This window comes from Vigna radiata, chromosome 1 (genome assembly GCF_000741045.1).
Source record: "Vigna radiata var. radiata cultivar VC1973A chromosome 1, Vradiata_ver6, whole genome shotgun sequence".
Classification (NCBI taxonomy): Eukaryota; Viridiplantae; Streptophyta; class Magnoliopsida; order Fabales; family Fabaceae; genus Vigna; species Vigna radiata.
Window position 1 is genome coordinate 13,400,234 of NC_028351.1, and position 55,867 is coordinate 13,456,100.

Consider the following 55,867-nt stretch of genomic DNA (forward strand, 5'->3'; position numbering starts at 1 on the left):
AAAATTAAGACCTTATCCAACAAGAAAAAAAATCACATTAAACAAACTATATGAAATAAAAACCAAAACATTATTTAAACCTATAATATATAAAAATTAATCTTTTAAATTCATTTTATTTTATTTTATATTTTGAAAAATAAACCATAGGATAAAACTCACTTTATCAGCCTAATAATAATAATAATAATAATAATAAGATGGTAGATGTAGGGAAAATTATTTATGTAGATATTGTTGTTTCCTTATTTATGAAATAATGTTGTTCCCAACAACCCTAACTACTTGGGTGGCACCATGACCAAAATTTCTCTTGTATTAATGAAAAGTAGAAAGAAAAGCATGTACAAAAAGAGTCTTTGCCTCCTAAATTTTTCATCAATTTCACACTGTCATCTCTTATCTGGTTAGGTTTCCTTTTCCATCCATGGCTTTTCTTCTACTTATTTTCTCTTTTCTATTACGAACCAAAGCTTCTATTGTAACTCCTACCTCGTTTGACACTTTCGAACATGATTCGAGTTCGATTGCAAGATCTGAACAACTAAGAAAGTATGACAGAATGTTGGAGATGATGGGTGAGGGGATTTTGGAGGAGCCAAAAGTTTCTATCTTTTTAGTTTAGCAAGAGAGATTAATGCATTTATCTTTGTTGGTGATAAATGGAACAATTTCAGGTCCAGTTTTCAATTAATGTCATCTTTTTACCTTTTTATTCTATGCCTCTTCTCTCCCCTGTTTTCATTTGCAAAATTATCTACTTTTTAATACAACTATTCTGATAGGATTATTGTGATATATAATGGCTTCGTATATAGTATATTAGAAATATAACATAAATTCATATAAGTTTAAAATATGTCAATTCATATAAAAGATTTTTTGGTCTTTGTTGTATATCATCTTTTAAAATATAAGTTCAAATATAGTCTTTTTAAAAATATAGTCTTTTATATGATGCGGGAAAGGAGTGCATATTATTCAATTTGTCCTATGTAGTAAGGATGTTTTCTCCCTTAGGACAGTACTCTTGATGCCTCAACTTAGGCTCTTTCTAATATTTTTTTCATTTACAGTTTTATCCTGTTTTGTTATTATTTGTTATAAGTTTTCTTTTTGTTGATAAATATTGTTTTATCCATATATGTATCTTGTTATTATTATTATTTATTTATTTATTCTCTAACATTCTTAAAAAAATGTACTTTATTCTTCATTATTCTTTTAATTTTTTTTTTGCAAAAATAAGAGATATATTATACCATGTCTGTCATGGACATATTTAAGTTAAGCCTACAAAATATGTGGGGTGAAAAGTTTATATTTTGGTTGTCATATTCTGAATTGAAATTCTTATAAAGATGGTGAAAAAACTCCGTTTGAGTTATGGAAGAAAATATAACCATATTTATAATATTTATTATAGCTCTTATTATTAAGAAAAGAAAAATAGGTATTAAAATAGTTAATTATGTTTTTTTAATTAGTTATTCTTTGCATAACATTACTTATAGATTTTTTGTTATTAATTCTAAAGTATGTGAAATTTCTAACAAAATTTTTAAGAATTTATTGAAGATCATGCTTTTTCTTTGTTCAAGGATATGAGAAGAGTTTTGGTGGTTAAGTTTCTAATTGTCTCTTTAAATCTTTTGTGTTTTTCTTCAATTAAAGATTTTGTTAGGTTTCTATGAAGCTCACGAAAATCTAATGCTGGATCCCTATACATGATATTTCTTTGGAATATTAAGAAGATTTTCTCAATTGTACATGTGCTGACATACCTTTATCGTTAGATGATTACACTAAGAATAAATCTCGATGTTTCTTTGTATGTGTTTTGGTTGATATTGATTTGTTATTTGATTTGCTTAATCAAATTTTGGTGGAAAAGCTAGGATTTGCGTTATTGGCGATGTGGAGTATAAGAAATTTTCTCCTTTTTATTCAAGTTATAAAATGATTGGTTATGATCTATCTAATTATAGATGGTTATAGCAAATACCAATATAATTTCTAGTGTGAAGAAAATACTTAACGCAAAAATACAACTACTCTATCGTCTTAAGGTAGTTGGTGCCTAGATAGAAATAAAAGCTTTTTAGGTTAGGTATTAAAGCCTATGGAGGTTGCTGTACAACTTTTTGTGGAGTTTATTTTAGATCCTATTGTGGAACCGTGGTTGGGAGCATGTGCTGAAGCCTATGGTTGAGCCTGTGGTCTTGTGATGGATCTTGTGGTGGACTTGTTAGACTCAGGAAAAATAATGATTTGGAAAGACGATGGATGTGGGTATCATGAAATAAAATAATGAAGGATAAGTATTGTCCTAATGAAATATAATATTGATGGTCAGAACTCCTTCTTATGAATTAGTGGTCATGTCTTTGATTCTTGTTGTATATTATTAGAAAACATTAAAATAAAATATATTATGTATGGATTTATTAGAATAAAAAAATATTAAGATAGAATATATTATCTATGGACTATTCAAAATCAATTAAAATAAAAATAATTTTATTTTAATATATTCTAAAAACGAAAAATAAATCCAAAAGGATCAGGTATATCTCCTATTTATATTATGTTAAAATAGAAACCCCAACATTAGGAAAAGAGATAGAAAACCCTATGTAACTGTGAGAGAGGTTTAAGCCCTTGTTCGTTTGAAGGGATTGTACTGTTTACTTAGATTTGCGAGCGAGGAATTAACTTGTCTATCGTGTTCGTTTGAGAGGAAAAGCGACGATGGGCGAGGACGGATTTGCGGGATGTATAGATTTTGGATCACCCGTGATGGAGAAGAGATTTGCAGTGATTTATGTCAAAAAGTCATGTGTACCCTCGTCGTTTTATTAAATTTCATCCTAATTTTTTACAAGAGCTTCCATTCCACAATGATAAAGATGAAGGGCTAACGAAGAAAAAAAACCCATGGCGAGAAGGCAGAATGCAAAACCAGAACTGTCGTCCTTCGCCGGCAACGAACAACGACACCGTCGCACCCATCCACTGTCCCAAGCTCTAAAGGATCTCGCCGTCACCGACACCACCGAACACGAAACCCCATGGGTCGTGCCTCTGCCGCTGCATCGCATCGAACGATCGCTGTTGCTGCGCCGCCACTCACCCCAAAGCTGTCGCCAGCTAGACGAACTCTGTCGCAATGCCACCGTTACAAAACCAGAATGCAGGCCCCATGACTGGTTTGGAAACTTTCATGCCATCTCCACCATTACAAAGAATGCGTAGGAAGAATGACGAAGAACACAGGTGTATGTTTTTTAGGTTTCTGAATTGGAAGCAGCTAAAACAAAATGGCTAGGTGGAGAAAAATTATTCTTTGCATGATTTCGTTATGACACCTGCCTTTTACCAACATTGAAAAATAATAAGAAAATAATAAGTTTTATTTTATATTTTAAATACCTTCAAAATGTTATTATTAATTAATATTTCATTTATTAAGATTAAGTGGATAATTAATTAAAGAAATAAAATATATAATAACTAATTACACTATTTTATTTTTATTTAATTAAATATTCTATTAATAGCAATAATTAAATATCACATAATTTTTTATTTTACTTAAATACAATTTTATTTTATTTTCAAATTTAACTTTTATTTGTTTTCTCTCTTATCAAAAAATTATTTCAATTTACTAAATAGCTAAACTTATTAAAAAAATTATTTCAATTTATTAAATTACAATTTTTTAATTTTTAAAAATTAATTTTTATCCTTTTTTCTTTATAAACATTTTTACATTTAAATATAACATTAAAAATTATCATTTTATATTATTTTAATAATTAGGAGCATTTTGGTAATCTTCAATTTCTACCAGTCAAACAAATTTTTTAAATCTGTCATATCAATCAAATACTACACTAATTTTCACAAACTTTACTTCTAAATCCACTCTCAATTACCCATAAATCCACTCAAAAAAACAAAAAAAAAAATTATCCTCAAATCCATTCAAATCATCTCTCCCAAATCATCTCCCTCAATTCCCTACAAAGGAACAAAACATAAGGGAGAACATTATTTTCCACCAAGGAAAAAGGCTAGGAACTAAGCTGTTAGGAGAGTTTAGAAGATCTAAAATTCTTTACTGAATTATTAGGTTAGCCAACGCCAACCCCGCCGCCCCCTCCCTCTCCCTCTCCTCCCCTCTCTCCCACCCCCACACAGACACGCATCTACATAGACACGTACCTACACCCACACCCCCACACGCACATAAAAAAAGATGCTTATTTAATATAAGAAAGATAGTTATTTGATTACATTTATATATATGCAATATAAATTGATAACATCATCATAAGCTTTCATGGGTTATTGTAAATATCATTGCCTAATCCATATATATCCATATTTTCATACACAATAAAGCAAATAGAAAGAAAAGATTAAAAAGATATAATAGATGTATTACAGAATCTTACATCATGCAAATGCAAATTAGAGCAATAACATACTTATTGAATTAACATAAATTAGAGGAAACTTGAACCACTTGAAGTTCATTTTTCGTTCATTTGGTGAATGTTAGCCCCAGAGGTTTGAATACATCTCATTCAAACATAATGTGTGTTGGAATGGTCCTCTTATGTATATTATAATCGTCAAATCAAAATTTATTCAAAATACATCAAGAATTAAATTAATAAAGACTAAAAATAACTAAGTTTGTTTATAAGTTTTTTCATTCCGATATATAATCATGTTCTTATTGTCATTATCGTCACTAGAGATGACAATAGTAAAAAAAAAAAAATCATTATCTCACATTTATTCTTAAAGTAATAATAGAGCAATGATTGCTATATTTCATATGGTAACAGAATAAACATGTAATCATGTATTTTTTTATAATTTTTTTTTATACATTCAATTTATTTATCTATATATCTATTTTATTTATTTATTTAAAAACCTTAATTTTTAATTTTTAAAATCCAAAATGCTAGAATTGTCCAATCAAAACAGATTCAGTTGTATTTGATACATATAAATGTATATCTACACTTTTTAATCAAAAACTTTTGTATCTGACCTGAATGTAGTTGCTTTGTCTGTAATTCCTTTGCTCTTGATCTTCTTTCTCTTTTCTGTTCTTCATTTCTCAAGTCTCTCTCCTCTTGAACCTTAGATGATATCAAGAGCTTAACAGAAAAAAGATCCGTGTAGTGTGTGGGTATGATCAAAGTTTGGAAAAAGTGTGTATATCCAACAAGAAATGTTGTTTGGAAGTGAAAAATCCTTAGAAGTGAAAAGGAGGTCCAAGAAGCTTCAAAGATTTGATAAAGAAACAGTGCACTATGATAGGGTTTAGAGGAATACAGGGCCACTTCTAATTTTTTATGGGAAGTTGTTTGATGAGTGAAAAATCAAGATGTTGGCTATTTTTGGTTTTCATGGTGATGGATTTTTTACCTTAACTTCACCAATGCAAAAAGGTATTCACTCCAAAATCAACAATTAGTATTACAAAATATATTTTTGATGATGTAAATTTGGACTAATAATTCAATTTGAATTGATATGATAACATTTTTTTGAAGTTAGGTTATAACTAGAATTACACTTCTAGTTGAAATTAAAATCACAGGGAAACACTAGGGGTAAATAGTGTTTTTAAATTGTGTCTTAAAGGAGTGTTTAATTAATGGATTGTAAAGGATATATGTAAATTGTACAAAACGTTTATAAACTTATCAAGTGTGTAAATGGAAAATGTTTCAAATAACAAAAGAGTAAAACATAAATTTTATACCGGTTCACTCGACCTGATCTATGTCCTTAAAGGATTCCATTAATCTTTAAGAAGATTACACCAATTTTACTTTTTTAGGTTTAGTCTGGATATTCTCACCAATATTTTAGTTCACTTCGTCAACACGACTAGTCTAAGTTTAACCACTTATGATTTATAAGTATTCTAATCACTTATGGTCTCAACCCTAAACAACACATCTAAACTGTTTAACTCAACTAAGTTAACCAAAAAATGTTTTAATTCCCTTCAAAATATACAACACAAATAATATTTTGAGCAAAGTACATATTGATACTCAAAGAGAGGATAGAAACAATATAATTTTTTTTTATATTGTTAAGGTTTTTCTCTTTTAGAAATTTTTGGTGGTGTGCCCATTAATGCATACAATGATCAACAAATTACAAAACAAAACAATAAAAAAAATGATTATACTAAGTTATAGAAAATATTTGGTCATTTAAAGAAGTAATCACACATTTTATAATTTTTATTGTTTTGGGATCATAATTTTTTATGGAATTCTATAAAGATATTAGGATTTAAAAGATTTCAATGCGTCTTCTAAAAAGACACTGATTTAAGAGCATCTAAGTTCCAAAAGTAGTGCCTAGTGCCCTATGATAGTGGCCACTGAGTGATGCTACATTGGCATCCATCAGTGTTTGTAAAGCTCCTTACACTGCGTCCTTTAATCTTTAATTTATGAAGATTGGAGTACAAAATTAAATGAGAAGATGTAAATGAATCCTAAGAAAATATTTAAAGATTTAATTGTTTTATTAAAATGAATTTAAGTTATTAATAATATTTATATGGTGTAAACCTTTTATATTTAAAATATTGTATGATATTTTGTTTATTTTTTATAAAAATCACCATGCTATTACGACATTTTGTAGGTCAAAAAAATCATCATTGTAACTATTTTAATATAATTTGAATACAATTATACTTTTATTTTAGTAAAATAATTATAGTTTTATAAATTATTATATAAACCGAATTTTAGTGAAGAATACATACTTTTATTATATAAATATGATTATTTTGTTAATAAAGTAGTTATTTCGTGTGTATTTTAAAGAAGTAATTATACATCCTATCATTTTTATTTTTTATATCATAATCTTCTATGGAATCATATGAAGATGTCATCATTTAAAAGATTTAAATTGGCTTTTATTGTTATTACGTTTTTAATTTGAAACAGTCTGCTTTGTTAATATCTTATAATTTTTAGGTAATATCGTAAAACGAATTTTAGTTTTAGGTAAATTTATTTATTCTATGACATGGGAAAAGTAATTTAATAAAAGATAAAATTGTCCAGTTGGAAAACTACACTTAAACTAGAAAAAAGTTTTATCCAGTTCATATAAAGTTATAAGTGGAAAAAATTAACTAATGAAAAGTGAAATTTAAAAAAGAACACTGTATTATCTTATTTATAGATAAAAAATACAACAATATCTTATTTTTAAACCAAAAGGTAACATCTTATATGTTATTTTATCTGTATCATGTTTTGTTTTCTAATGTTAGCTGAAGAAGTTACAAAACAGTAACAATTATCTTAGTTTCTTTCTATATATATTCATACAAAGTGGCACACTAAGGACTACGTTTTCACCCTCTTTCTCTTTTCTATTACATAGGTGAGTGGGAACTGAGAAGAAGAAGAAAATGGCGAAAGTGAGTATCTTTATGGTGGGACTTATGCTCTTGCATTGTTGGGTAGCAACAAGTGAGGCAAAGTACTTGAAATATAAAGACCCGAAACAACCTTTGAATGTTCGAATCAAGGATCTCATGGACAGAATGACTTTAGAGGAGAAAATTGGTCAGATGACACAGATTGAACGTAAAGTTGCTTCTGCAGAAATCATGAACAACTATTATATTGGTAAGCTCAATTTTTTGAATGAAAAACAAACAGATATATATATATTTTGATATATTCATTTAGTTGTTTTCTTATATGGTTTGTGTTTATGGTAGGGAGTGTGCTGAGTGGGGGTGGTAGTGTTCCAAAGCCACAAGCTTCTGCAGAGGATTGGATGAACATGGTGAATGATTTACAAAAGGGTTCATTATCAACTAGATTGGGGATTCCTATGATATACGGGATCGATGCTGTTCATGGCAATAATAATGTATATAACGCAACAATTTTCCCACACAATGTTGGGCTAGGTGCTACCAGGTAAATTATCACTATCATTATATGTGCATTTCCCTCACAATGTTTTCTAATACTTTTATTGTTTTTTTATGCTTTTAGCTTCTTAAATAAATTACTTTTTAAAATTATGTTTGTGTATCTTGATGGAATTTATCTTTCAACAACTAGGGATCCTAAACTAGTGAGGAGAATTGGAGCAGCAACTGCTCTGGAAGTTAGAGCTACTGGAATTCAATATGCCTTTGCACCTTGCATAGCGGTAATAAAGAACATTCCATTGAATAATTTTATTATAATATTCATTTGGCCTCGATTATAACCTTATCTTAATATGATTTGAGGTATAGGTTTGTAGAGATCCCAGGTGGGGAAGATGTTATGAAAGTTATAGTGAAGACCATAAAGTAGTTCAAGCTATGACTGAGATCATTCCAGGTCTACAAGGTGAAATCCCAGCAAACTCTCAAAAGGGTTTTCCATATGTTGCTGGAAAGTAAGAACTTCATTATTCCCTTTGTTTCTATCTTTGATCAACTTTCTTGGTGTTGGTGTTAACATACTGTCATTTGTTTGCATAGGCGAAAAGTTATAGCCTCCGCAAAGCATTATGTTGGGGATGGAGGAACCATTAAGGGAATCAATGAGAACAACACAGTTATAAGCAAACATGGATTGCTTAGCATTCACATGCCAGCCTATTATAATGCAATCATCAAGGGTGTTTCCACTGTCATGGTCTCTTATTCAAGCTGGAATGGAGAAAAGATGCATGCCAATCGTAATCTAATCACAGACTTTCTTAAGAACTCATTACGCTTTAGGGTAACACTCAACTTCTGAGGGCTTCATTTACTTCAAAATAGCAAATTGACATAGTAAACAAGTCCTAAATTTTGTTGGTTTTTTTTAGGGTTTTGTCATATCAGATTGGAAGGGAATCGATAAGATCACTACCCCTACTCATGCTAACTACACATATTCCATTTACGCTGCAATCACTGCTGGAGTTGACATGGTAAACTATGAGTTTAAAGTACAAACTTGAATAATTTTTCCATTACTTTTTATCATATTCTAATACTTGCTCAAGTTTTGTTGCAGGTAATGGTTCCCCTTAACTACACAGAATTCATAGATGGCCTAACCTCATTGGTGGAAAGTAATGCCATACCAATGAGCCGAATTGATGATGCAGTAAGGAGAATTTTGAGAGTAAAGTTTGTTATGGGTCTTTTTGAGAACCCGTTGGCTGATCATAACCTAGTTCACCATCTTGGAAAGAAGGTTTGTTAGTAGTGAAACAAGTGTATATAGTTTATCTACCAACTATATATATTTTTTTTTTGCATGTTGATAAAATCGTTTTGACAATGTACCTTGACAGAAACATAGAGAATTGGCTCGGGAAGCTGTGAGGAAATCCTTGGTTTTACTGAAGAATGGTAAAAACCCTAAACAACCAATTCTCCCTCTTCCTAAAAGGGCTTCAAAGGTACTAGTTGCTGGAAGCCATGCTGATAATCTAGGATATCAATGTGGTGGATGGACCATCGAATGGCAAGGAGTTACTGGAAACAATGTCACCAAAGGTATATAATAGATTCCTGAAAACATCTTTCCCTTTTGTATAGTTTGGTAAAAGTACAATATTAACAAGGCCTATGTGATTTACAGGTACAACAATCCTCAGTGCAATCAAAAACACGGTTGATAAAGCTACTGAGGTAGTGTACAAGGAGAATCCTGATTTGGACTATGTGAAGTCTAATAATTTTTCATATGGCATTGTGGTAGTTGGAGAGAAACCATATGCTGAAACAAATGGTGATAGTTTGAATTTGACAATCTCTGCAGCTGGGCCAAAAACGATAAAAAATGTGTGTGGAGGAGTGAAGTGTGTTACTGTGATAATCTCTGGTCGTCCTTTGGTTATAGAACCATATGTTAACAAAATTGATGCTCTGGTTGCTGCTTGGCTTCCTGGTACTGAGGGAAATGGTGTGACTGATGTTTTGTTTGGTGACTATGGTTTTAGAGGAAAGCTTCCAAGGACATGGTTCAAAAGTGTTGATCAGTTACCAATGAATGTTGGAGATACTCATTATGACCCCCTTTTCCCATTTGGATATGGCCTTGAAACCAAACCCCACAAAGCTAATTAGGAATCCAACATTATGTGTCGTTTAATTTTAGTCCATTTACTACTCTATGTTCCTTGTTACGTTTTTTTAGTATATAATTTAGCATATGTAATATATTGATGTTGTATTGAAATTTGGCAAGTTATAAGGGTGGATGTTTACATATTTTTTTAACTATAGTTGTTATATACTTTGATTAACTGAATATGATATTACATTTTGATTTATTTCTTATTTAGAATTTAATAACTATATAACTTTGAACAGTAAAGTCGGTTTTATAGTATGTGATAGCTTCCGTCTAACATGTGTTTGAACACTAAACTTTTATTAATAAATAGAAAACAATACAGTAATCTGAGTGTAATTTTTTTATGATGTGATCATGATGGATATATATATATATATATATATATATATATATATATATATATATATATATATGTTAGTTAATAAAACTCTCCAAAGAGAACTCTAATAGTTATTGCATCATGCAAATGCAAATCAGAGCAATACCATACTTATTGCCTTAACATAATAAAATGAAAACTGTGTAACTTATTTTGATACTCCTTCATTTGATAAGTTTTTAGGAAAATAATATTTTAACACTAATTTTTTGACATTATTTTGACATTGGATACGTGTTAAAATGTGATTAGACGATTTTAAATTAAAAAAAAAAACTTTGGTTTTTCTTTTTCAAATATGTTCTTGTCTCAATTTTTTTTTTTAATTTGAAACCGTCTAACCATATTTTGACACGTTGTCAAAATGGTGTCAAAAATTGGTGTTAAAATATCATTTTCCAAGTTTTTAATCATGTTTTGTAACTTATTTGCTGACAGTTTTCTTGTTTCACCATAATGAGGTATTTCTGAGTGTTTGCTCAACAGTTTCAAGGAAACTTGAACAACCACTATTGAAGTTCATTCTTCATTCGTTTTGTGAACGTTAGCCCCAAAGGTTTCTATAATGTGTTTTGGAATGGTGCTCTTGTGTAGTTTATAATCTCTAAAACACAAATATAGTTAAAACAATTTATTCAAAATATATCAAGCAATCAAATTATATATAAAAAAGGATAACTGATTTTGTTTATAAAATATAATTCAATAGTTTGATTCATAAAATATAATTCGATACTTTGATTTTTGAGGTGTTTTTTATTCAAGCCAGCCAGATTATTTTTATTTTTTATTTATCATTTTTCATTTCAAGAAAATCATACAGTATTATTTGAAACTTTAAATTTATTAAAACTGTATAGTGCTATTTTTTCTTATAAAAAAACAAAATATTTAAAATTGATATCTTTTTAATCCTAAAGTTTTAAAATGATAGTTTTGAGAATTTAATATCTTACATTTTTTTCTTTAAAATTGGAAATTAATATGTTTGAGCTTCATTTGAAATTTATTGTAGCTATTTAAAATATATGAAAAGGAAATATTTGAATTTAACATTTTAATCATTCCAAAATTTCAATATAATCTTTTTTAAAATATAATATACAAAATTTATAAAACAAAATATTTTTGGAACGTGCTTGAAATATTGAATTTTTGTGGTATAGTACACAATTTATATATATATATAATTAAATTATTGAATTTTTGTTGTGTAGTACAATAATTTGAAATGTGTGTGTATATTTTTGTTGTATAGTAGAAAATTTATATATAATTTGAAATATGTGATATGGTAGATCTTAAATTTGTTTGATTTAGTTGATGGGTTGAAGTAACTATGTAGAAATGGTATGACTAAATTGTATTTAAATTTGATTGTAAAAGGATTTGTTGTATATGTTCATTTACGAATGAATTTATATGATTGTATTTTGGAGTCAATTAAATGGATATGTGTAAGATTATTGATGTTGTATGACGATTGGTCTCTTGGTTGTTTTCAAATTATATATTTATAAGTGTGTATGAATCTTTGAATCCTTGGTTGATTTGATCTACAAGTAGGGTGTGCATATAATTTTTTGTTGTTTTTCATCTAAGATGTATCATTTTGGTTAATTTTATTTATTTTGGACATCTTAAATCGGTAAAAATGATATTTTTGAACTTTGGACGATTTTAAATTAAAAAAAAAAAACTTTGTTTTTCTCTTCCAAATCCAAATATGTTTTTGTCTTAGTTTTTTTTAATTTGAAATCGTCCAACCACATTTTGACACGTATGCAGTGTCAAAATAGTATAAAAAATTAGTGTTAAAATATATTTTCCAAGTTTTTAATCATGTTTTGTAACCTAGAGTAAAAATACAACAATTTTTCTTTTTGAGAATTTTAAAATAAATAATACCTTTTCATAAATATTAAAACCATTTTTTAATTTTAATTAAAAAAATTAAGGTAATAAAAATAAATATTAAAAAAAATAGTGTGAACGAATAGATTGAGTCATCACCTTTTACCCACCCATCTTTATCATTTAATTAATATACTTTGTACAAGTAAAAAGAAAGAAAAAGACTGATGAGAGAGAAAAAGGCAGTGCTTCTTCCATTTAACAATGATACTAATTACTATTGTTTTTAAAATATTTCTTCTACCTTGCTTGGTGTGCACTGGAGTTCCCACTCCCAATGAAAAATTTGAAATGCCCATTTTTGTAGATTTTGGAGATTTCAAATTTGGTCCTCGCATATATGTAAGACTGTACAAGTAGGTGAAATATTATTGAAAGTAATGTGATGTGACCCTCTTAAATTTTGGTTTTGTTCATAGCTCAGAAAGTCAGAACTAGAACTTTATTATTTGAAATTCCAATTTTTTTTACTCGCTAATGAGTTTATCTTTATTATTTGAAGGAAGACAAGAATACTCAATAACCCTTTTCTTCTGAGCAATGTTGTTTCAGCAGGGAGTGTTAATTTTTTATCACCATAAGAGGTTTCATTTGGGGTGAGATTTTGCAGGATCAAGTTTGGCCTTTTATTTCTTTAATGCACAGTGGTGACGATGATGATGATGGAAATAACATGCATGATGATTAGTTGATGGCTTTAATCTTTTGCTCTCGAGTGCCATCCTATGTTGGTGTGCGGACCATTTATAACATTGATTCCCTTGAAATCTGATCTGGCTTGTCTTTTTCATTTTCTTCAGGACCAATTTTCACCCACCACTTCACATTTGCTTGCTTTGTCTTTGTGGGTGCTTGTTATCAAATATCCATAGCTTAAAGAAACCGCCTTTTGGAATCAGAATTGTTTTTTTTTCCTAGTTTTCTTTCTGGGGGGAGGGGGAATAATAACCTGATATTGAAATGCTTTCTGGTGAGCTTAGGAGATGAATGGTATAGAATTGTAGGGTTGTGTTGGGGTTAAGAAAATGGGATCTCAAGGTGGGGCAGTTCAAGAGGCAAACACTACTACCCCTTTGGTTAGGCAAGGATCCTTGTACAATCTGACCCTAGATGAGGTGCATAACCAGATTGGGAATTTGGGGAAGCCACTTGGCTGCATGAATCTTGATGAGTTGCTGAAGAGTGTGTATAGTGCTGACATGCAGGATGGCCAAGCTGCTTCAGATTCCTCTCTGAATCCTCAGGGCAGTCTAACTTTGTCAAGGGATCTTAGCAGGAAAACTGTTGATGAGGTGTGGAGAGATATGCAACTGAAGAAGGATGAGAAAACCCAGAAAAGAAAGCCTACACTTGGTGAGATGACTCTGGAGGACTTCTTGGTGAAAGCTGGAGTGTTTGCTGATTCAAATGGAGGTTCCTCACAGCATGGTCATTGGATGCAATACCAGCATTCTTCAGTGCAGCATCAGAATATGGTTGGGGGTTATGTGGCTGGCCATGCCATTCAGCAGCCTTTTGTTCTTGATGCATCATACTCTGAGCCAGCTTCTGTAATAGGAGCTTTATCTGATACACAAACTCCCTGTCGAAAAAGGCTTGCCTCTGGTGATGTGGTAGAGAAAACTGTGGAGAGGAGGCACAAGAGAATGATTAAAAATAGAGAATCTGCTGCTAGATCTCGGGCAAGAAGACAGGTTATATTGCATTTGTGTGTTTGTGTGATGTTATTCTTTGAAATCTGTTTTTTTTTCTTCTAATTTGATACAAGGTGTCATCTATGCTCATGCACAGGCATACACACAAGAACTGGAGATTAAAGTTAAGCAGTTAGAAGAGGAGAATGAAAGGCTTAGAAGACTGAATGTATGTTTGTAATTCTTACCTTTGGTTTGCCCTTTTTATCTTTTTCTTGCTTGATGAAATATTTGTTTGTCACATCTCTTCATGGCCTGCGGCCTGCCCGCCCATCTTAGCAGGAAACTGTATGGATGAAATGCTTGTTATAAAAAATTTCGTCTGATATCTTCTTGGATTAGGCAACTGATTTATGGCAATGAAAAGTGAGTGCTGGTTTTTTCATCATATCAGTGTAACTTTAAACAAAAGTTGTCGAAATGGCCAAACTTTAAAAATTTTATGCATATGGGTATGTCATTTTTAAAAAAATTTCATTTTCATAATTTTGGTTTAAAATTGCACTAATATGGTGAGGATGATGGAATAAATTGTAGTGATTAGTGGTAGACGAACCTGTTAAAAAGAAGGTAACGGATGAGTTGTTCTTTTATTTAGAAAAGGAAAAGAAATAATAGCATTAGGCTCAAAACTAATACTATGAATGTTCAAATAGTTGAACTTCTATGATAGAGTGGTCTTTGTCGCTATTATGATTCTTTAGTATTTAAATTGCATTTGGATCTACATTTTCGCTTGTTTTACATCAGAGAATGTTGACAAAAAAAAGTAAACCACAAAACTTTGTGAGGATAACGTGAAATTTTCTCTTTCCTTACAACCATAATGTATCCTAATAGAAGTTGGTTGACAATTAATAAGTTGCAGAAAACTCCATTGATTGGCCTAGTGAATATTTAATTTTTACTGTGTCTGTCTTTTGTGATCGTGGCTGACAAGGGAAGATAGAAACAAAAGTATTTCGTGTTTGTACGTGCTTGTTTCTGGGACATATTAACTGCATGTGTGTTGTTGCACTTTCGTTGAATGCTTAGTTCTAATCAAACATTGCACTGATTATGAAATTTTAATGTTTGCCATTTTATTGAAACAGAGTGATTGGATTTTTATGAGTGTTAGAATGTCACTGGTAGCCTAGACAAGCTGTAATATTTGGAATGCATCAGCCTTTGGGGTTTGTATCTTCCTTTGCTTACCTGAAGCAGGTTGATGGTTTCAAATGTTGAAGTTGATAATGAACATTGGTTAAAACTGTTAAAAAACAAACATGACCCACACAAATGATTTGATTCTTCAATTCATTGAGGTTACTTTTCATTGAACCTTCACACTCTTTTAAATAGAGGTACAAATAAGGTCTTGCACCAAATACAAATAATAAATAATAAAATATCAATAGACTCAAAATAAAATCTACTTTATCTATCTTTATCTTATATCAATAAAATAAAATAATATTCTTCTAAATAAATGGAAAATCAAAACTACCTATCTCTATTTTATCTCTATCAAAATTTAAGTTTATCCTAACAAAACTTCCCAATAAACTTAGATTTTTCTATCTTTCATTCAGTTTTCTATGTGCATGCATCAAGTTTGCATCAAACTTGCTTCTTTCAATCATATTCGAATTCTTCTTTTTCCTTTCTAGCCCTACTGTCTTTTATCTGGGTTGATATCTTTAATGCTTTGTCTAACTTTGTTATGCACAAATTCTCAATAACTTTGACTAACTCGTTTTTGACCTTAGGCGATTTTTTAACAATCTTGGCCGACATTTTCATCGGGTTCTTCTCAACATCCTCCTCTTCCTCTTCCTTTGGTTCATAAACACTCGATATTTTTTCTTCCTTTTCAAGAGTCGCCTTCTTCTGCTTCTCAAGCTCAATCCTCTGTTTATTCATAATCTCATTAGATTCATCTATAAGTCCCTCTAACCGTTGAATCTCTTCATTCATAGCTTTCTTCCATCTTTCGTCAAGCATGACTTCAAATTTTATATATTTTGCACCTATTAACAGACATGCTACATTTACCTCATTAGTGGAGTTATCCGAGCTTTTACTAGTCATATCTTGCTTCAAACACCTTTTATGCAAGATCTTCGGCCACAGTTCATACAACCGGTTTTTCTTCATTTTTACCTTGGCTATTAGACAACCATGCTTATCCTTTAAATATAGCACCTGATCTTTCATAAAAACTGAATTACCTTCTTCAATTATCTCACCCATGCTTAAAATACCGCTCTTCAGTTCGGGAACATAGTAAACATCCCTAATCTCTCGAACTCGTCCATTCTTCTGCATATGTCGGATTGTTCCATGCCCTTTCACGAACACCTTGGAGTCCTCCGACCTTCCCCTTGGTGAGTTCATAAAAGAATGTTTCATCTCCATACATGTGATTGGTTGCTCCAGTATCTATATACCATATTGAGTTGGTAGAAATCTCCTCAGCCTTTGATTTCAAGCATGGTGCAACATTCAAATTTATGAGATCTTTAACGTCAACAAAATTCCCATCTCTTCTTCATTTTCTATAAGAAGGTTTCTCTCACTTTTCTTCTTGGCTTGACAAAATTTAGCAAAGTGACCGAGCTTACCACAGTTGTAGCACTTCATTGATCTACATCTATTTGCATAGTGGCCATGCTTGCGACACTTAAAACACTCTACTTCTGACTGATCTCCTCGGTCTTTCCCTTGTCCTCGGTCATGCCAATTTTGTTGACCCGTTTGCTCTTCATTGCCTCGACCACGTCCACCTCGTCCTCTTCCTCGGCCTCCTCGTCCTCTGCCTCTAGGAACTTCGCTTTGAGTATTCCGAGTTCCGTTCGAATCAAACTTTGCTTGTAGTGCTTGATCATCGGGTTCCCTCTTTTTCTTTTTCGTGGGCTATTTATGACCCAGCTAACTCCTCCACAATGATAGTTGACAAATCTTTTGTCTCTTCAATAGTGACCACGATACTTTCAAAATCATCTGTTAGATTTCTCAAGATCTTTTCTGCAACCTAGTTAGGAGGCACCTCTTGTCCGTTCATTTTGAGCTGGTTGGACATCTTCTGCACTTGAGCTATAAACTCGACAACTGCTTCCTTTTCATCCATCTCCTTATGTTCAAACTCTTTTATGAGAGCTTGTACTCGAACCTGCTTCACGCAGGTATCTTCTTTGTATGCCACCTTTAAAATTTCCCATGCTTCTTTTACTGACTTTGCATTAACTATTTTTTCAAATCCTGATTCATACACTGCATTATACAGAATGTACAATGTCGATCTGTCGTTCACTCGTATCTTTCTCAGTGCAACCGTCACTGTTTAATGCTTATCTTTTGCGGGTTCATTATACCCGTCCTCCACTATCTTCCATACATCTTTGGATCCAAGAAGAACCTTCATCTACAAAGACCAATTGTCGTAATTGGTCTTTTCCGACAATTGTGGCACACTCATTCCATTTATTACCTTTATCATCTCTCACAAAAAAACTCAAGCACTCACTTTTTCCTCACTGTGTTTGACTCTCCCCTTTCTCTTTTTTTTTCTCGGTACTTAGAGGATAAAACTCTGATACCACTTTGTTAAAAAACAAACAAAACCTTGACACCCTTTTAAGTATGTGCAAATAGAGCCTTCGGCCAAATACAAGCAATAAAAACTGATAATAAAATATCATCATACTCAAAATAAAATCTACTTAATCTGTCTCTATCTCATATCAATAAAATAAAATAATACTCTCCTATATAAATGAAAAATCAAAACTACCTATCCCTATTTTATCTCTATCAAAATTTAAGTTTATTCTAACAAAAAATCATTGAATTTGTGAGAGAACCTTCATATGATTTTGTCCTTAGTTTTAGGTCTCTATTTTGGCTTCAACCCTTTTGTTCTTTTTGAAACTATTCCAAGCTATTGTGTTCAATTTCTTCTTTACGACTTCACAAAAAGGAATCTTAAGGGAAAACTTCAATAAAAAGACCCCAAAAATGTAAAACACTGGGAAGTAACTCCAATCCCAATCTTCCGGAGGATGGATTTGTTCACAACATTTTTTCCCTCAATAAAAACTGAAGTGTTCTACAGTTTTAAACACAATGCACATATTATGGTTATACTTACATCTTATTGAAAACTTACAGCAGTTCAGGATAAATATCTATAACTTGTTATAATCTAGAACCTTCTTCAGGATCTTAGAGCTTGAAGCAGGACATAACTCACTTGCCTTTCCCTCATAACTTGAACATTTGGAAGGGCTGTGTCATTACAATAGGATGATTTTACTTTTATGAGAGTTTTAATAAAATATTTTTGCAGCTGATCAAAAGAGCATTTAGTCTTGCAGTTATATGTTATATCTGAGTACACCTTGATTATATAATTGCATAATTACCACAAATAGATCATAAACTAAAGTATATTTACAGTGCATCTTAAATTGTAAGTCAAACTTATCAAAGTGTACTTAAGAAGAGGAAAACATTGGTAGAATAGAATAGAACAAAATGAAGAAAACTGATTGCATTACAACCAACTATCCGGGAGGAATTAGCCACCCAACTTTATCCAACTCAAAAAGTCAAGAATAAACAGTACTCTTGAAATAATTGTGATAGCATTTGAAATATATAGCTTGATTTGAATTCATGGAAAAGGTTTAGTTCATTTCATCTTACTTTCTTGAATAAGTACTCTTGAAAAGTTTATAAAGCCATTAAAGATAATGATTTTCCTTGTTGCAGGAGATTGAGAAGGCATTGCCATCTGTGCCACCACCTGAGCCTAAACAACAGCTACGCAGAACTAGTTCAGCCATCTTTTAATATCTTCATTGCAATGAATTCTCAATTCTTTTTCATGCTATTACAATTATTTTGTTTACTCTTGACTCTTTGAGTTAGATAAAGTTAGACAACTAATTTCTCCGGATAGTTGGTTATGATGCAATCAGTTTTTTTCATCTTGTTCTATTCTATTCTACCAATGTTTTCCTCTTCTTAAGTACATTTTGACAAGTTTGACTTCAATTTAAGCTGTACTATAAATATACTTTAATTTATGATCTATTTGTGGTAACTATGCAATTATATAATTAAGGTGTACTCAATTTAGCATATAACTGCAAGACTAAATGCCCTTTTGATAAAGTTTATCAGCTGCAAAAATATTTTATTAAAACTCATAAAAGTAAGCTAAACAAAACAGGAAAGTATGACAACAATTTGGTTTTCAGTGTTGTCAATTATCTTCATGTTTCTCGCTTTATGCCTGAATCATCCCACGAATCTTGTACAGATAAATTCTGCAATAGCCATGCTTGATGTTAGACCAGGTGACTCTATTCCGAAAAGATTAATAAGACCAGGTACTCCATGAATTTCCTCTCCCTGCATAAATGAAAAAACAGATGGAACAAAGGAGCCATTGTTTAATTAAAATGTAGAAACTAAAACTACTCTATCCATTCACAGTTTGGGTTGAAGTTAAAACGAAGAATAATAATGTCATATATCAAATATTCATTCATTGAACACGAAATGGTCAGGCAGGTACCCAAAAGATGACCATGATTTTCAAATTACAAAATATAATTGCTTCCTTCGATCTTATTTGAAAAATACTAGTAAAGTAAGTTTATCTAGCAGAGTATATTACGAATGTTATGTGAGTAACCTGAAGTATTTTTCATGAATGAAAAAAGTGACATCCTTAGTTAGCTTGTGCATTTACAGTCAATAATGTCACGTATTTTTCTTCCCCTGATCAAAAGTCATCATCATACCATGTTGCCTCGTGGAACACTACAATGCTATTTTTATTCAAATCCATTCCTGTGAAGTTACCTGAAGGAAAAAAAATAGATCTAGAACACCAATGCTTATCATCTATCTATTTGCAATAAAGATCAACAAACTAGTAGTTTTAGCCAAAACATATTTAACCACGTAATCAGACCTTGTAGTTTCCAAAACAAGAATCATTAAGAGAAAAGTGTTTGGTGTGAATGTGATAGGTATTACAGTCCTTAGCAAGAACAGTAACATCCTCCCAGCTGTTTTCAATGGATGGAAGATTCTGCCATTAATCAAAACTTCCAAGGCACCAGAAGAAAAAGTACGAATATCTAGCACTGATTCTAGCTGGACTTCTAACATAAGATCTTCAGTCAAAGCAGAAGGAAGAGGTTGAACAGTGGTTGGTGGTTGCACTGCTCGTTTAGGTAGAGAGACATGAAAAACGAGATGAATACAACTATGCGGAGGAAGAATCAATTTGTAGGCAACAATCCCTATTGTTCCACTTCATATAAGGACCACAAAATCTGGGGCCAAGCTTCTCGTTAGGGTGTCTAGCCAAGAAATGCAAACGATAAGGTTGTAACTTGAGGTAAACCCAGTCTCCAACCTGGAAATCCACATCCTGACGACATTTGTTGGCTTGTATGTGGTTCTAGTCTTGTGCTTTACACAGATTTGCTTTTAATTCTTGTAGAATGTCATCTTTTTCCTATTGCAATTGATTCACACTATGAACCTTGGATAGAATGGTAGACCCCTTTAGCAATAAAGGAGGGTCACGACCATAGAGAGCCTTAAAAGGAGACAGATGGGTAGAAACATTATAATTAGTATTGAACCAAAATTCAGCCCATGGTAATCATTTACGCCATTTCCTAGGATGTGACCCTGTCATACAACACAAATATGTCTCTAGACAACGATTCACCACTTCAATTTGGCATTTGATTGAGGATGGTAGGCGGTGCTAAATTTGAGTGTAGTGCCAGTCTACTTGAATAATTCACGCCAAAAACTACTGAGAAAAATGTTGTCTTGGTCAGATACAATAGTAGAGGGAAAACCATAAAGCTTCACATTATCTATGATGAATGAATGGGCAACTTCTTCGGTTGTGAAAGGATGAGCCAAGGGTAGGATCACCTTGTAAAACACGTTCCACTGGGCCTTTGCCTATTGACAGTTTAAGATTACCAAAATCAGCCCTAACTTCCCCAAGAGTGGCTGACCATTCCAGCCCTAACACCACATCAACCCCACATAAAGAAAACACAAAACATTCCTACTCGATTTCGACTCCTTGAACTTCCAAAACCAATTTATGACACTTTCCTTGGCAGTGCACCTTATGACCATCCCCAACTTTCACCATATAAGGAAGAGTTGTTGGATTTGCAGCCCACATCTGATAATTAAATCCTGGGAAATGAAATTGTGGGAAGCACTACAATCAATCAAAACCACCACTTTTTCGCAACCAATTGTCCCCCACAACTTCCAAGAATGCTTAGTAGTTAGCTCAGCCAAAGTGTATTGGGATAACTGTAAATTATAACCCTCAGTGTATGGCTATTCTTCAGATACAATAGGAGTTGACAGCCCCTCGTCCCCTTCGAACAAAAACATAAACCTTTACACAACTTGTCCTGAAGCTCTTCCTGAGAAAGTTTCTTTTAAGGTGCCCCTCCGCTGAGAAACTAGAGCAGAATTAATGACAGGAGAAACATAAGCACTGCTTTCTCCAACACTATGAACAGAAGGAGGAAAATTTCCTGAATTTCCCCCGACTTTAGAATAAATTCTAGAACTTCCCCCTTCCTTAGAGAAAGTCCTAGTGGAAGGAAAAGAGCGGAAAGAAGAAGTGGAGCTAGTGCCCGAGAAAGACCCTCCTTTGGAGGTAACCAAAAGCTTGTACTCAACCATCTGGGCCTTCATCATCAACTCCATAAGAGTCTGGGGGGTCATAGAGTTTAACCTCTGCCTTTATGTCCTCCCTCAATCCATTGAGGAAAATTCCCACCAAATAATCTTTTGGAATTCTTTTCAGAAACCCCACATAGTGTTCAAATTGCTCAATATATTCCCCAATTGATCCTGAAAAGGATTCTGCAACATGAAGGGCTGGATCTCCTCACAACGGCATACTTAAAGGATGCCCAAGTAGGATGGGGATTACAAGTTTCCTACAATTGATACCAATTCAAGGCCTTCCCCATCAAGGCCACTAAAACTGCCTACATGTGGTCCTCGGCAAAAACTTCCTTGATACGAAAATAACATTCCAACCTATTTGTCCACCCATATGCTTCATCCCCAGCAAAGATTGGAAAGTCTAACTTCCGCCATTTGGTCGAACATGGAAAGGAATTTCCCTCAACCACCCTATCGTCCTCAAGGCTAGCTCGCACAACAAAATCCTGGTCTTCATGAGGCCTATCGGAAGAAGCTAGTCCTTCAACCACCCCACTTAATCCTTGAATAATATCCTCCAACCGTTGAAAACGATGATTATTCTCATTTTCCTATTCCTGGACAAACTTTTCTAACCATTCCAACCTGGCCTCCATTCTCGTGTTAACCATACCCTCCCCGGTGTGAAAACGGGACCAAAAAAGAGGCTCTGAATTCCAATAATAGGTATTACAGTCCTACACAAATGATACTTGATTAAACTGTAAAACATATTATAATATCACTGAGTTTTCCTCTAGAGAAAGGACCCCCCAACAACATACAACTTTTCGGTTAATAGAGAGAACCAGACTCTCCCACATTACTCTTTACAAATTACAAACAAAGATGGTAACTGCTAAACTGTCCATTCTGACTACATAGAAGTTAGATGCAACTAACTCCAGACAGTTAAAACTATCTGTCATACAGTAACTAAATTTCAGTTTTCCTTCTAGTGTAAACCTTCCCTGTGAACCTATCAGAATGCAAGATAATCATGGAAAGAAACAAAATCTATGGCATTTGTACTAGCACATGACATAAAAAGATAAACAAATTATATTATGTATAAAACATAGTTGTAGGACACCAATGCCAATACTTTTCATTTATGATAAAAAGGTCGCAAATGAAGTTTAGCATCTAAATGAGTAACATATGGTGGCATAGACCATTCAGTCAAAATAAGAGAACTGCTACATAAATATTATGGATGAAATGCAGCATTTGAATCTAACATCATGAACAATACTGCCTCTAATCAAGTATGGGAAATTGTCAGCATAAATTTTGACTAACAATAAGAGAGTGTGAGGAAAAAACCTGTATAACAAAATCAGCCGGTAGCTGTGAGGGTCCCGAAAGTTTAGGTCTGATCCCTGAATATCCAGGTTCCAGAGAACCGTCCTTCAGATTTGGGTAGTATTTTCTTATCTCTGGATAAAATCGTTCAGCACGATTTGGATTCACCGAATAATCAAACCTAGGATTTATTGTTACTTAAGTCAATTTGTGAACTATTTACACATTTCTTTTATCAAAGGCATACATGGAATACAAACCATGAAAGAAAAGGGAGAATACGAACAAAAATTTTACAGCAGCAAATTCTTATCTAGTATTAAGTTAGCTGTTCATATCTTTAGCTTAAGATCATATGCAGCTAAATATATTAACTTAAAATTTAGGATAAATCTAAAGGATAAAGAAATAAATGAAAGCAGACAATACAATGGGGCATCCAAAAAGAATAGACATGATCTAGATACAAACACAAACCAGTAAATGCAGAATAAATCCAAGCTGTAGTTCCATCAATAGGATCAGAATTAACAGATAATGCCTATTCTAAGTAGAGTGCAGAATCTATCTTCCCCTGTTAGAAACTACAACATGATTTCATTATGCTTGTAACTAGCTAACAAAAACAAAAAACAAAAAAATTTTATCTCATGACCATGATTTGTTCGTTACCTAAAGCATGCAGTAGAGTGTTCAAGTACTTAGAATGTAATCGCAATAATGGTAGGGTGAAAAATGCTCCAGGTGAGCATGTTTAACAAAGCACTACATAGAAATAATAATTATAGATCATGGAATTGAACTATTTCAGACACAAGCAGATGTTGCTACATGAAGTAGGACATGCAATAGAAGCAGATACTAAAGTATAAATAAAAGCATGAAAATGACAGGAAATACTTATTCTGAAAGCTTGAGATATCATCAACACTGTCAATCCATTCAACATTTGGGCCAAACTTGACCTGACCATTCAAGTCTATAGTAACATGCACTCCAATGCCACCATCCTCTGGTATAGGATATATCAAATGTCTAAAAGGAGACACTTTAGTATTAGATAATGTAAAGTAGCAACCCCGTGCATAGTAAGAAGGAGGAACAACTCCACTTTTTAGGCCACGAAATCTTTTTGCAAGGGCAGGGGCACTTAGGCCAGTAGAGTTCACAATGAGTTTAGAACTTAAAAGTAGTTCTGGATGTAAAATTGATGTTCCTTTCCATTCTTTAAGACGGTCAGTTTCTGTCACATGAACACAAATATCATTCCCTTCGATATGGCCACCAATGACTGTTGAATTGTACGTGAAGGTTGCTCCATGATTTTCAGCTTCCCCCTGGACGAGCATGAGGATTCATATTCCTGTGAATATATCATTCTAACTCAAAATAAAGGCAACGCGTAATTATCAAGAACTGATTGTAAAATAGATAGATTCACAATGAGTTTGGATGTCTTAATCCATCTTTACAACATGGTAAAAGAAGCTAGAAATGCATACCACTAAAGAAAGCATTAATGAATGAGAATCAACAATCCCAGTGACAGGTGATACTATTGCTTTCATGCATTGCAATTCAGGCTCTATTTTCATTGCATCAACACCATCCACCATCTTCAAACCATCAACCCCATTTTGAATCCCACGATTTAAAATATCACATAGCTTAGGAATCTCAGAAGATCTAGTAGCCACTATAAGCTTACCAATTTGTTTATGTGGAATATCATGCTGGGAGCAATACTCATATAACATATCTCTTCCCCTTACACAAAAAATTGCCTGCAAAAAATAGACTGAATTATGGTCTACACAACGGGGAAAAGCTCTAGTCTTATTTTGGTTAGTTTCCAGGAAAATGAGTCAGCAAACAAAAAACCACCAGTATATTATATGAATGTAACAATACATTTTAGCATTATAAACATTGTTTTCACTTTGTATGGCAAAAAGAATAGCTATGATGGCCTAAACCAAGGTAACCAACGCACTGCAAACCAGTTCACTTTTTGATAATAAAAGTGAGTTCAGAATGTAAATCATGTTTGCTGCTACTACCATATAACATCAATTTTATTCAGTAAAACTAGAGCATAATGATTCATCATATGTTTTTACTTTCACCCAAATGTCGAAATGTTTAACTAATGCATCCAATAGAAGTTCAAATGCAAAAATGTCATCTCTTAATCCATTGCCTCCCAATTGATCAACTGAAATGATCAAGCCTTCTAGGTCAATGAATGACTCAACCATTTGAGTCTCCACTACCCAATATTCTCTTTTCACCAAGTAACACATAACACAGATTTCAGACCCTCCGTCAAGATTTCTGGGGTTTGTGTGGCCACAATTCTGGCTATATCGACCGCATTTGTCAGCAATTTTAACGAAATCGAACCACAGCATAGAAATGGCAAATATATTTTGTGGGTAGATAAAAATGACAACTTTGATTACAAGGGAAATACCCACCTTGAAGGAATTGGCAGGGTAATAGATTCCAGCATGAATAACTTCACTACTTCGGGAACTGGTCCCGGTTCCAAAGGTGGGGGCTGATTCTACGACCAACACTTCCCTGCCCTTGAGTGCTAGAGCTCTTGCCACTGCTATGCCAACAACACCAGCCCCTATCACTACGCACTCCACTCTCTCCTTTGGAACACTGTACGAGGTTGACCTGTTGTCACTACTTTGGGGCTTGCTGCTCATGCTTCTCACCCAATTGCCAAATAAGCGTTTCTTCCATTTCATATGAACATCATTCTTTCTTCTTGATGCTGATATGTATCCTTCCAACCTTTGAACTGTTTGTTTCAGCATTTTTTTAGCATAGGTTGATTCAACTCTCACCTTATTTGTTTGTTTGCAAAGAGAGAAAGATAAGTATAAGACGAAAACATGGGTCAGTCAATTCACCATTAACAAAGGAGCTTTTGGAAAGAATATAATCGAAAGACGATCCGCGCTTAAAGATTGTACTTATAAAATTATAAGAAAATTGTATAGTAAATATTATACACACGTCTTTAGATAAGATAAGATGAAATAAATTACTATTTCTTTGCCTCCAAATTTTAAGATAAATAAGTTTTTTTTTATTAATATTAGATTGTTTTAGAGGTTTTATTGATTAATGGTATAACACTCTTTGAGATCTAGAAAACCTCATTATTATAGGAATATTATTAAATTTTGACTAATTAAAATATTTATTTTAATCATGTTAAAAGAGAAAAATGGTAAGATTAGCATTGTGTGAATAACTTAGGTAATTAATTCATTTCTCTTGTACTACTTATAATTTATGTTTATCCGAAAAATATTTTTTTGACACTATTTGACTACTGGTTAATTTATAAAGATATGATGGTCTTAACAACCTTAAATCCTAAAATTATATAACATAAAACATAAGGTTAAAAAACTTATTACAATATGTAAATTTAGTTTAGATTTGTCCGATTTTCTTAAGAAATTATCAATACGTTTGATTCACATTTGGAAAATAAAAAATTATTTTATTAATATTAACATGCTAAAAAATATATAATAATGAATAACTGAATTTTGTTTTAATCACCTTTTAAAACTTTTCGTAAATATCCTTTAGGCTGTGTTTTTTTTCATGGATTTATGGGAGATGATTTGGAAAAGATGATTTGAATGAATTTGAGTGGATTTGAGGGTAATTTTTTTTTGTTCTTTTAGTAGATTTGTGGGTAATTGAGAGTGGATTTGAGGATAAAGTTTGTGAGAATTAGTGTAGGATTTGATTGACGTGACAGTTTTAAAAAATTTGTTTAATAGGTAGAAATTGAAGATTACCAAAATGCCCCTAAGTATTAAAGTAATATAAAATAATATTGGTTAATGTTATATTTAATTGTAAAAATGTTTATTAAGAGTTAAAAATTTAGAATAATTATTAAAAATAATTTTAAAAATTTAATTAAATTATAATTTAGTGAAATGAATTTTTTTTAAATGTCATATTTGGCAAATACTAAATTTGAGGGCATTTTTTTACATGATTTGCAACTTATTTTAATTTTAGTGAGAAGAAAAAAAGCTAATTAAACTGTGAAAGAGAAAAACAGTTATCAAATATACAATAGCCTCTTTAGTTAATGTAAAACTTAATTTTATTAAATTGAAAACATTTTAAATTTAGTGAAACTGAAACATATAAGAACTAATAAACACTTGAACATGATCAGAGTAGACTCCTATGCAAAAACATCCTTAATAAATTATTCATTCATAAACATCACACTTTCAAAACTAGAAGTGAACCGAGGGTGGTGTGCAGTACTTGTTCCAGTTGCAGGCGAGGACCTCGTAGTCGTGGGAGGGGAGGACCATGGTGGATCCGGGCTCGCGGACGTCCCAGATGCGGATGGTACCGTCGCCAGAGGCAGAGGCAAAGATGTCAGCGTGAAGGGAGTTCCAGACGGCGGAGTAGACGCAGTAGGCGTGCTCCTTGAAGGTGCGGACGCTGGTGGGGCGGTCGAGGGTCTAGAGCTTGACGGTGTCATCCCAGGAAGAGGAGAGGAAAGAGTCGCAGCGGACGAGGTTGTAGTCGGCGGAGTGGACCTTGCAATTTTTTGAACGTAGAACTGAATACGTTCTTTTCTGCAATTTTTTTAAGGGGTGGAACCGGATACGCATGATGTATCCGAATACAATTCCATCTTCATTTTTTTCTCACCACTGTAACTGGTTACCAGATTTGTGGAACCGAATACATGCCCATGGACCACCTCTTCTTCAAGCGCACATGCTTCAGTAAACTTCATCTTCATCCATCAAACTGTCCTCAACATCAAGCTGCAATCAACCCCATTCTTCGTCTTCTCAACCACATCCAACCAACCTGCAACAACTACATCTAAATCACAAAAATATATTACCTCCTATTAATTTTCTTGCTGCACACCCAAACTCCAAAGTTACTCCTCACATGGCCACACAGTTTACTCCTCACATTTTCTTTCTCGTCAATGCACAGTATACGCTTCTTCTTCGTGATATTTAAGAAAATCACGAGGGGCATACACATAATTTCCAAAGAGATCAGCGCAAATCTCCTTGTTTCAGCGGGATGAAAAAAAGTGTCCCATCTCGCAAATCACTCCATTTCGTTGCTTGCAAATCTGGGCAAACGAACACGTTCACAAGTTAATTCCTCGCCCGCAAATCTGAGTAAACAGTACTATCCCTTCGAACGAACAAGGGCTTAATGAAAAATACTTAAAAGATAGTTTCAATCAATGACTTTTTATCTTATATTTTATAACTTAATTTTTTTGGGTAGAATATTTTGAAAACTTATTATTACAATCACTTTTCCTACGTACATAATAAAAATGATATACAATATATTTTTATATTAATTCATTACTGTATCTAGTTCTCAGAGTCAATTAATAGAGTCTATCTATACAAACAAGTATGGTTTGAACTCATAATCATTCTACCTCTTGAATATTGTTTTGGTGTGTAACTTCTTTTAACTAACTTATTTAAATATTTTTTCCACACCTAGTCACCCCTACCTTTAGTCCAAGTATTCTTTCAACAAGTCATATATGACTTAACCAAATATTCTTTTAATAAGCCACTTTTGGTTTAACCAAGTTTTTTTTTCAACAAGTCACTGTTCGCTTAAGTGAGTATTCTTTCAATAAGTCACTTTTAATTTAAACAAATATTTCTTCAACAAGAAACTTTTTGTTCCACATAAGTATTCTTTAAATAATAAGCCATTGGTTTACCACCAATAAAATGTCTTTAAGATCAGCATATCACAATTTACACTCAATAGAGAGGGTACGTAGCGTCTTTTAGTTAAACCCATTACTAGTTTGCTATATAAACAAAAACAACGTTCTAACAAAGCTAATGTGGTACAAAAATAATTTGACAGCTTTTTGGTACTTAATTATGCAATTTAAGCTCTCTTTCTTCTTCTTCTTGAATGACTTTATATAACAAAACAAAACATTGTGTCTTACATGGTTTGTTATAAAACTAAAACATTTCTCTCACAGAGGAAACATGGTCATGTTTTACTTGTTTTCAACATTTAATCAAAATCATGGGTATCAAACTTTTCCTTAACAATAACACAAATTACATTCTTATAATCTCCATTTGAAAAAAAAGAAAAACCTTTAGAAAAAAAAGGAGGAACAAAGAAATTTTGAAATAAATAGGAAGAATTTAAAGATATTTTTTCCTAATTAATTACTATGGAGATATTGAGAATATATTTTATCTTAATAATATGTTATTTAAGTTACTCTCCTTCATGTTGGTAAATAAATACAGTCATTCTCAACTTGCAAACAAAAGGATGTGATGTGCCCTAAGAAAGTTTTTAAGTGAAAATGTTTGCCATTTGAAATCTTATGGTAACATGAACTGTAACTAGTAGACATCTACCAAGCTTATTTTGATGAAGTGCCTTTTGGGCCAATGCTCATGGCAGATTGATGGTGTTTGCCACTTGAAATCTTAAGGGAACAAAGTTGTAATCATTAGGTCTCTATCAAAGTTATTTTTAATGAAGTGTTTGTTAATTTCAGAATGTTTGGGGCAAAGTTCATGGCTGACTTGTTATCATAATAAAATTGCATAAGAATATAAACCTTAATTTTATGGTCATCAATTATGATCTTCATCCATAGTCCTTCACATACACCTTGAATAAGACTCGAAAGTAAGCTTCTACACTGGAACATGATACTCCATCATAGTTTTTGCTTCACCATATCACTAGACTTTATTTTAGAAACATACAATACCCAAATGTATATTTTCTATTAATAATAGAAAATGTCTACATCAGTGTGTGTGCGCGTGTGTGTGTATATATATATATATATATATATATATATATATATATATATATATATATATATATATATATATATATATATATATATATATATATATATATATATATATGCACACACTCTAGGTCAATGTGTCTCTTTTCCTAAAGAATAACCCCCTTATTAGGCTTAACTTCAAGTATTGAAGATTTTTTGTTAGCTGCTTACATGTGTCTTTCTCTTAGATCATGCATAAATTGACTTACCACATTAATTGCATAAACAATCATGTACAATAAATTAACAAGTTTTTCTACTAGTATATGATATTGTTTTTTCTTATAAAGGAGCTTTCATCACTTCCAAATCTATGATTCTAGTCAATATGAACTTTTAAGATTCTGCATCCTAGCTTACTTGTTTCTTTAAAATGATCAAAGACATTTTTAGTTTCGAGATGATTTTTTTAGTAAGAAACCTCTATTCCAAGGAAATAATTAAATTTTCATGTCTTTCATTAAATTAAGTTTCCAATTTTTCCTTTGGAAAAAAATTTCTCCATTTCATAATCCCATGCCATAATCATGTCATCTAGATATATTGACCAATAATAGTGTTTACATATAAGGTATCATCTCCTATCCTTTTCTTATATCATATAGAAACCATTGCTTTTGTAAATCTCCCAAACCATAAGCTTGGAGATTGTTTAAGACCATATAAGGCCTTTTTAAGGATCATATCTTATTCCTTCCCCATGAGTTTCAAACTCGAGACGAATAAATCTCTATGAAGAGAGACATTTTCACATCCAATTAATGCAATTCCCATCCTTCATAAAGCAAGAACAACTAAAACTATATTCATGTTTGATATAGGAGAAAAATATTCTTATAAGCAATTATTTAAATCTGGGTATACTCCTCTATAGCCAATCTTAGTTTATAATTTTCTATTGATTCATTTACCTAATACCTCATTACAAATATCCATATGCACCATATTGTATTTTGTTTTCTTTGTTTGTCAACCATCTTTCATGTTGGTTTGATCCCATTTATGGCAACATCATTACTTGGATCTTGAGCACTCTACAAAGATTAATATAGTAATGACAAAAAGAAGAGCTTCTCCTTTTTTTTGTTCCCTTAAAGCGTAAGGCTAACGAAAAAGAATTTTATTTCATAAAAAGGTGACATCCATGATGATATATAGACACAAAAACTCTTACATAGGATGATAACATTTGTATCTTTTTTTGTTAAGAGGATGACCATTAAATACACAATTAAGAATTGTAGGATCTAATTTATTGTTCAATCTTGATGAAGTTAAGGAGATGAAGACTCTTATGCATCCAACAACAAACTTGGGGATAAAAAAGAGCTCAACAAAAGTGGAAAACATTATCTATCTTTGAATGATAGGTTCACTTTTATACCTTACAATGTTTGGGGCTGACATAATGTTTAACTCCTGTCTATATGCTAGATTTCAATCAGACTCTAGGGAAACTCATCTAGCTATTGTTAAATGAATTTTTCGTTATCTTATGGAAACTACTAATCTTGGTCTTTGCTTCAAAAGACGAGAAAATTTTGGGTTGCAAGGCTACTATGATGCTAATTATGTTGGAGATAGGATTGAGAGGAAGAACACCGGTGGAGGATGCCACTTCATTTGAGGCAACCTTGTATCTTGGATGAGCAAGAAGTAAAGGACAATACCCTTCTAGTTGCAATTGAATATATCTCAACCGCGATTTGTTGCTCAAAACTCCTTTGGATAAAGAATCTACTTGAAGACTATGACGTCGTCGAGAGTAAGATTCCTATCTTCCGTGATAATAAAACTGCAATTAACTTATCTAAGAATCCTATCTTGCATTTTCATGATAAACATATAGAAATTAAACATCATTTTATTTGAGATCATGTGAAAAAGGGTACTGTGGATTTACAATATAACCTCGCTAAATGCTAGATATCCTAAACGCTTTAAAAGTTACTCAACAAACAAGCGTTAAACGATAATACTTGTGTCATGCCTAAACGCTTAGGTAGTCTAACGCTTCAATGCATATACGTACAAATACTTTTTCGTATGTTGTGTTGTGCTATCTTTTTATGTGCAAATTATTAACTTTATCAAAAAGCTTGTTTAAAATCAAATCAATGTTAAGAGATAAGATCATATTCAAGAAAATGTCTCATACATGCTTTATGCTTGCTCTTTTAATATGCTTAGCACAATTGCTCTAACAAGACACAACATAGCTTCTTATTCTACCTTAAAGGCTACATCCCTAAAGGGAATGTCAAAAGCTCTAAGTAATAGATCTTTTTCGAAGAAGTCTATATAAAGAAGTTTGCATGAAGAGAAGAGAAGAAATTTTGCTATGAAGAATATTTCTATACGTTCTGTACTCTCTTTCTTTAAGCTCTTAAGAATCTTCTTTGAAAATATCTTTTTACAAGTTTTCAAAAGTTCATTGTATTGATTTTATATCCTTTCTACAAGAGTTATCTTCTATCTTGTAAGATTTCAAAAACACTTTGTTATTTAAGATTCAGAAGTGAATTCAAACACTTGTAAAGTTTAACTTAGTGAAGTAAAAGTTCTACACAGGTTGTCTAGCATTGATATCAGGAGATGTGAAACTCGTCTAATCAGTTTGGTTAGTTTATAAACCAGGAGTGGTTAAACTTGTTTTTAGTGGAACCCCTTAAAGATTTTTTAAAGAACTAGATGTAGTGAATTAGTATAAAACCAAAGTATGTTTTACCCTCCTTGTGTCTAAACAAGTTTTCCATTCAACGTTTTCTTTAAACACAAGTATTCAACTACTGTTTAGATGATCTAACCCCTATAAAATAATATTAAATACTATTTACAAAAAAATTTAAAATACTATTCAACTCTCCTTCTAGTTTATTCCATGTATATCAATTTTACTAATTTAAATATCAATTATGTCCTTAAATATATTCCACTCATTGCTAAAAAAAACACTTTCAATCAAACTACCATTTATAAATTCAAAAAAAGTTTATGATTAAATTATTTTATTTCCAATATTTTACATTTAGCTTGGTATTTAAAAGTTAAAGAAATTCTAATATGAAAGTTTAAGACCATAAGTATTGAAACAAGTGTAAAGATACTAATCTTTATTTATGTAATTTTTAAACTTATTCCTTTCTGTAAACTTTTATCACCATTTCACATGTAGATGAAGTGTGAATTTAATAAAGAATTAACACAATACTTAGACACAATACTTACACACAGAATTAATGTGAAGCTAAAATTGAAGTTCTATCACTTCCATTACACATGACACTAAATTGAAATTAATTCTAGTAAAAAACCTTACAAAAATATAAATCCCAAGTAATGCACTTAATGTCATCTAGTTTATTAATTGATTCTGGAGAATGGAAAAAGCAAGAACACCATAAATTGTAAGTGCATTTAAAACATGGTAAGTAGCAAAGGAGTTACACAATGTGGCCCATAAGAAATCAATCATTCAACACGGTCGTTGAGTCATTCAAAGAGAACACCTAAGTCAAGTACTACGGCTTTGCTTGAAATGACAAAGTACAACACAAAAAAAACACAGTCTGCTTATGTCCTAAGATAGGTCCAAATTTAAGAGTTTGAAAATTATCATACTTTTTATATTCTTAAAATAACATGCATAACTCAATACTCTCTATCTGTTGTCTCTTTTCTTCCTCAGTTTTTGTTTTGTTTTTTCATATTTATTTTCTCTGCTCATTTCACATTTATGCAGTTAACCTTTGGCCATAAATGGAACTAATTGCACACGTGAATGAAGGCAGATCCATTTCTCTTCATCATCACAACCACAATTGCCCACTATTTCAAAGTCGTCTTCCCTCTTCCTCTGTTAGGATCAATGTCTTTTTGAGTGAAGATTATTCATTCATTCTAATCAAACATTCTCTTTATGTAGTTCCTACTCCAAGAAAATCAATGAATAACATGTCGGTCCTGTTATCACTTTCCCCGTACATTGGTAAATTGGTAGTCTTGTTTGTGGCAATTGATTCTGAAACTTCTGAGGAGTTTGAATCTGAGTAATGAGATTGGTCCACACCCATTACCCTTCCCATGTGCCCAGTCTCAGATGAACCTTTCCCAGCACCAAAATGTTTGTTGAAACTCACATCCCTGGCTGATGTCCTGCTTTCTCCAGATAAACCTGCAACCCCAAAGAAACAAATGTTAAACATGTAACAGTAAAGAAGAAAATGACAGACACTTGAATTCATACAGAGTTATAAAGTGGTCCCTATATTTTAATAGTATCTGTGAATGACCCTTCAATAGGGTCATTTGTGATACAAATTGCTGTAATGTAAAAGTTAAAATCTTCCATGGTTTGTAATGTTTACATGGAAGAGCAAATCATACCCATTAGAGAACCACCAGAAGTTTGGAGATTCTGAACATGACAATGTTTTAGGAAAGGCAGAGGAGTTGATTTTGCTGAAGAGGAAGTGAAGGAGAGGTTAGTTCCTGTTGAGGGAGATTCATCAATGATGGTGCTTGAAATGGTTGATTCACTGCCTCCATTCAGTGGCAAGATCAAATCCAAATCCTTTGGTGGAAGGATCTGAAATGTGGGTTTTCTCCTTCTGAAGACACATGACTTTTCCCTTTGCCTCCTAGCCATGATCACATGCCAATGATTCTTCACTGCATTATCAGTCCTACCAGGGAAGAGTCTAGAAATCATGGCCCATTTGTTACCATACACTTTGTGAGCATTCAAGAGTCTCTCTTCTTCTTCCTCACTGAAAGCCTTTCTGTTAATTCTAGGATCTAACTGATTAAACCACCTCAATCTGCAACTTTTTCCTGATTCAGCACAAAAAATCAGTTATCACAAAACATAGCACTTCACTAAAAAGCAAAACTGTCATTTACCTGATCTTCCTGGAAGATGTTCTGCCATTGAGTTCCAATTTTGAGGTCCAAATCGTGCAACAAACTCCTTAAGTTTGACATCTTCAGCTGACCTCCAATGTCCTCTTGCACAAAGCTTAGTGTGTCTGATTTTCCCTTTAGCAGAGTAACTATTAGCTTCAAGCTCTTCACCAGGTTTCAAAGACAAGCCCGTGGCTTCAATCCCAGAAGATTCTTCTTCCTCCACGCGCTTGGGGTTCAAAATCTGAAAAGGTATATCAGAACTTTCAGATTTCATGCCTCCAACATGACCCATCACCCCTAAAATGTTGAAACACTGGAGACCAGTAAGGGTAACAGGAGGTGAAGGAAGAACATTCATTTCAGCACCCATTGAAACTGAAGATGCAGAAAAGCTGAAAGAGTCTAGCTTTCACAATTCTGAGTGAAGAAAAGCATTAAAAGTTTGTTGGGTGAGAAAAGAATCTAAGGATAGAGAACAAAAATATCAAATGGAAGAGAGAGAGAGGAAAAAATGGTGGTCAGAAGGAAGACACAGGAACAGAAGAAAAAGGACAAGGTTTTAAAGAAAAATTCAAGCAAATTAAAAATGAGATTTTTTTTTGTTTTACTTTTTGATTTTTCATTGTTTAAAAGTTCAATGTTTCTTTTGCTCTTTTATGTGAGAATGAGACTAGTGGGGCCACTGTTTCAGTTTCTCACTCATTCTAAGAGAAAGAAAACATTAAATAAACATGAGTGAGTGTGTGCATGCAATTTGATATCAGTTATGTGGTGTCAGTGTCACCCTGGTTGCATGGTTTTTTTTTTTTTTTTTTTTTTTTTTTTTTTTTTTTTTTTTTTTTTTTTTTTTTTTTTTTCCAACAAAACAGGTGGAGTTCTTTATTAAGACTTTTGTAAGAATTTATTTAAATCATTTTTGGATTATTTTTGTTTAAATATTTATTAATGAGTAATTTTGAGTTTTACAAAAATGCTAATATTATATTTAGCTTTTTAAGTTGCCAAAATTAAGTAGTCTTAGACGTGTATAAAATGTTCTAATAAGTATAGAATTTAATGAAATTATAATTGTAAAATAAATATAAATAATTTTTATAATTTAATTGTAGATATTTTTTTATTTATTTTATAAATTATTTTTTATTTATCTAATTTAGAAAAATAGTTAAATTTAAAAAAAGCGGTTAAATTTAGAAAATCAATTATATTTAAATAAAATAATAACTTGAAAGATAGAAATAAAAAAGAAAAATGGATAAAGGAAATTATATATATATATATATATATATATATATATATATATATATATATATATATATATATATATATATATATATATATAATCTTATAAATGAAAACATTTATCGATATTTTTGAAATAAATAATGTTTATATTATTGTTTGATTATAAGTAATTAATATTGACATTATTTACACTGTTCATAAATCGAAGTTGTTTAATTTAAAACACAATGTTAAGAGACTAAACTTGTACCTTCTTAAAAAAAGGATAAGAGGTGGATTTAAGTTAAGAATTTAGTAGTAAATATTTTCTTTAGGTTTCCAAACTGAAACTATTTTAGTTCGGGTTGATTAAATTTAAAATAAACGTATATAAGAATTTTAAAAATAATCACTGATTCAAGAAGTAGATAGCATTCTCATATTAAAATAAGTAAAAAATTATTTATTTAAGCAAATTAGATAACCACACGAAATTTTAATTAAATAATGGTAAAATTTAGAATAATAATAATAGTGATTGAAATTTAAAATTTATTATCAAATATTATAATAAATATTATTCGTAAATAAGTAATATTGTCGTCACTTATTATCGATATTTTTTATTAGAAATTAGAAAAAGTATTACTAATGAATTAGAATTATTTCATTTTAGAAAATAAAGAACTAAATGAGCAATTCAGTTTTTAATAAAAGTAAAATTGAAATACCTAAAAACACATTAAAATGTGATTGAATAACGTTATTGGAAAACTTTTTCACAATAGATATGATATAATACTTTTGACCAAGATAAAAAAGTTTTGCATAAATTGTTAAACATTCGAAAATGAGTTTAAATAATGTGTTTTTTTTAAGTGTTTTTCAGTTGTTAACCGTGTTTGTTGTAACATTTTAATAAAGCTTGCTTTTTAATAAAGAATCGTTTAATGAAAAGATTTTTTATATAAAAAATAAAGTGTAATTGCAGATTTTATAAGAGAAGCGTTTAAAAAGAATAAAGCAATAAGTACATAGTTATTTTTATACTAGTTCGCTCCATTGAGCTACGTTCAATCTCTTCTAACACTTAGAAGATTCCACTATAATCTTCGACAAGATTACACTTGAGTATTCTCATCACTACTAGTATCCTTACTCACTTCAAGTGACCACTGTTACTTTGACTAGTTGAGTTTCACCCGCTCCTGGTTGTGTAGTATTCTTCACCATTCCTGGTATCCCGGGACACTCTCGGTATCCCAAGACACTCCCGGTATCCTCTAGATACACTTGTTTATTTGAGTTTCACACACTCCTGGTTTCAACTAAACACTCGTCTAGCTACCGTTTAATTTCACCAAGTTAAACGTCAGTGTTTCACCCACTCTTGGTTTCCACTAGACATATTTATCTAGCTACCTTTTAACTCCTCAAAGTTAAACGTGAAGTGTTTTAATTCTCTTAAGAATTTACAATCAAAAGATTGGTTACAAGTCCTTAGACTACAAATCTCGTAGAGAAGATATGTGTTTAATATAATTCAGTTTAATAGACTAACTGAGTATTTTCTCTTTTCTCTCTTATTGCAACAATAAGCTTATATATCGATGAAACTTGAGAGTATTTCTAGTCTTGAGTTTTTTCTCTTCTTAAATATTCTTTTTTGAGTTTGTGTGCTTTTCTCAACATTTTCACTTATGGTCTTTCTTTCTCTATGTTATTCTCTTTATTCTTTCTTCGAATCATCTTCTATTTAAAGGCTTCTCAAAAGATATCCATTAAACAATACTTTCTCCTTGATCCTTAAGTCTTCTTAATCTTGTTGTATGAAGCATTCGTTGGTTAAAATCAACTTGTCAGATCATACTTGTTTTTTCAGTACTATGACAAAAGTAGGTAGTACTATTTATCTAACACGACCTCTGATAGGGAGAACATTCTATGAAAGTCTTCTTTATTCCTAACGTCCACATCTGATTTATATAGGATGGAGTGCGTGGATGCCTGTAATAGGTAATCTATATAAAGTATAATAGATATGCGTGCAACATATATGTCTTTTTTCTTATCACTTTTATTGTTTTTAAACATTAAACATTTAATGTCATTTAATGTCTTCTCAGAACAACAAAGTGTTTTTTGTGTTTTCTATCAATCAGGTAGGATTTTATCATTTAAGCTTCACACTAAGATACCAAGTAGTTGATTGAGAACTTCACCGTTGGACGAAGCGGATCATTTAGTACATGGTATCGTCTAGCCTATGTAAACGCTTTAGAATTTTCTTTGTTCTATTTAGCACATGTGTTTAACAAGTGTTTTCTATCACAAGTTTTTGGAACATTTGAGACTTTCAACGTGTTTTCCAAAAACACTGTCTTGACACTTTTATCTACTTAATCATATTGAGAATTGACTAATTACGATTTGGCACAATATAACATTTGAATTTAACAATACTTTTATTGATACTTTAACTTTAGAATCGCTTAGAAGTTCGTCCTGTTTATGTCTAGGTGTTTTTCTATAAGACTTTTCCTAAATTATTTGGTTTTCTTAAAGTATTTTCATCATCACCTATATTTCAGCTATTATGATATTTTAGTAATAACATTGTCGTATGTTCATTTCGCTTTATATTTTTTGTTAAATTTTAAAATATATGAAATCTTTTAAACAATTCAATCTTATAGACGATTTTATCTTAAAAAAATTTCATATTCAAAAAATTTATAAATACTAAAACTATATTAAGTTTTTATAATTTCTGTTTAACATTGAATATTTTTAATCATTATAAAATATTTTAAATTTTAAAGTATGGTCTTTCCTATATAGTTAAACAAATTTATTTTAATTAAGAACATTTTTTAATATATATATATATATATATATATATATATATATATATATTTATTTATTTATATTTATATATAGAGAGAGAGTTTCTTCATTTCTATAATTTAATTAAAAAAATATAGACATTATAATAGATAAATTTTAAATATAAAATTTTTTGATTGAGATTAACTGAATAATTAAATTATTAAAAATATATATGAAACAGTAATAATCCATAAAACACTCTCTTTCTTGTTTTTTCTTTTACTCATTTTATTCTTATTTCTTTATTTGTCCAGTTTACTTTTTATTGTTTTTGTACAATTTTAGTATTTTCCCGAGACTGAGAAGATTAACTTATTTATTATTTAATAGATAGTGAATATTTTTAAATCTTAATACATTTGACGCTTTAATTTTCTCTATATCATTTCTAAGTTATTAAAATAAAGCTCGAAAAAAATGCCTAATTACATATCAAATTAATTTGTACTTATAACTTTTTTTCACTACTTAATTTGTTTTGTATCAACTAGTTCTCTAGAATTTGTAAATGATATTTATTAATGATTGTAATAAAATATACTAATTAAAAATTATTGAATATTATCTAATTAATCATTAAATTGCTTAAAATAACATTGTTGGCTTTTATAGGATGAGAAAAATATTTGTATCTAATACTGAAAGAAATTTGAACATATGGTGGGGTTGAAATGGATAATTAGATAATGTTGGATAAATAAAATTAAGTAAAATGGATAATTATAGCTGGGTAATGTGTCACACCCCATTAATTCCTTTCTTTAGTGGGAGACATGTGTTATGCCTCTCTAGTTTCTCTAGTGGGGACAACTTGTGCAGTGCATTTAATTGTCCACCCATCGTAAAACGTGTGGTAGCAGGGAAGGTGGGAATTGGCAGATAGTGGAATCCAAGTGGCAGTGTTCGAGGGGCAAAACTCATAGAGTGGAAAATAGGTGGCAGTGTAGGATTCGACCTTTCAATTTTTGGGAAGCAGTATTTAAAGAAGGATTTTAAAGCTGACGTCATATTTTTCTCTGCATGCACCTCTTCATCTTCAACCTTCAGCAAACTCAATTCTCCTCCTTCTCTCTAAAACCTTCCACCTTCTCTCTACATTTTCTCACCTTTCTGCTTCTCTGATCACCAACCTTCTTTTAGATTAAATTTTCCTGGCGACGAGACCTTCCATTTGCACTGATCAGAATCTTGTTTGGAGCACTTTGAAATCTTGAAGCCTTAGGAGCAACTGCTCAAAGACTTAGAAGATTAGCTGGTATTAGAAGTAAGGGAAGCTTATAAATTTAATTATGAAGATTTATGTATGCATGATTTTATGAGTATATGATTGATGATTGTATGATTTGAATTTAAATATGGAAGTATGCTTTCTTTTGCTGTTTGAATAATTTATGTTTGATATTGGTATGAAATTATCCATAGGGTTATTTAACTTAGTGAAATTTTGAATTTGTAGCCGAGGGTCATTAGGACCATTCGGTTTCCCCTAAAAACGATCGGTCTGGATTGTATTCCCTTTGTAGGAATTAGTTGAAGACCGATCGATCTTGTACAATTTATGTTGAAACTCAAATACCTTGCTTAGTAGTCATTCAGAATGAATTACTCATATTAAGAGCGTTCGATCTTATACTGAGCGTCCGACCCTTGACGTGCTCGGTCATAGACTGAGTACTCAGTCTCATATTAATTGTCTTTCTTAGAATAATGTTCGGTCTTACACATATGATATTCATGGTTGAGTGCTTGGTCTTGAAGAGTGCTCGGCCTTGAGAAGTGCTCGGTCATAGACTAGCCTTCTGTTATTTTAGTGCTTAGTCTTATACCAGCACCTGATCTTTAAAGTACTCAGTTTATAATATTATTTATTTGGAAAAGTGCTCGGTTTTATACTCACACTTGCTTCCCAGAGAGTGTTCGGTCTTGTACTGACACTCGCTTTATTGAAGAGAACTCTCCTTTATATCTATAAAGGCATTCGGCTAGAGTTGAAATTGGTATGTGGTTTTCCTTACAAAGTTAATTATGTTGTTAACCGCTCGTTCATTCTCATGAGTTATCTTCATTTCTCGATCTCTAATTTGTGCTCGGTTTCCTTCTTTTCTTGACCGTTCGGTCATTTACTATACTAATTTTGATGTCAAGTCTTTCTCCCTAATCTTAGACCGTTCGGTCCCTTGCTAGAATTCCTTTTATGTTCACTTTTCTTAATTGTATCCGACCGTTCGGTCATTTCAGTACAGTACTATCTATGTGTGAAATAAGTATTTATGAATGAGATTTGTTGATGATGTGAAACGAGAATGATGAAGATTTATTATGATTATATAAGAGTATTCCAAGGAGGAATATTGTAAGACCCATGAAAAATATCTATTTTAATAAATAGAAGTAAATCTTAGCATTATTATTAGTAATAATAATTTTAATGAATAGAAAATACAATAAAAGAAAATTATGGTTAGAAAAATTTAAATTTATGATAGAAAATTATAATAATTTCAGAAGGAGGGGTTCAAAATTTTGAGAACCTATTTTAGAAGGTTTTGTTAAAAAAAAGTGAATAGAATAAATAAATAAATAAATAAATAAATAAAAATAAAATAAAATAAAATAAAATAAAATAGTGAGAGGATAAGAATCTCTGAGTTGCATATTAAGGAAGGATAAAATTTACAAGTGGTTTTGCAAGTTGTGATTAAAATATTAATAAAATAATATTAAAATAATATATAATAAAAAAAATAATTTAAATAGTAACATTTTTGGACTATAAATAGCCATGGGAGGGGAGCTTATTCTAGACAAAGAGAAGAAGAATCAAGTGAGAAATCTTGAAAAAATAAAATATAGAGAAGAAAGAGTTAGGAAGAGTAGAGCTTCTGGAGGGTTTTCGGAGGAACAAATTCTAAGCAAGAGATTGAGTCTGAAATAGAGGTAAGGGGAGCTAACTTTTCTAAATTTTTTTTATATTATAAAATATTTTTTTATAACTATTTATGTCTTGAAATTTTGTGCAATTACTGTTAATGAAAAACCTGTGTGCTTGTTGTACAACTATTTGAATTTCTGTGATAATATTATATGTTGTTGTTTTGAATTTGTGAATAAGAAATTTGTTAATAACACGTTGACTAAGGAAAGACCTGGTACTTAAGTTGTCCATTGTGACGCACCTCTCTTTCCTGGAAGTCTACTAGATGTGTTTTTAACTTATTCTTATCAAACACATTATATTCTGCTGATTTTATTTTTGTAAAATACTCAATGGATATGAAATTTGTGTTGAATGTATTATATTATGTTGGATGTGAAATTTATGTATTTGAACATAGTACCACTGCAAGCGTAGAACCTGTTTAGAGTTCGATATTCATACGATTATTTGAATGGGTTGAGTTTACAACGACAATGGTGTGTTTATTGTATTATTAAGTGATTTGACTTATCCGTTAGAAATTATGTTATTAATTTAAATATATCATGTTATTTTGTTGCAATAGTTCACCCTTGCTTTATCTGTTGTTTGGTGGTTATTGTTGTGTTGTGTGTTTTCTCTCGGCGATGATCATCCGGTGGGTGTGAGCAGAAAGTGGTGAGACGCCAGTGGAACAGGCGTTAGATGGAGGATTAACTAGTGTTTAGCTCTTATGGACGAGATCTTTGTTTTAATCGTTTTAAGTTTGGATTGTATTAAGTTTAAAATTGAGTATAATGGTTTGTATATTGAGGAAAACTGTTATTCCTCGCTTCTATGACTGTTCTATCATATCAAGAATGTAATAACTATATTATAGTTTAATACTATAATTATTGGGATGTTACAAATATCTCATGATTTGGAAATTGAGTGGTAAAGTATGACTATGGTCAGACTCAGGTTTCGTTCTATCCTGATATTCCGTGATTACGCCTTCCAATGTAGAGAATGGTAACTCATGCGTTGGAATGACAGGATGTCCTTTAGCCTCAGGGAAATTCTATACCGAGGTGGTTCCACTAGACTAACCTCGGGTGGCGGTCTGCTGAGTGTATCCCAGCCAGGCCCACTCGGGTGTAGAGAGCGACGAACTACATAGTTCATACCGTCCGGACAGTGTCTATAGTGGTCGGTCATGATATTTACTGTTTGGTTTTTAAATGGATATACTTGACTTGTGATTTATGATTGAGATATTGATGTATGTGATTCATGTGTATGTTTTTAAAAGTATACTGGAAATGATTAATTAAATTTACATAAGCTTACCCTTATTTTCCTGTCTTGTCTATGTTTACCGTTCGGTCTTAACTGTTCGGTTGTTCTCTTCACTACAATGATCATCCATTTGGATGTGAGCATAGGGTGACCGCGAAGATACTTTGGAGGATGCCCTGCAAACTGATCAACCTATAGATGCTATACCAGAGAGTTGTGCAGGACCGTCCGGTCCTTAGTTTAGATTTTAATCATCACCTCGTGTATATAACCGTTCGGTTTAGTGTTTTGTAAAACCATTCGGTATAGTTTCCTTTTTGATGTACCGATGAGTCTTGAACTGGTGTTATGACCGTTTGGTCTTAGCCTGGAAATCATATTAAACTCTTGTTTTATGTACAGTTTTAATTCTATATATGATGTTTCATATTTCTTATCCATCTAAGTGCTTATTTTTTCACTGTTCTCTTTTATTATTTATGTTAACTCCTAGAATGAATCATAACTTTTGTTTTAGATTTATTGGGATGTGACATGATGAATAATTATAATTGGATTCAGATAAAGAATTAAAATTTTATAGATACTCGATTCAATCCAAATTTATATTTTAATATTGAGTTAAATAAATTGAACATTAATACGAAATTAGAACAAATTTTGACATATTTTAGTCTATAAATTTTATAAATATTAGATATAGTCTTTTTAATTTTCTTTGTATCATTTCTAAGTTATTAAAATAAAGCTCAAAAAACCCTAATTAGATATCAAATTAATTTGTACTTATAACTTTTTTTCACTTTAATTTTTTTTATCAACTAGTTCTCTAGAATTTGTAAATGATATTTAGTAATGATTTTAATAAAATATACTAATTAATAATTATTTAATATTATCTAATTAATCATTGCTTAAAATAACATTGTTGGCTTTTATAGAGTGAGAAAAATATTTGTATCTAATCAAACTGAAAGAAACTTGAACGTATGGTGGGGTTGAAATGGATAATTAGATAATGTTGGATAAATAAAATTAAGTAAAAGGAATAATTATAGTTGGGTAATGAATAATTATAATCGGGTTCGGACAGTGAATTAAAATTTTATGGATACCGATTCAATCTGAATTTATATTTTAATAATGAGTTAAATATATTGAACATCGATATGAAATCGGAACTCATATTTAAATTTTGACATATTTTGATTTCTAAATTTTCAAAATAATTAAATATAGTCTTTTTAATACAATTAGATTCGGGTTTCAACGTTAGTTAGAAAATGTATTTTATATGAAAAAAATTTATGATAGTTAGAATGAAAGGACTATATTAATTTCTTTTTAAATTTTGGGTACTAAAGTATAGAGAAGGGACAACTACTAATTTTCTATCAAAGTTTAAGAATTAAAAAAATATTTAATCCTTTAATATTTATATATTTGTAAATATATTTGAAATTTGAAATTTTATTTTTAATATAATATTATTATATTAAAATTTAGCTTACATATTAATTTGGTCCCTATTTTTTATTGAACTTGTTCAATGTAGTCTACAGTGAAGTCTTAATTTTTGTTAATTTAGTCTTTTATTATAATTTCCTTTAAGTAGTTAAAAACATAGTGAAAAAAGATGTCACATGTCATTTGTTATATTTTAAAGTTTTTAAATATTTTTTAAATTTTTGTTACATGTTCATGTCAGTGCTACTTATTAATGTCTTATATTCAATTCAGTTTCTATATTTATTATTTAAATTCAATTTAGTTCCAAATTATTTTAAAATGGAACAATTTCATCCCTCTCTATATTAGGATCAAATTTAATTTTTATATAAATGTCATTATAATATTTTTATTAAAACTCATATTCTTATTAAATATTTTTGAAATCATTTTTAAACCAATTCTAACTATATTATTATAATACAATTATTAGATTTATGTTTGATATTGACTAGAAAATATATTAGACTTGGTTTAAAAAATAAAAATTCTTCTTCTAATTTCAGACCAACTTTAATCCTAAAAAATAGGAATTAAATTAGTATTCAATTATTAAATTTAATAGTAAGTTATATATAATCATAATTCATTATAATAAAAATAAAAATGGCAGTAATCATCTATTTTTTATCATAGTCTATCATAATCATTTATCCAACATAAAAATATTTTTTCATTAAAAAAATCATTTTAACATAAATGTACAAGTCAAAAAATCTGACTGAATAAACTCGTAATCAAAACCACCGAAATCAAATTAATCCAATAAAATAAATGGTAAGATATGACTTCTAAAATATTAAATTTGAATTATACTGGATTGGTAAGGTTGGATCTCCCGATCTAATATAATCGATGCTTAGTTGTAGGCTTTTTTTAGTTAACTCTGATATTTGCTGTAAATATGTTAGTTTTATCATGAAAATTTATTTTTTCTTATAAAAATATATTTAATATATATTTAATATATATATATATATATATATATATATATATATATATATATATATATATATATATATTGAAAATTAAAGAAAGAAAATTAAATTATTGGATTTAAATTTATTTAATTAAGAAACTAAATTTGGAAATGCATAAATGTGAAATACTTATATTAAATTATTTAAATTATAATGATATAAGATATTAATAAAAAATTGCATTTCAATTTTATTCCTAATATAAAGTTTGAGTTATATGCCAGTGTTTAAAAAATAGTTATTAATACTATGAAAATATATGTGAACAAAGAGAAAATCATGTGTAAAAATTAGCTTCACAACATATTAATTTCATAAGTAAAATATAAATATTTTAATAAATAAATCTAATAGTCTACATTACTCAGGCCTTGTTTGTTTCCAGCTTATTACTATATACAAAGACAAAAAGGCTTTGTCTCCTACTTTCTATCTTTCTATTTCAAATTACAAAAATACTTATAAATCATTAGATTATGTAAAGACTTATATATGTACACACTCAGGTAGTTTGTCTATCATTAAAAGGATTGTAATTTTGTCAGAAAAGTCGTAGAAAGGATGTACATTTTTGTCTATAAAAAGTAATAAAAGGTTTAAAGAATAATTCTGATGTATTATTTCAAGGAATATAGTATCATATATATACATATAAGAATCTTATAATCCTTCATCTATTAAAGGAAAAACATGTGCACAAATATGCACAAATAATAATAATATCTAAAATATAACTAACATAATATTTGATTGTCTAATATCCTTTAATAGAATATTTGACATATCTTAACACCCCCACTCAAGTTGGTGCATGGATATCACACATTCCCAACTTGAACAGAGACTCATCAATCAATCTTCTTGACACTCCTTTAGTGAGAACATCAACCAACTGTAACTCTGATCTTGCAAAAGGAAAGGAAATTATTCTAGCTTCAATCTTCTCTTTGATGAAATGTCTATCAGTCTCCACATGCTTTGTTCTATCATGTTGAACAGGAGTAGACTCAGTGTTTGGTATGTTGGTGGTTTCAGGCAGACAAGAATCAATTTCATCTAAATTAGTATTATCAGANATAGGATCAGAAGGTACCTCTGAAGAGTCAAGCTGAACCTGTGGAGAAGATTGAGCCAATTGGTTATGATCAGAAGACATTGTATTATCCAGAAAAGAAGTGTCCATATTTTGGATTGGCTCACTTCCTGTAGAATGATCCTTATACGATAATTTATCTTCACAATATAATTTTATATCGGAGATATCAAACATACTAACATCAGGATTATGCACTTCACTTTCATGGCCTCCCTGAAGTGGAGAATTAACATAAAAAAAATTCATGCTCATTAAATGTCACATCCATAGAGATATAAAATTTCTTTGATGGTGGATGGTAAGCACGATAACCTTTTTAAGTTGATCCATACCCAACAAAAACACATTTGATAGTTCGTTCTTCAAGCTTTGTNCGTTGATGTGGGTGTAAGTGAACATATATAACACATCCAAAAACATGAGGGGCTAAATAAACTATGGGAGGAAGGATACAAATATCAGACAACACATCAAAAAGCCTTCGAAAGTTAAGCACAAGAAGGGGTTCGATTAATTAAATAAACGGCAGAGCTCACAGCCTCACCCCATAAATGAGATGAGACATTACCATCTATCAAAAGTGATCTAGTCACCTATAATAAATGTCTATTTTTCCTTTCAGCCATGTCATTTTGTTGTGGTGAATAAGAACATGTAGTTTGATGCAAGATGCCTTTAGAGTTCATGAACTCTATTAATTCAGTCTTAAAATATTCCCCTCCATTGTCTGATCGAATGACTATAATATGTGTGTTAAATTGTGTAACTATCATATGATGAAAGGAACGAAACACATCACACACTTCACTTTTATGTTTAAGCAAATACATCCAGGTTACCCGAGTACAATCATCAACAAAACTGATAAACCATTTTTTTCCATTATGTGTAGATTGTGGGGCAGGGCCCCAAACATCTGTGTGAATTAATGAAAAAGGAAAATCAGTTTTGTTATTGCTTAAAGGAAACACAACACGATGATTTTTTGACAAAACACAAGTTTCACAAAAAAAAATCAGAAATATTGCATTTATGAAATAATGATGGAAATAATTTTTTTAAATAACCAAAAGAGGGATGTCCCACCCGTTTATTCCATAAGTCAATCTTCTTTAATGGTTTTGTTGTGAGACATTTTCAAGATAATACAGTCCTTCACTCTCTCTACCAGTGGCAATCTTCTCTCCTTGGAATGGATGTTCTGAAAAAAACAATGAGTTGGGTAAAACAAGGCAACNCAAGAATGTGATTTGATTAACTTGCTGACGGAGATAAGATTACAGTTTAATGTAGGAACAAATAAAACATCAGGAATCGATAAAGAGGGTGANAGGGATATAGTACCTATACCTTCAATAGGAGATGAGACGCCACTGGCATTAATAATAACAGTTTTAGAACAATTAGAGGAAAAATTAGTAAATATATGAGGATCACAAGTCATATGATCAGTAGCACCTGAATCAATTATCCAATCACTACTCTTAGTAACAGAGTTAGATATACCTGACTTGGTCACAAATCCGGCATGAGTAGAAATATAACTCTTGGAAGCAGCGAAAGTTCCAAAATCATGTTTCTCTGATTGATTGTCATCGGAAGAAGCCATCAGAAATAAAGTACCATAATAAAAGGTTTAAAGAATAATTCTGATGTATTATTTCAAGGAATAAAGTACCATATATATACATGCAAGGATCCTATAATCCTTCATCTAGAGCCGTCAAAATGGGTCACAACCCGCGAGCCAACCCGGTCCACCACGGGTTTGAGCCGGGTTGGGTTTGAAAAAATTGAATTTTTTTATGCGAGTCAGATTTCAACCCGGCTCATGCGGGTTGAACCCGTGGTGGGCCGGGTTGGCCCGCCAACCCACCTACCTAATTTTATTTTTTGAATTTATTATTTTATTTATGAAACTTATGACATATAAGAAACTTATTTGTATGTTTTTTGTGTTTGTTTTTGGATGACATTTGGATTATATTGTACTTTTTATTATTATTTTGAATTGTCTTCAGTTTAACATCACTTTTTGGAAGTGAAATTTGTTTAAATTTGAATATAGAAAGTTTGTAATTTCTTTAAATAAAAAAATTGTAATTAAATGGGCTAGTGAGCCAACCCGTTTACCCACCAACCCGTGGTGGGTCGAGCCGGGTTCAGATTTTTCTGGCTCGCTAATAAATGAGCCGGGTTGAGTTGGCTCACTAAGTGACCAACCCGTGGTGGACTGGGCCGGGTTGAGCCGGGTTATCCATTTTGACAGCTCCACCTTCATCTATTAAAAGAAAAACATGTGCACAAATCTGCACAAATAATAATAATATCTAAAATATAACTAACATAATATTTGATTGCCTAATATCCTTTAATAGAATATTTGACATATCTTAACAAAAAGTTGTATAAGAAGGATTTGTAGTTTTGTCAAAAAAAAATACATAAGAGTTTTTAATTTTGTCCATAAAAAGTTACATAGAAGGATTTTTAGTTTTCTCTATAGAAAAAATTGTATGAAGCTTGACAATTTTTGTTAGAAAATGTGTATGTTAAATAATAATATTTATTTTTTTAATATTGGTGAATGTTACCAAACTAGAATAAATTTCTTATGTACTTTTATTAAATTTTTTCTTTGATTATTAACTTTTGTTTTATTTGAAAAATATTTTGTTTTATCAAATTTTCATTATTTTTCAATAGTTTGACTAGTTTGATATTTAATTTTTTTTTTAGATTTTCAAGATATTTCTTATTTTATCATATCTTTAATTATATATCTCTTTCTTTTTATGCAAATTTGTTGAATGATATATGAAATTATTTTTACTTCTTTTCAATATTTTTATTTGTTATTTTTTTTATCATGTAGAATTTTTTATAATAATTTTTTATTTGAATTATCATTAGTTTAATTTTTTTTCTATATGTGATTTCATTTAACTAATGTAGTATTATTAACACAAAATAATTTACCAAGTCACTAAATTTATGTCTACCATGCTGGTAACAAATGTATAAAATGTGTAGTGACATTTTGTAATTAAATGGTTAATATTTATGTAGTCTCAAGTGAAGATGAACTAATATAAATCTGTTGTGCGCATTTTCTATATCTTTACACATTTAGTTTAATTAGTTAATTCGCTTACATTTGTATATTTGTGAGCGTAGTTTTTTAATTTATTTTCAAGCTCTATTCCTGCTCCTCAATTCTATAAGTCATATTACACCAACACAACTTTTTATGAAACAAATAATCTTAAGCACTATTGATTAAGTATGTTTAATTACACTTAATTGCTATATCTAAGTATTATGTTTGAATTGTCTACTTTAAAATATTCAAGTATGAACCTTGAAAAGATTAAATCTAATCTTTCTAAAATAAAATTTCTCTACCATAAAGTTGGAATATACAACTCAAGATTTCTACATGAAAATGTTATAAGATTAAAGCCTAAATTATATAGAAGCAGCGATCAAATTTTAAGAAGATACATAGAAAGATTACATTGAAAATTGATCAACACATCAACTTTTCTTTCTAGATCTTAATTGTATACACTGTGGTCTTTGTTGAGTTGAGAGAAAACTTTGTAATTCTTCACATTGTGAAGCTTTCCTTAGTGATCTTTAACTACGTTATGAGTGATAGTTCTTTTCTTTTTTTTCTTTGAGAATTGTTAATATTAGAGGAGATGGTGTAACCTGAAGAGGTTTTGCATACTCTTTGTATTTCCCTTTGTTGATCGGTGAGACCTTTTAAGTTGTATGCTTAAAAAAGAATATGATGTATCCCATGAGTTTGTTGTGAACTAGTATAAAATTCTCTGTGTAGATATTATTGGTGAGTTAGAAGATCTAATTTAATGTTGTGCACGAAAAAAGAGTTTATAGGCTCTATCCAACCCTTTTTTAGAGCTCACATGGTCTATCATAATTATACTTGTACTGAAATGTTGGTTTTATGTATTTATGTGATGAGTTTCATATGATGCATAGTAAATATAATTATTTCAAGGAAGGGAATACTAAGTTGAGAATTTTAGGTTATGTATTGAATTGGGAATTTGTGAAGAAGATATCCTAATTCTACTAATATTAAAATTACATAAATGAAAATATAATATGCTGAGAGTAAAAAAAACTATGACCTAGTCTTTGGTGTGAAAAGAACTATCCAATAGGTCATGGAGATCTACCTTATCACATGAGTGGAAATATGTCCATGTTATATAGCTTTATTCTAGTGACAATTTAGTAAAGGAAACGTGAGAGATACATATTTTTTACTCTAATTCAACACATGTATCTTTTGAAAGTAGAGTCAAGTGTCTTTAGTAATTGATGTTAATGGTATTAAGAAATGATATGTATATAAATGAGATGCATTATGATGTTTTATTAAATAAATGAATTGAAATTGTAATCATTAAAGTATATAAATGAGATGTAATTGTAATATATGTATGTTTAATATGTACATGTATATTTATTTTTAAAACTCTAGCTTACCTTGGCTTGTGTGTTTGTATATTATTTATCAACTTGATGATTATGTGTTACACATGAGTAGATGATGCTACAAAGAGAGAAATCTCAACAAAGATAGGATGAGGAGATAAAATAGAATATAAATGTTTATATTCTTTTCTTGAAAGTTGTGTAAATATAATATGATTCCCAATGAAAAGGGAAGTTTATCTTCAAAAGGTATAAAGAATAATGCAAACATTATTTAAATGTTTATTTAGCATAGCTTGATTAGTAGTAATGTAACTTTCAATGGCATGTACATTTTGGTATCAAAAAAAGTCGTATCTTAGGTGATCTGAGGGAAATGGGGTTGAAATATTTCACTTGTGTGCATTTTATGCTAGTAAATTTAGGTTTTTTCTTATGATTTTTTTATAGTTTCTAAACTTTTCCTTATGTCTCTTAAGCCTCATACTCCACCCTAATCATCTTTTAATATGAGCTCGATAGCCAAGGCTATTGAGATGATGACTAGTGTTATTCAACAATAAAACATGACAATGATGCATAAATACCAAGCATCTATACAACAATGATATACAATTGGGATATCTACATTAATGCCTTCTTCCATTCATCTTAGGAGTAAAGAGGAATAATTGAGTTCATAAATGAGACATAACCTGTCAAAGTTCAGTAGTAATGCTATCCTTAACCAAGTTCACCATTGGATAAAAAAGATTGTGAAAATTTTAAGGGAAACCTTATGTTCAGTTTAGTAGTGTTTTTATGAATAGGAACACAACAAGTGATTGAGGCTAGATATAAGATGATGGATTCAGAGAGTTACATATTAACGTTCTTGAAGAAATATTTTCCTAATGGTGCAAAGTGAAAGTTGACACAATGATATTTTTTCCTTCATATCACATTGAGCTTTTCTATTTTCATCAGGAGAATTCTTTCTCTACCTACATATTTCTAACCATATGCATATGAATATATGGACCTTCCAATACAACACCCAATATGTCCTTATCAACTAATTCAAAATGATTTGCATTCTTGATTTTTAAAAATGGACCAGTTTCACACAAAAGAGTGAAGTCTATTTATTGCATCACCTTAAGAAAAGTTTGATTTTGCATAGCCATAAGAAATATTTTTAAAATCTTTGTTTTGAGTAATTTTCAAAATCCATCTCCAAGGTCATCTATTAAAAAAAAATTGAGACTAAGCTAAATTAAAAGGAAAGATGAATTTGTTTTAAAAATTTTCTTGAAACGACTAACTCATTCTTAAACTCTTTTGAAAACAAGTATAATTATAAAGTAAATGCAATTAATTGAGAAATTAAGATTGATAAATATTACATATAAAACCTAAAATAGGAAAAACAATATGTAAGGATTAAGAAAGAATATGATACATTACATAAAGATTTATACTAGTTTAGATCAAAACAAAACATACATTTAGTCTTAGTTATTCATCCTTAAAATTACCAAAATTCACTATATTTATATGTCAATTACAAGCACTCAACACTATGTTTGGCCATACAATTTTATGAATTTGAGTTATTTGTTGTCATGTGGGTCATTTTCTCAAATAAATTAATACAATTATCTTTGAAGATGGCTTATATAATGTCAAAAGTGACAAAGTAAGAGTAAAATCCAATGACAAAGATCAACATAGAAGAAAGGACTTGGCTATTTGTGGAATCAAACAAAACACCAACAAACAAAATAAGAGGGTGGCCAAAGGTTGTTTAGTTTGAATCTTTGGATTGATTTGTTTTGAACTTCTTTATTTTTCTTTTGATTTCTGATTTTGTTTTCCAAGTTGTGTTATGTTTTTCAATCTCTAAATACTTATATTTATTTTTACAGAAGAATAACAATGATGATCAAAATAATTTGGAAAACCATACTAACTTTGTTTTCACAAATAATGATGAAAATAAATTCTTAAATAATGAGAATCATGCTGAGAGGAAAAAACAGAGAAGCAAAGAATGATCTGTGTATTATCTTAATTCTGCATAATGCAGATACAAAATATTTATACATCAAGATTATAACAGAATTAATTATAATTCTATCTAATCTATCAGCTATATGCACAGAATAATAACAAACAGAAATAATAACAAACAAAATCTTAAAACCTAAAAAGAAGGATATCAAANATTAAATCAAATATTAAATCCTAACAGCCCCCCTCAAGCTGGAGAATGAATATCAATCATTCCCAGCTTGGAAACCAGAAATTTGAACGCTGCTGGAGAAAGTCCTTTGGTGTAGATATCAGCTAACTGGCATGCAGAAGGAATCGCAGTAGTTTAAGTAAACCAGAAGAAAGTTTTTCCCTTACAATATGACAATCTATTTCAATGTGTTTCGTGCGTTCATGAAAAACTGGATTTGCAGCAATATGAAGGGCAGATTTGTTATCACAGAACAAGACTGCTGGTTGTTGAAAGGTGATGTTAAGATCCTTTAGAAGGAAAGTTAACCATTGAATTTCACAAGTAGCTGTGGCAAGAGCTCTGTATTCAGCTTCTGAGGAACTTTTGGATACAGTGGCTTGTTTCTTCGATTTCCATGAAATAAGTGAAGAACCAAGATAGATAGAGTAACCAATGATACTTCGTCTGGTATCAATGCAGCCTGCCCAATCAGAATCGCTGAAGCCTTTCAACTGTATGATGTTATCACTGGGAAAGAAAATCCCTTTTCCAGGGGCACCTTTAAGGTATTTGAGAATCCTGGAAGCTGCTTGTTGATGATCTGTGCTGGGATTTGATAGAAATTGACTTAGTTGTTGTACTGCAAATGAAATATCTGGTCTGGTGTTGGTGAGATATAATAATCTACCAACCATTCGTCTATAAGAAGATGAAGCTGCATCATTTAGAGGTTGGCCAGAATTTGTGCTGAGTTTTGTACGATAATCACAAGGAGTGGAAACAGGCTTAAAGTTTAAGTAGCCTTCATCTTTGAGAATGTCCAAAGTATATTGTCTCTGGGAAATACAAATACCTTCTTTGTTTTTAGCAACCTCAAGACCAAGAAAGAATTTAAGATTGCCAAGATCTTTAATCTTAAATGTTGCGTCAAGAAGATGAGTAATATGAGTGATTTCTGTTAGATCATTGCCTGTGAGTACTATATCATCAACATAAATCACTAAAATAGTGACATTGGAATTAATATGTTTTGTGAACAATGAATGATCAGATGCAGATTGGAGAAAGCCATTGGACAAGAGAAAATCAGATAAACGAGCATACCACTGTCTGNCTGCTTGTTTAAGACCATAAAGTGATTTTTGTAACTTGCATACTTGATTTGGTTTGATGCCATGGAGCCCTAGAGGAGGTAGCATATAAACTTCTTCATTTAATGTTCCATGAAGAAAAGCATTATTAACATCTACTTGCTTAAGATGCCAATTATGTGATGCTGCAAGAGCTATAACCAGTCTAACCGTTGTGATTTTGACCACTGGAGAAAAAGTATCTAGATAGTCTTGACCTTCAATTTGAGTGTAGCCCTTGGCTACCAATCTGGCTTTATATCTTTCAATGCTACCATCAGCCTTGTGTTTGATTTTGAAAACCCACTTGCAGCCTACAGCAGTTTTGCCAACAGGTAAATCTGTGATTTCCCAAGTATCATTTCTGGCCAATGCAGCAAGCTCATCATCCATGGCTCTAACCCAGTGAAGATACTTGGATGCCTCAAAATAAGATCTAGGCTCAATGTTAGTAGAAATTTGCATAATAAAACGGTAATAAGGTGCTGCAAGTTTCTTATATGAAATGACAGAAGCAAGAGGATGCTTGATACCTGAAGAATGAGAGGTAATAGTTGATGCATGAGACGTTTCAAACTCAGATAGTCTTGAAGGTCTGTTTCTCTGTCGGGTGGATCTTCTAATATTAGGAGCAGGTAGGGTGGGAGGTGAACCGGGTGGAGAAGGATGCGAAGTATCTGTATGAGATGTGGGCATACATTGGTCAATATAGAGCAAAGGTGGGTGGGTGACAAGGTGGGAATTAAGAGTGGTGTATGACTCATTGTGGTAGGGAAAACAACTTTCATGAAAGACAACATTTCTAGAAATCTCAATGGCCCTGGTTTTGAGGTTGAAGGTGATGAAGCCTTTTTTGTGCGGTTTATAACCAAGGAAAATAGCGGGTAAGGCTCTTGGATCAAGTTTATGTCTATTGTTTGACAANGTGTTTANAAAGCAAAGGCAGCCAAAAACTTTAAGAGTGGTAATATCAAAAGGAGAACTATATAATTTTTGGTGTGGAGAATGGTTATTTAGGAGAGGAGTGGGAAGGCAATTTATGAGGGTAGAGGCATGAATAAGGGCATAAGACCAGAAAATGTTTGGTAAGTGTGCTTGAAAAAGGAGGGAGCGGGTAACATTTAATAAGTGTTGGTGTTTTCTCTCAACTAA

The 55,867-nt window shown here is 31.1% G+C and overlaps 4 protein-coding genes across 9 annotated transcripts; 2 read left to right on the forward strand and 2 right to left on the reverse strand.

Moving 5' to 3' along the window:
• The first annotated feature begins 7,483 nt into the window (after positions 1-7,483).
• Positions 7,484-10,144, forward strand: LOC106757793 (beta-glucosidase BoGH3B-like). The gene is made up of 9 exons (XM_014640593.1): positions 7,484-7,703; positions 7,799-8,003; positions 8,151-8,241; positions 8,330-8,475; positions 8,561-8,804; positions 8,893-8,997; positions 9,084-9,266; positions 9,367-9,571; positions 9,657-10,144. Exons 1-9 carry the CDS (start codon positions 7,484-7,486, stop codon positions 10,142-10,144), a joined length of 1,887 nt encoding a protein of 628 aa, XP_014496079.1.
• A 2,557-nt stretch (positions 10,145-12,701) lies between these two features.
• Positions 12,702-19,014, forward strand: LOC106772177 (ABSCISIC ACID-INSENSITIVE 5-like protein 2). 3 transcript variants are annotated; one of them, XM_014658397.2, is made up of 5 exons: positions 12,707-12,803; positions 12,950-13,043; positions 13,248-14,141; positions 14,239-14,310; positions 18,897-19,014. In XM_014658397.2, the coding sequence occupies exons 3-5, from the start codon at positions 13,473-13,475 to the stop codon at positions 18,975-18,977; spliced, it is 822 nt and encodes a 273-aa protein (XP_014513883.1). In that variant the 5' UTR covers positions 12,707-12,803; positions 12,950-13,043; positions 13,248-13,472; the 3' UTR covers positions 18,978-19,014. The 3 variants fall into 3 exon arrangements, with proteins under 3 accessions (XP_022640948.1, XP_014513883.1, XP_022640946.1); XM_022785227.1 differs by lacking the exon at positions 12,950-13,043 and having other exon boundaries at positions 12,702-12,789; XM_022785225.1 differs by lacking the exon at positions 12,707-12,803 and having other exon boundaries at positions 12,867-14,141.
• Positions 19,015-19,406: 392 nt separating this feature from the next.
• On the reverse strand, positions 19,407-26,174 carry LOC106772172 (L-2-hydroxyglutarate dehydrogenase, mitochondrial). 4 transcript variants are annotated; one of them, XR_002669250.1, is made up of 6 exons: positions 25,685-26,174; positions 24,710-24,991; positions 24,108-24,544; positions 23,229-23,388; positions 19,828-19,997; positions 19,411-19,541 (listed from the first exon to the last, which is right to left on the reverse strand). XR_002669250.1 is itself a non-coding variant. In XM_014658385.2 (5 exons), exons 1-5 carry the CDS (start codon positions 26,033-26,035, stop codon positions 19,428-19,430), a joined length of 1,344 nt encoding a protein of 447 aa, XP_014513871.1. In that variant the 5' UTR covers positions 26,036-26,174; the 3' UTR covers positions 19,407-19,427. The 4 variants fall into 4 exon arrangements, 2 of the variants coding, with proteins under 2 accessions (XP_014513871.1, XP_022640944.1); XR_002669243.1 differs by having other exon boundaries at positions 19,828-22,600; XM_014658385.2 differs by lacking the exon at positions 19,828-19,997 and having other exon boundaries at positions 19,407-19,541.
• A 7,263-nt stretch (positions 26,175-33,437) lies between these two features.
• On the reverse strand, positions 33,438-35,619 carry LOC106768522 (transcription factor CSA). Its single transcript, XM_014653715.2, has 3 exons — positions 35,011-35,619; positions 34,495-34,941; positions 33,438-34,282 (listed from the first exon to the last, which is right to left on the reverse strand). The coding sequence occupies exons 1-3, from the start codon at positions 35,381-35,383 to the stop codon at positions 34,026-34,028; spliced, it is 1,077 nt and encodes a 358-aa protein (XP_014509201.2). The 5' UTR covers positions 35,384-35,619; the 3' UTR covers positions 33,438-34,025.
• Positions 35,620-55,867: the final 20,248 nt, after the last annotated feature.

Coding starts and splice junctions, on each gene's coding strand:
- LOC106757793 (XM_014640593.1), top strand. CDS start 7,484: ATGGCGAAAGTGAGTATCTTTATGGTGGGACTTATGCTCTTGCATTGT. Junction 8,805..8,892: donor AGAACTCATTACGCTTTAGG/GTAACACTCAAC, acceptor GGTTTTTTTTAG/GGTTTTGTCATATCAGATTG. Junction 9,572..9,656: donor TGGAAACAATGTCACCAAAG/GTATATAATAGA, acceptor TGTGATTTACAG/GTACAACAATCCTCAGTGCA.
- LOC106772177 (XM_022785227.1), top strand. CDS start 13,473: ATGGGATCTCAAGGTGGGGCAGTTCAAGAGGCAAACACTACTACCCCT. Junction 14,142..14,238: donor GATCTCGGGCAAGAAGACAG/GTTATATTGCAT, acceptor GCTCATGCACAG/GCATACACACAAGAACTGGA. Junction 14,311..18,896: donor AAAGGCTTAGAAGACTGAAT/GTATGTTTGTAA, acceptor TCCTTGTTGCAG/GAGATTGAGAAGGCATTGCC.
- LOC106772172 (XM_022785223.1), bottom strand. CDS start 26,035: ATGCTGAAACAAACAGTTCAAAGGTTGGAAGGATACATATCAGCATCA. Junction 24,992..25,684: donor ACCCTGCCAATTCCTTCAAG/GTGGGTATTTCC, acceptor TATTTTTTGCAG/GCAATTTTTTGTGTAAGGGG. Junction 22,601..23,228: donor CGGCTGATTTTGTTATACAG/GTTTTTTCCTCA, acceptor TCATTTGTGTAG/GACTGTAATACCTATTATTG.
- LOC106768522 (XM_014653715.2), bottom strand. CDS start 35,383: ATGGGTGCTGAAATGAATGTTCTTCCTTCACCTCCTGTTACCCTTACT. Junction 34,942..35,010: donor ACATCTTCCAGGAAGATCAG/GTAAATGACAGT, acceptor GTGCTGAATCAG/GAAAAAGTTGCAGATTGAGG. Junction 34,283..34,494: donor TTCTGGTGGTTCTCTAATGG/GTATGATTTGCT, acceptor TTGGGGTTGCAG/GTTTATCTGGAGAAAGCAGG.